A 72,089-nucleotide genomic window follows, 5' to 3' on the forward strand; every position below is an offset into this window, starting at 1 on the left:
GCAAATTACATTAATTAAATTGTTTGAAATTTTAATTGAGATTCATGTTTGTTTTGCAACAGTTTCTCCAAGGCTAGCTACGATGAAACACAAGAATAATTTTGAATGATACTAAATAAAAGCACAAATCTCAAGAAATAATTTTGCATTTGGAGAAGACTGAATAGAAAAGCCTGATTCTAAGCAAGATCTACAGGAATACCAAGAGCATTAGGGAACATCCTTGCAAAAATTCCTCCCTTTACTTAGGGCTTTGAAAACAAAGTTTTTCAGAAGCAGGGAGGCACCTCTAATCTCAAGGCAATAACTGAGAATTGGAAGTTCTTAGCATCCTTAAACATAGAGCCAGACAAGTATTTTCTAAACAAACTTAAGATTAATAGGTCATTAATGTAAAGTTATTAAAATTATATTGATTCTTGCCACTGGGATCTGGCACTGTAATTGACAGTCACTCAGTTGTTCCTAATTTATTGGATTAAGAAAATAATGCAATATTTCATAGATGCTATTGTTTTGTTGTCTAATACTGATTAAAATATTTGCACTCCTACTTTTCAATTCACATTTTAGCATTCATACCTATGGCTTTTACTTTTAGTACAACGTCTTTGTGTCAAGTGTCAGAATTTCATTTTAAAAAGTTAGGAACCTGATACCATATAGACAAGCCTTCTGTATATGTTTAAATATATTCCTTTTAAAAAATGACAATTTATAAAAGAAGAGTCTGCTGGTAGCTTTCTTTCAGCTCATGTTTACCACAGATTCTACTGAGCTTTTCCTAATTTAAAGTGTCCCTTTTAAAGTGTCCTGCTGCCTCCACATGGAATGTTTCCTCCCTCATCCCCTCCTAAATTTAATGAAAGAAATTCCCTAAATCAGTAGCTGACAATTTTAAGAAAAAAAAAAAATAAAGCGCTATAACATTATCTGCATTGCCTTTTACTGAACTAGGTTGAACACTCTCTCTAGGAGCTTTGTGGAAATTTCACCCCTGTTGAAAAGGCACAGTATTTTTGTGCTCTGAGACCTCCAGCAACAATGTTTTTTTCCCCAGCCTGAATGTTAGGGACTGCTGTTAGGAAACAGCAAACAGTCTGCCCAGAAAATTCACAGGTGCCTGATTATCCACTTACATTAGAACCCACCAGATTTTACTGATTCTTCTGCCACAGACACCCTGAAAATCTATAACAAGAGTTTGCTTCTATAGCAAGAGGAAAAGAGGCAAAATTATTCTTACATATACCCAGGGATGATGTAAATTATACAAGCTATTCATTATTAAAATCCTAACAAAGCTGTGGTGGTTTCTGTTCCATGGCAGTACATGAATAGTAAAAATATTTTTCACATATGAAAGGTTTAGTTCTACATGAAGAAAACTAACTTTGGTCCACTTGTCCAGATTCCTAAGGACAGCATATTGGAAAGGTGACTACGGACCATTGGTTCAAAAACCAATGTAAAAGCTAGCAAAAATAATTGGGTACTTCATTCCTAAAGCTGCACAGTGTGGTCATTTGTCCTAGTTATCCACCTTTTCATTCTGTGTGTCCACTAATTGTTGAGTATTTACGTCTTCAGCTTGTTCATGATCTTCCATATCTGCATCATCTACTTGACTGGTTTCATTTTCTTCTGCTTCTCCTTGATCAACACTTTGATATTCTACTTGTTCAAGGTCTGTTCCATCTATAAGTTCTGCCTGTACCTCTTCCATCTGTATTTGATTTACACGCCCAACATGTAATTGCTCCACATGAACTTCAGCACCTTGTTCAGTCTGAATGTGTTCAACTTCTAAATAACTAATTTGCACCTGTTCTTGCAGTTCCTCCATCTGTGTGCCTTTCACTTGATTGTCCTGTATGAGATCCTGGTGCATCTGTTCCACAGTTACCTGTGCAGGATCCACTTGTACCTGAATTACTGGTAGGACGTGGACTTGCTCCACTTGTTCTATTATAGTCATTGATGTTACTGGTTCAGCTTCCATACCTTCCACTGGAAGAATCTCTTCTGTCACTATTTGTTCTGAAATATTATGCATGTCTTTGAGATGCCTTCTCAGCTCACTGCCTTGCATAAACCACAAATCACATAAGGTACAGTGGTTGGGTTTGACACCTGTATGTATTACCAAATGATTTTTAAATTGATCCCAGCTGTTAAACACGCTGTTACAAACCTGAAACAAAAGATACAGTGCATTAAAAAATGCCAACAGAAATATAACAAAGTATAGCACCTATTTCAGATCATGGCTTCACATAGTGTAGCTTCTGGCTACTTGGATTAAAAAATCCCACCATGTATGTTAGAGGTAGAAGCAGAGAAATCAGCTTCAAATGAACAAAGACCTAGTATTTATTTATTTTTAAGATACAGTGTGCCATTTAAAGTTGTGCATACAGAGGATACCTACAAAATTAATGAGTCCGTACAGCATGTAAAAGCTTTCTTATTTTAACTTTATGTGAAATTCACATACAGATTCACACCCCAATAAATGTCTGATGCTAGAATTTCGAGTGGAAATCTATTTATGTAATAATATCATATGATCAAAGTGCAATTCAAACTGTCCTTTCACTAAAGTTCTAGATGCAGTACTAATAGCCTACTTTTACTTATCAGTTTTCATTTGTTCATGGCATTGTAAGATTTAGCTGGATAGACTAAACTCTCACATTTTGCCATTTCAAAAAAAATATTTGAGCGATTTTAGCAGATAAAAATCTCTTAAAACTCCATATTTTTAAGTCTCTTACAGCTAAAAGTACTGCTTTGACTGCAGACATACTATTTTCATAAAGTACATGAGCACATTTCCCTTCAGCTGGCAGTGAGGTAAGTAGCTTGAAAACAATACACAAAGACTGCAGAAATGGATGAGGTGCCAGGGTAGAAGAGAAGAGTGGGGTAGAGTCAGGATTGGAGTAAAGAAACAGGGTCAGGGGTTTTTGTCCATACAAGTGCTCTTGGCTTCAGAAAGAAGCAAAGAACATGCATTTCACTGTTGGAACCCCTTCACTGTTGGCAAATTTTGAAACAGAATGTTCCATCTCCTCAATTTACAGCAACAGCACAAAAGGATGATGGAGTATCTGACTGGGATTAACTCAAGGAATGGGTCTGCGCAATGGAGCGGAATATCCCCATTTTGCTGTTGAAATCTTAAAACCACATTTGTGATGCTAGTAACATGCTTTTTGTATATGTGTGTCCCCTAGGCTCATGCTTTAGAAAGAAGCTGCACACACGGACTTCTTAAAATACTAACCTTATAGATAAGTACTCAAAATTAATTAGTCATACATAAAGGTAATGACTATCAGTAATGCCCAAGCACATAATTAACTGTTCTTGCCATGTGGAGCCTAATTCAGTACTCAAGGCATTCACTAAAGAGCATCCGAAGTGCTCATCAAGCAAGTGCAATTTTGTTTTTTCCTTCTTGTTCAGTGAACCAAGATTTTATTTATTGAACACTATTCAAATTCAGTTTTAAAGAGAAAAAAAAAATTAAGAATTTATGCAAGAATTCTTGTAGTTGCTGGAGGCTGAAATAACACTAACCCACATTCAGAGTTATCTGTAACAGAAAGCTACAAGGTGAAGTAATTAAACCAAAGGATCACAAAGACAAAACAGTATCTTCAGTGAAGCTACTAGGTACAATTTTGTGTTATATAGTAGTTCTCATGTTCAAAACAAACTTATCTCTTAAGACAAAGGCATGCTCCCAAGAATTAACTTCAGTCTAGTATAACAACTAAGCAATGCCACAGCATTGGTGAAACGTGATTAAATGATGAATTTATTCACCTCCTGCAGTATTTGCTGCTTTCTGTGAATAAGATCACCCTTTTTTTCAAACAAATAAAGCCAATATCCAACAGTTTTCTTTACTACATGACCGAATTTAACCTCAAACCACAGCAATTTTGTGAACTGAATAAGGTGAGAGCCTTATTTGAGACTGTCACAGCAGTGGGACAGCAAAATGGCAAATAAAAATGCTACAACCAATCTCAGCTCTCATATTTTCTAGCTTTTCAGAATCAACTTTTAAAAGCTAAGTAATATTCTTCTGAACAGCTTTTCACATGTCAGTTGCATAGCAACCAAGTACCCTAGCTATCCATCTACAGCATTTATATTTGCTTAAAAGACATTGATTGTCATCATAAGTTGAAATGATTTTCCAGCCAGTCAGTATATTGGTATTAAACAGAAAAATAATAAATTAGGAAATTGTGACCGTTAAGTCAGAGATGACACATAGCTGGATCAGAAGGCAAAGTGGTAAAGGCCTTATTTAGGTCATCCTCTCTTCTTTTATAGCTTAGTTTGCTACAGGTGGACCTGATTGGTCATTTAATCAATACCTTTCACCTGATTGGCAAGACATCCATTTGTAAACAATCTTATGAGAATAACAGCAAAACAGATTATTAGAAAAACACCACCTGCAGGTTGTTTTAATATTTGGCTATCAATGTTTATCTCCAGCTCCCTAAAGCTTCCCAGGCCGATTCTGGGAAAACTTAGCTATAGCTTTCTCTCTCTCTGACCAGAGAGTTACCACCACAGGAAATAAAATAGTACTTTGTATTTTGGACTTTAGTGAAGCATGCTCACAAGCAGGAAAGGCCTAGGTCTGTACATCAAGAAGCAAAAAGATTAGTAAGATGCAGATGAACACTTACCTACACATAAGAATCAAACTGATTAACTATTATGAAGCTCCATATCAGTAATTTCATATTTTAAATGGAACTAGATGTCACTGTTGATTAAGAAATGACACAGACTCACCAGAAGGCTGGTTTGCTTTACTTCGAATTCTCTCCTTTTATACACTGTTCCGATACAGATAGACCAGATTGGTCAATTAATCAATACATTTCACCTGATTGGCTAATTAACAAAACACCTTTCTTATAAACAATCCTTGAGAAAAACAGGTAAACAGAGAGTAGGAAAACAACACCTGCAGGTTGTTTATAATAATAAGCTATCATTGTTTATCTTCAGCTCCCTAAAGTCTCACAAGCCGATTCTGGGAAAACTTATCTAGTTTTCTTGTTCACTGACCAGGCTGTCACATCCACAACTACTTAGATATAAGAATTTACCTTCATGTCATGGTTGAATGCAGCCTTTATAATTTATTTTGCTAAAAATAGTTCTTGGATACAAAATCCACTCTCTATGCCTTTCCTGCTCAGTACTCTCACACTCCCTCCCTCAGCACAGGAAGGTGTCTAGCCTCAGACTCTGCTACTTCTATTACCCACCTGACATTCGTACAGCTTCTTTCTTCCCTTTTTAGCTCCAGCTCCAGACTGACAGGCTGTCAGGTGACATTTGAGTGTACTATTCCTAGCAAAATGCTCATGGCAGTTTGGACATTCAAATGGTTTTTCACCTGTTAAGACAAACATGGGGATTTGTAAGTGTATAAAACCAGCCAGTTTTTGGTCAGCTGTTCCTTTTGTGTAGGTTGATAAATATGCTGTAAAGATGTGGCCAACTGGACTATTCTACAGAAGAAAAAGATATTCTATGTAAATTTTATGTAAATAAAATTGCAAAAACCGAATGTGGAGTCATAACTCTCATTTATAAAAACAAAACAAACTGAACAAAACAAACCAAAACCCACAAACATGATAAAGTAACATAATTCCCAGTGTCATTTAAGGTATATTCAGGTTTTTATGAAAGTTAGGCTATTATTCTGATGAAATATCTTAAAGAAATAGGAACTATTTCTCTCTTTTCACCTGATAATAACAGTTAAAAACTCAACATTAGTATATACAAAGTGACACATTAAAGAAGGAGGTATTTAAATAATACAAAGTTTTATTTTCAAGAACAATGACAGCTTATGCTTGAGAGCTGAAACTAAGCTCCAGAAAAAGAAGTTGGCACAGAATGAGCATGAAGTAACAATGCACTGGTATTAAAACAAACCAAGCCCAGAAACTTTAATTCAAAGTAGTATACTGTTATTACCATCATCAAATAGTAACAAAGAACAACTGCTGTCTCTGTTTACTAATTTCATCATGCACAAATACAATGAAATTCAAGGAAACTAAATTACAGACAATTAGTAACAGTGTGTTTCTTCTAAGTCTGATAATTAATCTGTGGAGGTACTGATACCAACATCACTATTGAAACAAACTCTTTAATGAACTCCAAAAGAGGCTGAGACATTTCATTGAGTAACATAAGAAGCTATTCTAGCTCAGTTCAGTTTAAAAGCCTACATTTTCAGGGATGTAGTAATTATTGACAACTGAGATGGAAAGCAAAATAAACCTGTATTTTGAGAAATAAAGATATTCAGCAGCATCTAACTTTTCAAAAGAAATCCACAAGTAGCCTATAATTCTCACTTATACACCCAAAGGCCACAGAAAAACATTAAATAGAGGGAACATTCCCCTTAATGGTTAAAAAAGGCTACATTTTTGGAAACTTTCGTACAGGTAATGCAGAGTATGCTGAACTACCATCTGTCTCGCAGATCAAAAATCACAGGCATTGCATGAGCAACCAAATACACTGGTGAGCCTAAAGAATACCCCAGGAGGTGATCCCCAGGAGTAAAAAAATTAACAAGGAAGGCAAGAAACTGGCATGGCTGAGTGGGGAACTGCTGGTCAAACTAAAGGGAAAGAAGGAAATGCACAGGCAGTAGGAACAAGGACAGCTATCCTGGGAAGAGTATAGAGATGGAGTTTGGTTGTGGTAGGGATGGGATGAGGAAGGCCAAGATGAAGCTTGAACTGAATCTGGCAAGGGACACAAAGAATAACAGGAAGGGCTTCTACAGGTCTGTCAGCCAGAAAAGGAAGGTCAAAGAAAGTGTTACCTCCTGATAAACAGTGCTGGAAAACTGGTAACAATGGACAAAGAGAAGGCTGAGGTACTCAACTATTTTGACTTCATCTTCAATGCCAACCTCTCTTCCCACACCTGTCAAATGGATGGACAGCAGGACGGGGACTGGGGGAGCAAAGTCCCTCCCACTCTAAGATCAGGCTCATGACCACCTGATGAACCTGAATGCACATAAGTCCACAGGACCTGATAAAATGCATCCCAGAGTCCTGAGGGAATTTTCTGATGTAGTTGCCAAGCAACTCTCCACAATATTTGAAAAGCCATGGCAGTCAGGTGAAGTCCCAGGTGACTGGAAAAAGAGAAACATTGTCCCCATCTTTAAAAAGGGTAGAATTCACAGAATTCACAGAATCACTAGGTTGGAAGAGACCTTCAAGATCGAGTCCAGCCCATGCCCTAATACCTCAACTAAACCCTGGCACCGAGTGCCACATCCAGTCTTTTTTTAAACACATCTAGGGATGGTGACTCCACCACCTCCCCAGGCAGACCATTCCAGAACTTTACCACTCTTTCTGTAAAAAACTTTTTCCTAATATCCAACCTATATTTCCCTTGACACAGCTTAAGACTGTGTCCTCTGGTTTTGTCAGTTGCTGCCTGGTGAAAGAGACCAACCCCCACCTGAATACAACCACCTTTCAGAAAGTTGTAGAGAGTGATAAGGTCACCTCTGAGTCTCCTTTTCTCCAGGCTAAACAACCCCAGCTCAGTCGTTCCTCATAGGGCTTGTGTTCCAAGCCCCTCACCAGCCTCGTTGCCCTCCTCTGGACACACTCAAGCGTCTCAACGTCCTTCCTAAACTGAGGGGCCCAGAACTGGACACAGTACTCAAGGTGCAGCCTCACCAGTGCTGAATATAGGGGAAGGATGACCTCCGTGGTCCTGCTGGCCACACTATTCCTGATACAGGCCAGGATGCCATTGGCCTTGGCTGCCAGGGCACACTGCTGGCTCATGTTCAGTTGGCTATTGACCAGTACCCTACCCCCAGGTCCTTTTCCACCTGAGCACTGTCCAGCCACACCATCCCCAGCCTATAGCGCTGCAGGGAGTTATTGTGGCCAAAATGCAGGACTCGGCACTTGGACTTATTAAACTTCATCCTGTTAGACTCTGCCCATCCATTCAATCATTCCAAGTCTCTCTGCAGAGCCCTCCTACCCTCCAACAGATCGAGACACGATCCCAGCTTTGTGTCATCCGCAAACTTACTAATGAAAGACTCAATCCCCTCATCCATGTCATCAATAAAGATATTGAACAGAACTGGTCCCAGCAGAGATCCCTGAGGGACATCACTGGTGCTGCCAGCTGGATGCAGCACCGTTCACCACCACTCTCTGGGCCCGGCCATCCAGCCAGTTCTTAACCCAGCAAAGAGTTCTCCTGTCCAAGCCGAGGGCTGCCAGCTTTTCCAGGAGTATGCTGTGGGAGACAGTGTCAAAGGCCTTGCTGAAGTCCAAATAGACAACATCAACAGCATTTCCTGCATCCACCAGGCGGGTCACTTGGTCATAAAAGGAGATCAGGTTGGTCATACACGACCTACCCCTCCTAAACGCATGCTGACTGGGTCTGATACCCTGGCCATCCTGTAAGTTCTGTGTGATGACACTCGATATAAACTGTTCCATAGCCTTACCTGGTACAGAGGTCAGGCTAACCGGCCTATAATTGCCAGGATCCTCCTTCCCACTCTTTTTATGAATGGGCATCACATTGGCCAGCTTCCAGTCATCTGGAACCTCACCAGTGAGCCAGGACTGCTGGTAAATGATGAAGAGCGGCTTCGCAAGCTCATCTGCCAGCTCCCTCATCACCCTGGGATGGATCCCATCTGGTCCCATGGATTTATGAATATCCAAGCGGCTCAGCAGTTCTCTGCCTCCTCTTGGATAATGGGGGGACCATTCTGCTCCCTGATATCATTGAACAACCCAAGAGGACAGTTATCCTGAAGGCAAGTCTTCTCACTAAAAACTGAGACAAAGAAGGTATTAAGCACCTCTGCCTTCTCATCTACAGTTACAAAGTTCCCTTCTGCATCTAATAAAGAACAAAGGTTAGTCCTACTCTTCCTTTTACCATTAATATATTTATAAAAACATTTTTTGTTATCCTTTACAAAAGTCACCATTTTAAGTTCAAACTGAGCTTTAGCCTCCCTAATTTTTTTTCTACATGCTCTAGCAGCCCTCTTAAATACTACCTGAGAGACCTGATCCTCCTTCCAAAGAGAATACATCCTTTTTTTATTCCTGAGTTCCTCCAAAACCTCCTTGCCCATCCAGGCTGGATGTTTGCCTTGTCTTTTGGCACACGGGGACAATCTGTTCCTGTGTTCTCAAGATCTCCATTTTGAAGCACGCCCACCCTTCCTGAACTCCTTTATTTTTAAGGACTACTTCCCAAGGAACTCTCTGAATAAGTCTCCTGAATAGGCCAAAGTCTGCCCTCCGAAAGTCCAATGTAAAAGTCTTATTAATGTTCCTCTTGACTTCACCAAATATTGAGAATTTCATAATTTCATGATCACTATGCCCCAAGCGGCCTCCAACCACCACATTTCCCACCAACCCATCTCTATTTTCAAACAGCATATCTAACATAGTCCCTCCCCTGGTGGGTTCACCCACCAGCTGTGACAAAAAGTTGTCCTCTGCAAACTCCAAAAATTTCCTGGACTGCCTTTTTTTCAGCTGTACTGAGTTCTCAGCAAATGTCCAGCAGGTTGAAATCGCCAACAAGATCAAGGGCTGATGATCCAGAAACATTCTCTAGCTGCTTATAGAATGAATTGTCTACCACTTCTTCCTGGTTGGGTGGACGATAACAGACTCCTAGTAAGATGCCAGCCTTATTGGCTGTCCTGGTTTTGGACAAATTAGGGGAAAACACCTCCAAAGGAGCCCCCTATAGGAAACCAAACCCTCCGCAACCTCCCCCCCACCACCGGGTTCGGGAGGAATTCCTTCAGAGGGGAAAGTGGAAAAAACTTGTTTATTAAGGCACAACGAAAAAACACTCCCCAGCACAAGAGAAATAGCCCAAGATGACCACAGATGTTTTCACCAGTCCAAGGGGGTTGAGCTCTATCTCTCTTCGCCGCAGAGGGTACGCAGCTTCTTTCGCAGACCCCGGGGGAGCTCCTGCCCGGAGTAGGTCCGATGTCTTCGGGGGGGGGGGGGGGGAAAGGGAACAACGGAAACCGGGAAAAAGGGAAAAAAAAAAAAAAAAATGGCCAAAAAGCAAGCCAGCGAAAAGCAGAGAAAAAAGAGAGGAAAGCAGAGCCAGCAAAGCATGCAGCCAGCAGCAAGCAAAGCAGCAAGCAAGCTAAGCGGCAAGGCAGCAGCCAGCCCGGGGGTGGGGGGGGGAAGGAAGACAAAACAAACTGAGGACAGGGAACAAAAACCACGATTGGGATAATGAGCATGAAAATGTCCTGTCCCCACGACATTCCACCCCTTATCCCATATCGTGAACATGTTACTGAACTTCCTTCCCACCTGCTCAAACCTTCCACACTTACACATTCCCTTCCATTCTCACTTGCTCTGACTTTCGACATTTACACATTTTCTTCTGTCCCATGTCTGTGTGGTTTAATGTACAAACAATGGCAGTAACATCCAGCAAACTGAGATGTTTGCATATGAGTCTCACCCCACAATCAGGTCTCCCTGAGGTACACATCGTGTTCTTCCATCTTTCTGCATTATCCACCATGTACAACCTGGTCCCTGAGCAAAGACAATCCCACGAATGGGTTTGTCTGTACTCGAGGCAGAATTGATCCACACTGTCCTCCCTAACAAACCTCTGATATGTGCCACTGGGACTTTATCTCCGTCTACTATATTCAGGGACTCAGACTGGGCAGGACCTGCTCGATTGGTGGAACCTCGGGTGTTAACTAACCAGGTGGCCTGTGCCAAATGCTGCTCCCAGTTTTTGAAAGATCCCCCACCCAATGCTTTCAAGGTGGTTTTTAACAGTCCATTGTACCTCTCTACCTTGCCTGCAGCTGGTGCATGGTAGGGGATATGGTACACCCACTCAATGCCATGTTCCCTAGCCCAGGAGTTGATAAGGCTGTTCTTAAAATGAGTCCCATTGTCTGACTCAATCCTCTCAGGGGTACCATGCCTCCAAAGGACCTGCTTTTCAAGGCCCAGGATGGTGTTACGGGCAGTAGCATGAGACACAGGGTAGGTTTCTAACCATCCTGTGGTGGCTTCCACCATTGTGAGCACGTAGCGCTTGCCTTGGCGGGTTTGAGGCAGTGTGATGTAGTCAATCTGCCAGGCCTCCCCATACTTGTACTTGGACCACCGTCCCCCATACCACAGGGGCTTCACCCGCTTGGCCTGTTTGATGGCAGCACACGTCTCACAATCATGGATAACCTGAGATATACTGTCCATGGTTAAATCCACCCCTCGGTCTCGTGCCCACTTATAGGTGGCATCTCTACCCTGATGGCCTGAGGCATCATGGGCCCATCGCGCTAGGAACAACTCCCCCTTGTGTTGCCAATCTAAATCTATCTTTGACACCCCTATCTTTGCAGCCTGATCTACCTGCTGATTGTTTTGCTGTTCTTCATTAGCTCTACTCTTGGGGACATGAGCATCTACATGGCGAACCTTCACAGGCAGTTTCTCTACCCGGGTAGCAATGTCTTTCCATTCTTCAGCAGCCCAGATTGGTTTTCCTCGACGCTGCCAGTTAGCCCCTTTCCATCTCTCCAGCCATCCCCACAGAGCATTGGCTACCATCCATGAATCAGTATAGAGGTAGAGCTTCGGCCACTTCTCCCTTTCTGCAATGTCTAGGGCCAGTTGAACGGCTTTGAGTTCAGCAAGTTGACTTGATCCACCTTCTCCTTCAGTGGCCTCTGCGACCTGTCGTGTGGGGCTCCATACAGCTGCTTTCCACTTCCGATTCATTCCTACGACGCGACAGGAACCGTCAGTGAAAAGAGCATAGTGTGTTTCCTCTGCTGGCAATTGGTTGTAGGGTGGAGCCTCTTCAGCCCGTGTCACTGGTTCTTGTTCTTCGTCTGTGACACCAAAGTTTTCACCTTCAGGCCAATTTGTAATCACTTCCAAAATCCCAGGGCGATTCAGTTTACCAATACGGGCGCGCTGCGTGATGAGGGCAATCCACTTGCTCCATGTAGCACTGGTGGCATGGTGGGTAGTAGGAACCTTTCCTCTGAACATCCACCCCAGCACCGGTAGTCGGGGTGCCAGGAGGAGTTGTGCTTCTGTACCAATTACCTCTGAGGCAGCTTGGACTCCTTCGTAGGCAGCCAAAATTTCCTTCTCTGTTGGGGTGTAGTTGGCTTCAGACCCTCTGTAGCTCCGACTCCAAAATCCCAGTGGTCGGCCTCGAGTCTCCCCAGGCACCTTCTGCCAAAGGCTCCAGGACAGACCATGGTTCCCGGCTGCAGAGTAGAGCACATTCTTGACCTCTGGTCCCGTCCTGACTGGGCCAAGGGCTACTGCATGAGCAATTTCCTGCTTAATCTGGGCAAAAGCTTGTTGCTGCTCAGGGCCCCAATGGAAATTGTTCTTCTTGCGGGTGACCAGGTAAAGAGGGCTCACAATCTGACTGTACTCAGGAATGTGCATTCTCCAAAAACCTATGGCGCCTAAGAAAGCTTGCGTCTCCTTCTTGTTGGTTGGTGGGGACATAGCTGTGATCTTGTTGATGACATCCGTAGGAATCTGACGCCGTCCATCTTGCCACTTCACTCCCAGGAACTGGATCTCTCGAGCAGGTCCCTTGACTTTGCTCCTCTTGATGGCAAAACCGGCTTTCAGGAGAATCTGGATTATTTTCTCTCCTTTCTCAAACACTTCTGCTGCCGTTTTCCCCCACACAATGATATCATCGATATACTGTAAATGTTCTGGAGCCTCACCCTTTTCTAGTGCAACCTGGATCAGTCCATGGCAGATGGTAGGACTGTGCTTCCACCCCTGGGGCAGTCGATTCCAGGTGTATTGCACTCCCTTCCACGTAAAGGCAAACTGAGGCCTGCATTCTGCTGCCAGAGGAATGGAGAAAAACGCATGAGCAATGTCAATAGTGGCATACCACTGTGCTGCCTTGGACTCCAGCTCGTACTGGAGTTCCAGCATGTCCGGCACAGCAGCGCTCAGTGGTGGAGTCACTTCATTCAATGCTCGGTAGTCCACAGTCAATCTCCATTCTCCTTCAGATTTACGCACAGGCCAGATGGGGCTGTTGAAGGGTGAGTGGGTTTTGCTAACCACCCCTTGGCTCTCCAGCTCACGAATCAGTTTATGGATGGGGATCACGGCATCTCGATTCGTTCTATACTGCCGGCGATGCACTGTCGAGGTCGCAATTGGCACGCGTTGCTCTTCCACCCTTAGGAGCCCTACTGCAGATGGGTTTTCTGTCAGTCCAGGCAAGGTGTTTAATTGCTTAATGCTCTCTGCTTCTACAGCGGCAATTCCGAAGGCCCACCTGAATCCCTTCGGGTCTTTGTAATAGCCGCTCCGGAGGAAGTCTATGCCCAGAATACATGGAGCCCCTGGGCCGGTCACAATGGGATGTTTCTTCCATTCCTTCCCAGTCAGGCTCACCTCAGCTTCCACCAGGGTCAGTTGTTGTGATCCCCCTGTCACACCGGCAATGAAAACAGGCTCTGCCCCCACATATCCCGATGGTATTAACGTACACTGTGCACCAGTATCCACTAAAGCGTTATATTCTTGTGGCTCTGATGCGCCAGGCCATCGGATCCACACCGTCCAGAAAACACGATTTTCCCATGCCTCTACCTGGCTAGAGGCAGGGCCCCTCTATGCCTGATTATCCTTCTTTCCTTGGGCATATGTCTTGGAGGTTCCCTCAAGGGGATCAGACGTGTCATCATCATACCTGGCTGTTCGGCTACGGGCAACTGGGGCTGCTTTCCTTTTCTTACCTTCCTTCAATTCACGCACCCGTTGTGCCAGAACAGCAGTAGGCTTCCTATCCCATTTCCTCATGTTTTCTCCAGACTCACGCAAGAAGAACCACAACTCAGCTCGTGGGGTGTACCTTCTCTCCCCAACAAAGGAACGTCTGCGTTGGGTGCCAGGGCCTCTAATTTGCACAGCTGAGATTTGGAGGAGGTCCTCCTTAATCTCTTCCCTGAGTTTCTTGCGGCTTTCCTCTATTTTTCCTTCTAATTCCTGCAGTCGTGTCTCCACAGCTGCAATTCTGGCATGGGTCGGGCCATGTACAGCATCCGCATATGCCCGAAGCTTCTTTGCCATATCAAGCACAGTCTCATATACCTCCTCCCGCTTCATGATTGCTAGAGCAGAAGCGTATTCAGGTGGCCCAAGTCGCACCAGTTTTCTCCACATTACAGGTGTGCATGGTACAAGGTCCGGATTCCTAACTGTTATGTCTTCTGAAAAAATGATCTCCACCACTGCCATCTCCCTCAGGCGCTGGATCCCCTGTTCTATGGTCTTCCATCGTGTCTGCTGGACATAGAGGTCATCGGCACACAGATATCTTTGTGCTACGCTGTCCAGGACCCGTTCCCAGAGGCTTTGAGGGCTAGCGCCCCTCATCATGCCTTGGTCGATGACAGGATCATGTGACAGGGACCCCAAATGCCTTGCTTCAGTGCCATCCAGAATGGTAGCCTCCCCTGCCGCATCCCAAAGGCGGACCAGCCAACTAATTATAGATTCGTCGGGCTGTCGCCGATAATCCTTCCTTAGGCCTCGGAGGTCCTTCAGGGAGAAGGAATCAATATTAGCCTCTGATCTGGTGCCACTTGCTTTGACTCCTGATTTTATGTCAGGAGGTGTTGAGGGTCCTTCTCCTGCATCGTACTCATCATTGTCATCCACGGGTCGATCGGTCTTCTCTGTGCACTTTCCACTTCGTGTGCTAGTAGCCACGGCCATTGGTTGAGGCTTACAGTCTGGTTTAACTACTGGGTTCGAACCTGGGCTGTTGGCTGCAGCCTGAGTGACTGGGATTGCTGCTGGTTTATCTCCCTGCCCCCCTTCCTCTGTCTGCTGTCCTACAGTATCGAGCAGAGTACGATAAGCATATGCCAGGGCCCAGCTCACTGCAATGATCCTTTTCTCCTTGGGGTTATCCTGGCATTTCCCTTTCAGATACTTTGCCACCTCAGCTGGGTTCTGGATGTGTTCGGATGGAAAGTCCCAGACTACAGGATCAGAAAACTCCTTTAAAATTTTGCCCATATCCTCCCATTTCCCGCACCACTCAGGATTTTTCACCCTTAGTTGTACTCCTAAATCAGAGGTCTCACCAGCCCCTCTAGAAATCTCAGCCTTCATCTTATATAAACTGCGGACAGTATAGAGAAAGGTTATTAAATTAAATAACAGAAAGATGGTATCCTTGGCAGTCAGGGAGGACAGGACATTTCCTAACAGAGATGTAAACAATTCGGAGGAGGAAAAGGAAAGCAAAGGCTGAAGAACCTCCTCCCCCATAACAAATTTAGCACACAGCCACAACCACGAGTTATACATTCCTGGAGCCGATAACAACATTTTTAATAGCCCCTTGCAGAGTATTACAGCCAAGCCCAGCCCGATAAATATTCTCGTTAGTGCCCCTCTGCTACAAAAGCTACGTATTAGGGACAATACCGGAGCTACTTCTGGATAAGAAAATAACTCCAGGGACCATAAAGCGATCAAAACTTCGAAGAACCCTAATGACCACAAATAGAGGCAGGCTTTCACTCCCAATGACATCATAACTTTAAAGAAAGACATACTAATATTCCCGCAGAACGGTTAAAGCCAAAAATATTATTAGAATAAAGTTTTTTCCACTTTGTCTGGGTTTCCCCGTACGGGCCACCAAATTATTTGTCCTGGTTTTGGACAAATTAGGGGAAAACACCTCCAAAGGAGCCCCCTATAGGAAACCAAACCCTCCGCAACCTCCCCCCCACCACCGGGTTCGGGAGGAATTCCTTCAGAGGGGAAAGTGGAAAAAACTTGTTTATTAAGGCACAACGAAAAAACACTCCCCAGCACAAGAGAAATAGCCCAAGATGACCACAGATGTTTTCACCAGTCCAAGGGGGTTGAGCTCTATCTCTCTTCGCCGCAGAGGGTACGCAGCTTCTTTCGCAGACCCCGGGGGAGCTCCTGCCCGGAGTAGGTCCGATGTCTTCGGGGGGGGGGGGGGAAAGGGAACAACGGAAACCGGGAAAAAGGGAAAAAAAAAAAAAAAATGGCCAAAAAGCAAGCCAGCGAAAAGCAGAGAAAAAAGAGAGGAAAGCAGAGCCAGCAAAGCATGCAGCCAGCAGCAAGCAAAGCAGCAAGCAAGCTAAGCGGCAAGGCAGCAGCCAGCCCGGGGGTGGGGGGGGGAAGGAAGACAAAACAAACTGAGGACAGGGAACAAAAACCACGATTGGGATAATGAGCATGAAAATGTCCTGTCCCCACGACATTGGCCTTCCCCCTAATTCTTACCCGTAGGCATTCAACTTCGTCATTATTAGTTTCAATACCTATGGCGTCCAAAGCCTCCCTAATATAAAGGGCCACCCCTCCACCTCTTCTCCCTTTCCTATCTCTCCTGAAGAGCTTGTAGCCATCCAGTGCAGCACTCCAGCCATGCAAGTCACCCCACCACATTTCTGTGATGGCAGTTACATCATAGCTCTGCTGCTGCACCATGGCCTCCAGCTCTTCATGTTTGTTACCCATGCTGCATGTATTAGTATACATGCACCTCCGCTGGGCTGCTGATTTCATTCCTATCTCAGGCTTACCACCCTTGGGCCGGCTTCCAGACAGCCCAACAGCATCCCCTTCCCCCTTCAAACCTAGTTTAAAGGCCTCTCAACAAGTTCTGCCAGTTTACAAGCTAAAAACCTTCTACCCTTAACAGAGAGATGGAGCCCATCTGGAAAGGACCCTAGGAACCACCGCTCTGTCAGCTTTACCTCTGTGCCTGGGAAAATCATGGAACAGATCCTCTGGGAAGTTCTGTGAAGGCACATGGAGGGCAGGGAGGTGATTCAGGACAACCAGCATGGCTTCACCAAGGGCAAGTCCTGCCTGACCAACCCAGTGGCCTCCTCTGATGGAGTGACTCCATCAGTGGACAAGGGAAGGGCTACAGATGTCCTTTCTGTGGGACTTCTGTAAAGCCTTTGACATGGAGCCCCGCAACATCTTTCTCTCTAAATTGGAGAGAGGGATTCGATGGGTGGACTCAGATGGGTAAGAAAGTGGTTGGACGGTTGTTGTGGTTTGACACTGGCCAAACACCAGGTACCCATGAAAGTCATTCACTTACCTTTGCTTGCTACAGTTGGGCAGAGGAGAGGGAAAAAATTAACAAAGGGTTCATGAGTTGAGATAAGGACTGAGAGAGAAACACTCTAAGGGCAACACAGGTTCAAATTTAACGTTATAAAGTAAATTTGTTATTAACAGTCAGAGGAGGATAATGAGATGTAAAATAACCTTTAAAACACTTTTTCCCCCTAGTCCTTCTCTCTTTTCCACCAATAGCATAGGGAGACAGGGCATGGGGGTCTTGGTCATTTGAGATCTTTTTTTTGTTCACTCAGGGAGAGGAGTCTTTTCTCTGCTATGCCATGGGGGCCCTCCCATGGGCAAACTGTCTTCCCAAAACTGTTGTGGTGTGGGTCACTTGTCCACAGGGTGCAGTCTTTTAAGGCTAGGTTGCTTTAGTTTGGAAACAAGGGTCTTTTCACTCTATCTCTGGAAGCAGGGGCCCTCTCTCTTTATTCGGGTTTCTTACTAAATAACAGCTTTCTCTGGTATCCACCCACTCCAGCGTGAGCACTTTTCTCATGAGTTGTGAGTGGATTCTGCATGTCCTTTGGACTTCATGCATTACAGGGAGACAGTTTGTTTCACCATAGTCCTCACTACGGCTTGTAGAGGAATTTTGGCTCTGATGCTTGGAGCACCTCCTCCCCCTCTTTCTTTTCCACTGACCTTGGTGCCGCCATGTTTCTTCCTCACATGTCCTCACTTCCTCCTCTTCTCTGACAATTGCTGCTTGTGGGTACCATTGCCAACAAGTTTCACTAATTCAAAGATTCCTGCAGGATCCTACAGCACCAAGAAGTTGATTTCATCCAAGTTCCCCATCAGGGAGTTGCCCACAATGTTTTTGCAGTCAGCCATGTGACCCCGCTGCCACCACATGGGCAGTGGTGGCCATTGCAGCGCTGGCACTAATGCCTTTCTTCAGGTGGGGTGCCAGGAAGGAGAAGCTGCCACCGCTGCCCCTGTCCTTTTGCCCGCAGGAAATTGAAAGAGGAATTGGAAAGGAAGGAGACATTTTCAGCCTTTGGAAATGGCTTCTCTCAAGTGTGAGGGCAAGATATCCATGTAAGGAAGATCTTGTGAAATCCCCAGGGAAGTGGACCACTGCAGATGAAGGTAGCCAGTACTTGAGAGAACTAGCAGTGCTAGAAATCATCTATAGTGATCTAAAGAATGACAGTGTTTCTAAAGATCCAGAGGATGTCCCTTGTACACATGCCATGTGGAGGAAGGTGGTTCAAGGTGCCCCTGCATCATATTCCAGCATATTGGTAGCACTGTATTATCTGCAAATGGATACACCAACTGTAGAGCTGGCATCCTCCTGGCTCTGAAATGTAGAAGAAACTCTGGCTACTCCCTCATCCCTACGAACCAGTACCCCAACTTTTAGGGGCAGCCCAAGAGATTGCTCCTCTCCAACCCTAGTCAGAAGGAAGGGAAGCCCCAAGAACAGCCCACGTAATGAACTCTGGTTATTTCTGTGTGACTGGAGGGAGGACATGAGGAAGTGGGATGGTGAACCCACCTTTAAGCTGAAAGCCTCTGTCCATGAACTGAGAGGGAAGAGACCTGTTAAGAAGGGGCCGCCCAAGATGACTGTCAGTGTAGTTGCCACAGAGAGACCAGAAGACAATCAGCCATCTCCCAGATATAAGAGAACTAAAACCATTTCCTACAGCCCTGATGAGGGAACTTCTGATCTAGCATTGCAAAGGTCAGATAGTGAATACTCTGACCAGGAACAGGAATAGAGGGTCCCTACCTTCGGCCAGGAGGAGGAAAGAGATGACTGGGTATACTGGACTTTGTGGATTTGATGGCCTGGCACATCCGATCCACAGAAGTATAAAGCTTTAGTAGATACCAGTGCACTGATGCCATGAAGGCACAAGAGTGCAGAACCTATCTGGATCTCTGGAGTGACAGGGGGATGCCAAGAGTTGCCTGTAATAGAGGCTGAGGTGAGCTTAACAGGGGACAGATGGCAAAAGCACCCCATTGTGACTGGCCCAGAGGCCCCTTGTATCCTTGGCATCGACTACTTCAGGGAAGGGTACTTGTCATGGTTTGACACTGGCGCAATGCCAGCGCCCCCATGAAAATACACCTTCCCAAATAAATGCTGTGAGATGTTATCAGGAACAGAGCAGAGCAGGTCCAAGCTTAATAACAAAGGAAAAAAAAACTTTATTAAACTACTACTACAAAAGACACACACACTAAATCCAGGATGAAGACCCTCTAAAACACCCCTCCTCCTCCCAATTTCCAAAACACCCACCATGAAACATCACCCAGGATTCCTGATCAAATTACCACCCTTCAGATAATCAATACTCAATCTATCAAGGGAGAGAGAAGTCTCTCTTGCACCACAGACATCCCAGGAAACACAGTTGCCACCTCCTGTGTTTCCATGTCACACATGGCAACTGCCCGGAGAAAATCTGCCAGTGTGACACTCTCCTTTCCATGTCACAGTTCTCTCACCACCGTGCATGGACAGACTGCTCATAGGGCTCCTTTAAGGATGCTTTGCCACGGACCCAAAGATACAACAGTTCAGCTTCTCATCTTGGGACTACAGTCACCCCCATTTTCCCCTGGGGCCAAGGGTCCAGGAACAGAGATCTTCTTCCTGAAGACAGAGGGCATCACCATTCCCTCCTCAGCTTTCCTCTGTTCTTGCCATTCCTTCGCTGGTGGTTGCTGAAGCAGGTCTCCTTGGGTCATCACTGCATCCCCCTAAAATGCAGTCTCTATTGCAGGAGAATTTGGTTCAGTCTATAGCTAACAAGAAAAGTCCAGCCAAAAGCTACTCCATCATCTCCTCCCACCTAAATATTTCTTCTTCGAACATCTCAGGTCTCTCTTCCACTACAAATTGAGGAGGAGTAATATTTTACAAAGCCCTCATTTCCTGGAAAGGGTTAAAAGTTCAGACTCCCTGGACAGCTGAAATCTCTGCCCAGCATTCTCAACTCCCACACTGGACATCATCCCCCCCCTTTTTCCTTCTCCTCTGCCGGCAAATCTCCAAGTGCCGTCAGGCTCTCTGTCTCTTTCCCTCTCGGGGGGGACACAAAGGCATCTCCGCTTCTCTCCACCTTTCCGTCCGCAGGAGATGGCTCGGTTCCAGACCTTCAGCCCCCTCGGCTGACCTGGACAAGGCCGCGTGGCTTCCCCTCCCCCACCCAGCCTGAGGCTGGGCGGGGGAGAGTCTGCACTCTCCGACAACCGGAACCAAAGAGACAGTTCTCCTGGGAGTTCTTACTTTTAACCCCCTGTGTTCTCAGAGGCGTGTCCATACTTTCAATGGTCACTCCAGGTGCCAATATCCAAACCTGACCACTGATTGGTTTGACCCAACTTCCTGAAAAAAAAATTCACTTCCATGTCAAACCACGACAGTACTTCAAGGATCCAAAAGGGTATTGATGGGCTTTTGGTATAGTTACAGTGAATACAGAGAAGATGAAACAGTTATCTACCCTGCCTGGCCTCTCAGAAGATCCCTTCACTGTAGGATTGCTGCAGGTGGAAGACCAACAAGTACCAATTGCTACCAGGACAGTGCATCAGTGGCAATATCGCACAAACTGAGACTCTGTAACTCCTATCCATCCAACTTATTTGTCAACTGGAGTGCCAAGGAGTAATCAGCAGAACCTGCTCACCCTTCAACAGCTCCATATGGCCTGTGCGGAAGGCAAATGGAGAATGGAGGCTGACAGTAGACTATTGGGGCCTGAATGAAGTCATGCCACCTATAAGTGCTGCTGTACCAGACATGTTGGAACTCCAATATGAGCTGGAGTCAAAACCAGCCAAATGGTATGCCACAACTGACATCACTAATGCATTTTTCTCAGTCCCTCTGGTGGCAGAGTGCAGACCACAATTTGCTTTTACCTGGAGGGGTGTCCAATACACCTGAAACCAACTGCCCCAGGGGTGGAAAGACAGTCCCATCATCTGCCATGGCCTGATCCAGACTGCCCTGGAACAGGCTGGAGCTCCAGAAGACCTACGGTATATTGATGACATCATTGTGTGGGGTGATATAGCAGAAGTTTTTGAGAAAGGAAAGAAAATAATCCAAATTCTTTTGAAAGCAGGTCTTGCCATAAAACAAAGTAAGGTAAAGGGACCTGCACAGGAGATGCAGTTCTTGGGAATAAAATGGCAGGATGGATGCCGCCATGTGCCTACAGAGGTGTTTGACAAAATTGCAACTATGTCTCCACCAGCTAATAAGAAGGAAACACAAGTTTTCCCTGGGCCTTGTGGGGTTCTGGAGAATGCACATTGCAGGTTATAGTCAGCTTGTGGGCCCCCTCTATCGAGTGACCCAGAAGAAGAACCACTTTGAGTGGGGCCTTGACCAACAACAGGCTTTTGAGCAGATCAGACAGGAAATAGCTTGTGCGGTAGCTCTTGGGCCTGTTCAGACAGGACCGGATGTGCAAAATATACTCTCCACTGTAGCTGGGGAGCAGGGCCTCACCTGGAGCCTCTGGCAAAGAATTTCAGGAGAAACCTGAGGTCAACCACTAGGGCTTTGGAGCCGGAGTTATCGAGGATCAGAAGCCCACTATACTCCAACTGAAAAGGAGATACTAGCAGCTTACAAGGGGGTTCGAGCCGCCTCAGAAGTTGTTTGGACAGAAGCGGGAATCCCTCTTGGCACTGTGATTGCCCATACAACACTGGATGTTCAAAGGAAACATTCCCTCAACACATCAGGCAACCAGCGCTACATGGAGTAAGTGGGTAACATTAATTACACAACGAGCCCAAATGGGAAAACACAATTTCCCAGGAATCCTAGAAGAGATTTTGGATTGGCCAGAAGCCAGAGATTTTGGAGCATTGCCTGAGAAGGTGACTTGTGCCCAAGAAGCACCACCATATAATGAGTTACCAGAAAACAAAAGAAGCTATGCTTTATTTACTGATGGATCCTGCCGAGTGATAGAAAACCATCAGAAGTGGAAAGCTGCTGTGTGGAGTCGCACATGACAAGTCATTGAGGCTGCTGAAGGGAAAGGTAAATCAAGCCAATTTGCAGAGGTGAAAGCCATTCAACTAGCCCTAGAGATTGCTGAGAGAGAAAAGTGGCCCATACTTTATACCGACTCCTGGATGGTGGCTAATGCCCTATGGAGATGGCTGCATCAGTGGAAGAAAAGCAATTGGCAATGCAAGGGTAAACCCATCTGGGCTGCTGCATTATGGCAGGACATTGCTGCATGAATAGAAAACATGACTCTGAAAGTACATCATGTAGATGCCCAGAAGTTGTGCCACTGAGAAGCATCAAAACAATGCATGGGTAGATAAGGCCACCAAAATTGGAATAGCTCAGGTGGACCTAGATTTTGAAAGAAAGGGTGAGTTATTTATAGCCCTACGGGCCTATGAAACATCAGGGCATCTTGGAAGGGATGCAACATAGATGGGCTCATGATCGAGGGGTGGACCTGACCATGGAGGCTATTTCACAGATTATCCATCAGTGTGAAACATGCTGCCATCAAGTGAGCCACACGAGTGAAGCCGCCTTGGAGTGGAGTGCAGTGGCTGGGCTTCCAGTATGGTGAAGCCTGGCAAATTGATTACATTGGGCCACTGCCACGAACATGCCAAGGCAAGAGTTATATCCTAACCATGGTAGAGGCCAAAACTGGCTGGCTGGAAACACACCCAGTAAACCATGCCACCGCCCAGAACATGATTTCAGGTCTTGAAAGACACATTTTCTGGCAACATAGAACCCCAGATAGAATTTGGTCAGACAATGGAACTCATTTTCAAAATAATCTTATAAACACCTAGGCAAAGAGACATGGAATTAAGTGGATATATCACATTCCCTATCATCCACAGGCCTCTGGGAAGATTGAAAACTATAACGGACTGCTAAAAACTATGTTAAGAGCATTAGGTAATGGGACATGGAAGCACTGGGATGCAAACTTGGGAGAAGCCACTTTATTAGTCAACACTAGGGGATCTGCTAACTGCCCTCATCCCACCCAAATGAAGCCCTTAGACACTGTGAGAGGAGACAAGGTCCCTGCACTACACACAGGGAAGTGGCTGGGGAAGTCAGTGTGGATTTCTTCCCCCATGGGAAAAGGCAAACCTATTCATGGGATTGTCTTTGCCCAAGGACCTGGGTGTACTTGGTGGGTGATGCAGGAGGATGGGGAGACCTGGTGCGTACCTCAAGGAGATTCAATCTTGGGGTAAGAATAACCTATAGTGTAAGTTGCATGTTACAGAAGGTAAAGCAGCAGGAGGGACATGAACTGACAAAGAATGAATTTTGCGAGGAGCAAGAAAAATGCAATGATGAACAGGGATGGTGGCGGTGCCCAACCATGAACCATCAAGTGTACTATTTTTCCTGTCCTAACCCCACATTCTGATGGAATGGAGACCACCTGGAGGCATGTGAAAGGACAGGCAATAGTAGTTAATAAATGTATGTTTGGTATAGAGATAGTTTAAGCATTCTAGTAATGAGAGCATATATATTTTATGGGATCCGAGCATGATGCAAATGGTATGGAATAAGGGGTGGAGATTGTATTGGGTCTGACCAAGGTAAAGTTCATAGCCCTCACAGTGCTGTGCTTTGCATTGGTAGCTGGAAGGGTGTTGATAACAGACCAGTGTTTTGTCTACTGCCAAGCAGCGCTGTCCCTCTGATATTCTTTCCCCCATCAAAGGGGATGGGAGTAGGTAAGATCCTGGGAGGGGACACAACCAGGCCAGCTAATCCAAATTGGCCAAAGGGATATTCCATACCATATGACATCAGCTCAGATATATAAGCTAAGGGAGAGAGGAGGGGGGGGGGCAATTAATGAGTTTTTAATGTTTGCCTTCCGGAGGAACCATTACACGTGCTGAAGCCCTGCTTCCCAGGAAGTGTCTGAACATCGCTGCTGATGGGAAGTAGAGACTGACCTTTTTTCTCTTTAGCCCATGCGTGCACAGATCTCTGCTTATTTCTTTCTTTTACTATAATAAATCTGCCTTATCTCACCCTGCTAGTTGCTCTCCATCTTATTCTCTTCCCTGTCCCAGTGGGAAAGGGCAACTGAGTGGGCACCTGGCATCCAGCCAGGGTCAACCCACTACACAGTGTTATTTAATAACTTCATTAATGACACACACAAAGGGGTCGAGGGCACCCCTCAGCAGGTTTGCAGATGACACCAAGCTCAGTGGTGCAGGTGACACACCTGAAGGACAAGGCCATCCAGAGGGATCTGGACAAGCTCAAGAAGTAGCCCATGGAAATCTCAAGAGGATTAACAAGACCAAGTGCTGGTGCTGCACCTGGGTCGGGACAATCCCCAGGATCGATCCAGGCTGAGGGATGAACAGATCAAGAGCAGCCCTGGGGAGAAGGACCTGGGGGTAATGGTGGGTGAGAGGCTGGACATGCCCTGGCCATGTGCACTGGCACCCAGAAACCCCCTGTGTGCTGGGCTGATCCCACAGTGTGGGCAGCAGGGGAGGAGGGGATTCTGCCCCTCTGTTCTGGTGAGACCTCACTTGCAGTTCTGCCGCCAACTCTGGGGTCCCCAGCACAGAAAGGACATAGACTGGTTAGAGTGAGTTCAGAGGAGGCACCAAGATGATCAGAGGGATGGAGCATCTTTCTGTCTTGGTGTGAGTTATTACCATAGTATATCTCCTGATCCTCTGCTTTGTGCCCAAAAAATGGTTGCTGTATCTTTAAGGCAAGGGACTGGATGTGTGTGGGGCTGGGGGTGGGGAGAGCCCCTGTTTTGGTGCGGGCTTTTTTAAAAGCCTTGCTGTCCAGGTTTTCCATGGCTATGGGGATATCATGAGAGGTGTAAGCTCGGCCTGGGACCTAGAGGGGGGGGGTGGGGCTTAGGGCTCTCTCGCTCTCTTCTGGTTCAGGATCGAGGTGGCAGTGAGTCAAGGGGTCAGCTGGAAATATAATTGGGATAGTAGAAGATTGCATATTTTAGTTAAGATTTTTAAATTAGTTAAGAAGCTAAGTTAGTAATATAGGTGGCAAGAATCAAGTACCTTAGTTAAAGAGTAACAAATACATTAGGAAAGAGAAGCTAGGAGTGACAGGGATAGATGTAGTAATTGTGAAGGAGCAGAGACCATAGAAATACCTTGCCTTAAGAATAATCAAACAGTTAGGAGAGGCTTGGACCGTGACCAGCAGATCAAAAAGTCCTGCCAACTGTCCATGGGTGAAGAGTTCACCATGAGGAAGACGGCTTTCTTCCTCCCATACACCCACTCCCTTATTTCAAAATCCCACTGACCCAATTAAGGGAGTACAATTGTGCAGCTGTAATGGATATTCAGCTGATTATAATACAAAGCGGGCAGATAATGATTATGTATTATGTGTCCTTAGAAACCACTTGGATATGTAAAACCTTTTCTGTATAGAGAGCAGGAGTCTGCGACTCCTTGCACATGTATTTGGAAATGATTCCACATATGTCCAGCGCGCTGCAATAAATACCCTTCTTTTCAACATTAATTAGTTGAAGAGTCGTCTGTCCGTGCATCAGTGGCCACAAGGGGACACAGTGAGTGCATCTGGCTTGAAATATTGTTGCCCTCTCTTTTTTTCCTAGCACCACTTCCCTGTCGTTCAGGAGCCCAGAGCCAGCGCATGTGGTGCCACCTGGGACTGGGACCAGGTGCCACCTGGGACTGGGACCATGTCCCACCAGACCCTGGCCTGCAGTGTGGTGGCCATGGCTATTCCTGTGTGTTAGGCTCCAGGACTTCAGTCCGCTGCAGTTTCTACACTGCAAGTCTGCTCGTTTTTTCCCTGTTTCTCAGCCATTTGAGGGTCCAGAGCCAATGTGTGGGGTGCTGCCAGGACTGGGGCTGATCCCGCTGGGCCACTTCTCTGCACAGTAGCCTGACATTGCAACCAAGCCCTGCCCACCTCCCCAGAGTGTGCCAGCTGACAGTGGGGGTACCAGAACCAACTGCTGCCTGTGAGCTTTGCAAAAGGAGCAATCTCCTGTCCTCCTCTTTGCTTGAGTTCCCACCACCACCACCTGAAAGAGGTTGCCAAGCTTGTGTCAGAGCACCCTCTGAAGCCGCAGGGGGCAGCCTCTCTGCCCTGCTAGGAGCCAACAGTGCCCCCTGCCGGTTGTGGTTGTAACTACACCCAAGCGAAAAATTAACACGCGGGAAAACTTGCTATTGTTTTTGTTGTTTGTTCTGATTTATAGTTATAGTTATAGTTATAGTTATAATTTATAGTTATAGTTAACTTGCCAGTAAAGAACTGTTATTACTTTTCCCATAATTTTGCCTGGAAACCCTGTAATTTCAAAGCGATAATTTGGAGGGAGGGGGGGGGTCATCTTTTCCATTCCGGGAAGATTCCCACCTTCCTTGGCAGACATCTGTCTTTTAAACTGAGACACTTGGCTATGAAAGGCTGAGAGAATTGAGATTGTTCAGCCTGGAGAAGAGAGGCTCCAGCATGACCTAATTGTGACCTTCCAGGTCCTAAAGGGAGCTGACAAGAAAGATGGAGAGAGACTATTTTCAAGGGCCTGGAGTGAGAGGACAAGGGGGAATGGTTTAAAACTGAAAATAAGTAGGTTTAGATTAGATATTAGGAAAAACTCTTTGCTGTAAGGAGGGTGAGGCCCTGGCACAGGGTGCCCAGAGAAGCTGTGGTTGTTATATCCCTGGAAGTGTTCAAGGCCAGGTTCGACAGGGCTTGGAACAACCTGGTCTAGTGGAAGTCACTCATAGCAGGAGGGGCTGGAATGAGATGAGCTTTAAGGTCCCTTCCAATCCAGGCCATTCTATGAATATTACAGAACAAAACTCACACCACAAACCTTCACCTGCTCTGCAATCTCGTCACATTTAAAGAGTTACTTGAAGTGAGGCACTGCCCAGTTAAGGACAGATTTATTCTATTTTTACCCAAATTCTTCAACAATCTTCATATTCTGCCTAAAGTATCTGAAACTGACAATTCAAAGACAACAGTGGCAATATCCAAAGGCCAAAAGACATTGTGTGACTTCTTGCACAGTGCAAATCAATGCAGTGACTTCAGCAGCAGCAATGGAAGACACAGAGTGTATCAACCTTCCTCTAGCTTTAGAAGTACACTGGTGAGCTGGTAACTGAACTCCTCTGCTAAAGGTGACAACTTGCTTCTCTTCCCCTGGGTGTCATTAAACTATGAGTTTATAAAATCTCACTTAGATAAGATTAAAGAGGGAGGGTTCTTGGCCTGATCTAACAATTATTTTTTTTCCAGTTATGAGAACAGGCCAGATTTCACTTGCCAGTCATAAGTAACTCACAGGACAGAAATTCTGATCTGAAATAGTCCAATATTTTGTTGGACCTTTATAATCCTGCAGCTACAGGAAGGGGATTGCCCAAAATAAATATTTTTTAACCCAAAGACATTCATAATAACACAGTGACTTCTATTTGCCCAATATGTAAGAAATACCAGGGAATTCACACATAACCATAAAGCTGCCATATCATTGTTTAGATTGGGTTTAGAGAGATATAGTAAGGTTGTTGGGATTTTTTGTTTGGGTTTCTTTTTTTTTTTCTCCCCCAGAAACACAAAGGTAGGCATTTATCAAATGAACTTCTTGGGATCATTTATTCATGGTATGTAAATATAGTCCATTTATTCACTCCTATGGAAGATATTATTTGCAGTTCAACGTACAATACCTGTGAAACATATTTTGCATTCATGAAGAATGGCAAAGACCTTGATGAATTTTTCTCAAGAAGTTTGTATAATCCGCATACAAATTACTTCAATTACAGAGTTTTCAGACATGGGCTGATTAATTTGGCTGCTTCAAGCACATCACTGGAACTGGAAGTAATTAGATTCCATGTGTGATACTTGCATCAATAAATATTTTGAATGTATTCTGCACCTCCTGTGATATGCTAAGTTGCTTCATCCCCAAAATCCTTCTATCACAACAGTAACGAATATACTGTTATATTTGGCTTATTCTGTTAATCCAATCCTCCACAAACTTTTCTCTGAAAAGACTTTTGTTAGGTAGCTTGCATTTGGCTTGGTCATAATGGAGAAACACTCCCTGCTTCATAGGGAAGAAGGATTTGCCAAAGATTTTTCATAAATGCAACTTTTAAGGGGCTATTTGGAGTAGATTTGATGCAGTGTCATATACAGATACAAAGAAGTTCCAATTAAAAGGCTTTTGCAACAGCAAGCTGCAAAAGAAATAAGACTGCTACCCTCTATTAAATTCTTAGTGATGATTCATGACTGATATATCAAACAAAAATGTCTGAAAGATCAGGACAACATATATTTTACAGAGAGCTATCTATATAATACTCAGTACCTATTCAGATAGTACAGACTTTTCAGTGACATGAAGAAATAGCATCTTAACCTCCCATATTATATAGAAGAAACACAAGTAATTTTCTACTCAAAAGATACTGTTCAAAGAGGCAGATTTTACAGTAACAAAAGTCTACTATAGTCACTAGAAATGTTTTGCTGAGTTAATTAACAAAGAAAATTAAATCAGATGAGATGTCAAGAGCAAGGGGGTACTTTATGCCTAATGCATTAATAGGCATTTGCTCATATGTTCTGCTAGTAAAATAAACTCTTTAAAATATATATTCCACTGAGAAGCTCATGGTTTAGATGATATTTCAACAGAAACATTTACTAGTAGAATTGTGAATATAAGAGCATGTCATGGCAGCTCCTCAGTTTGGTACTTTTCAAGAAAAAAAACATGCTTTAAGAAATTATTTTGAAAGAAATATTTTAAGATTTAATAGACCGAAAAGAGACACTTCATTAGTGCTTTCTGGTTTTAGGCATCTATTTTTAACCACCTCAATCCCTCAAAGTTTATATCCATGTAAAACAAACAAAAAAAAATTTAAAACCAAACCAGCATTTTAGTTGCAACTACAAGTCAATTATTTCTAGCACTCAGGACTCATGCATTTTCTTCAGCATATTTTCTATTTCCCCAAAACATGCAACACATGCTAGACCCAAAGCCACAAGAACAGGACCATATCAGTGTTCTTACCTGTGTGCTTTCGGAGGTGCTCTTTAAAATGTCCAAAGTGATCAAACTGCTTATCACAGTATTGGCATATATGTATTTTCTTGCCAGGTCTTTGCTTCTTGCTAGCACCACCTTCATCAAGGTGGTGACAGGTGAGGTGTTGTTTCAAAGCACTCTCTCGTAGGTAGCTTTTATTGCATATGTCACACTTGTAACTCTCAGCAGAGTGTGTTTTCGTGTGTTCCTTAAAATGGTAAAACAATTTAAATGAACGGTTACATTTTTCACAGTGGAATAAATTCTTCACATGCGACAGCTGAAGTTCCACAAGTTCAATATCTTCTACCTGTTTGCATGAGGGATCAGTTGCACCACCTTCTTCTTGAATCTGACATTTTGTCTCTCCTTGACGATACTTACTGGTGATATCTGCCAAAAGAGCCAAAGCAGATTCATCTGATGTACCTGTTGTATGTATGTACTTTATAGATTGCTCTGCAGAAGTTACTTCAAGTGTTTCAGTGCTGTCATCTTCCACTTCAATCGTCCCTTCAGCAATCTCAACCTCAATTTCAACAGGCTCTGATTCTGCAGATGGCAGTGTTTCTGTGATAACATTAGACGTTTCAGCAATCTTCCTCTTTTTTGCTTTATTTTTACTTTGTCTTTGATTTGATTCTAAGGGTGATGAATTTTCTTTGTTCCTGTAAAACATTTACATAAACATAGTTAAGATCCATAAGCACTTACATAACAATTCCTGCCTGATGCTGAGCTTCTGCATTAAACACTAGCTAGATGTTTCTCAAAGAAGCTGAATGATGAGTGGCCACATAACCTGCACCCATTTCAGATGTTAATTTGTCTTTAATCTATACTACTTAGAGCTGTAGAACAGCACCCTTAAAGCTGTGGAGCCTTTAACATAAGGTTATTAAAGTGTTTTAAATGGCTCCATTTGAACGATACAAAACACCTATCAAGAAGAAAGGTCAGTTAGCCTAATGACATAGGTTTATACAAGAAGTGCAAAATGCTGTATTTTGGCCTGCCTACTCAGAAATAGGATTCAAGTTCTTCCTACACTATTCACCTCTCAAGCTCTGGAGTGCATGAAATGGCCTGCAGCACTTAGAGCTTCTTACAAAACACTACAGCTGTGAGTCACACAATGATTATTATAACACCTCGTACTTTAGGAAAACACACAGCTATCAGTTATAGTAAAAAAGAAAAACGCCACTGGGATGTGAAAAGAGCATTTTAATTTAATTTATCTGGGCTTAAACACAGCTTCCAGCTCTGTTCTTCTTTTCCTTGCACCATAAATACAAAACCCCCTTCCTCCAAGATGTCAGAGATAGGATCCCATCTCAAACACAGACAGAACTGACTGGGTGTCTCAGTTTGGACACAAATTCTAGGAGAAAAATGCTGTAAAATGAGCCTTTCTCTCTAAAAAGAAGGCTTCAATAACTCCCTTTTCTTCTGCCAATGAGAGAAATGGATACCAGGGGATGAAAGTGGAAAAAAAAAGTAAAACTCTTTATTAACAAAGCAAGATGCCCACAAAGCACAGGAAAAAAAAAAAAAAAAAGAAAATTGAACTTCACACCCCACCCCCACCTTGCCACGTGGCTGAGAGGCAAACATGGTGACTGCCCTTTGTCTCTGTCAGGGGAAGAGAAAAAAGTTCATAAAGCAGGTGAGAATCTGCTGGATTTCTGGTGTGGGTCTTCTCCTCTCAGCCAGCGAAGTTGGTGGGGTTTAATGTCCCTTCTTTCGCTGGCTCGGTCTTTCCGGGGTTCGGACCAGCCGGGGCCACCCCGCAGGCTCCTCAGGCAGGAGAAAAAAAAAACAAACCACAAATCCAAAAAAAACCTGCCAAAAGGATTTGCCAGTAAAAAGCCTCCAGGCCAGGGGAAGGGAAAAAAACAGAAAAAATCCAAGAAGCTTCTTGCTTAAGTTGGCGAAAATTAATCCAGGAAACAAGTCAATGAAGTAACAATCCATGTAGGTGCCAACCACTTTGGAGAGAGCTTGAATAGAGCACCAAGCTCCCTGCCCCATCCCCCGGGTCCATCTTTAAAGCTACAGCAGTTGTTTTCTGTGCATAAAGCAGACAGGGAATAAAGCCTCATCATAAAATCACCCCAAGACATTCCACCCCTTATTCCATATCATCGGCTTAATGTCCAAATTAATACATTCCAATTCTGAATACACACATCTATAAATATGTACATCTGACTATAGACAAATAGTGGCAGTGACATTCAGCAAACAGTGGTATATAGGCATTCCAACATTACAAGCGGTTCTCACTCAAAATCAAATCTCCCTGAGGAACGCAATGTGTTTTGCCATCCTTCTGCATTACCCACCATGTGCAACCAGGTCCCTGAGCAAAGACAACCCCACTAATGGGTTTGTCTTTAGTTGAGGCAGAATTATTCCAGTTTTCCCCAAAAGTCCCCTGACATGCATTAAGGGAACCTTGTCTCCATCTGCTGTTCACAAGGGATCAGATTGGGCAGGGCCTGCTCAGTTGGTGGAGCCTTGGGTGTTAACTAACCAGGAGGGCTTCGCTAAGTGCATTTCCCAGTTTCTGAGAGTCCCTCCTGCCCAGTGCCTTCAAGGTGGTTTTAAGCAGGCTCAACTTTCCCAGCTGCTGGTGCATGGTAAAGAATATGGTACACCCATTCAATGTCATGTTCTCTAGCCCAGGTGTTTATAAGGCTATTCTTGAAATGAGTCCTGTTGTCTGACTCAATCCTCTTGGGGGTAACATGCCTCCAAAAGACCTGCTTTTCCAAGGCACAGGATGGTGTTCTGGGCAGTAGTATGAGGAACAGGGTAGGTCTCCAGCCATCCAGTAGTGGCTCCTACCATTGTGAGCACGTAGTGCTTGCCTTGGCGGGTTTGAGGCAGTGTGATGTAGTCAGTCTGCAAGGCCATCCCATACTCATATTTGGATCACTGCCCACCATACAACAGGAGCTTCACACGCTTGGCCTGCTTGATCGCAGCACACGTCTCACAGTCATGGATAACCTGGGAGAGCGTCCATAGTTACATCCAGCCCTCGGTCTCACGCCCACTTACAGGTGGCATCTGTGCCCTGATGGCCTGAGGCATCATGGGCCCATTGAGATAGGAACAACTCTCCCTTGTGTTGCCAATCCAAGTCTGTGTGTCCTGGGTTGACTATATGATGCTTTTATCCCCAGTCGTCTGTTCTGTTTATGCTGAATAATAAGTTTAGCATCTTTAAGACTTGCTCCGAGAGTGAAGGGGGGAGAGAAGAAGCACGCAGCTTGTTTTCAGAAAACTGCACTCACTCCTCCACATTCCTGCTCCTGGACTATGTTGTCTGCGGATGGACAGACAGCAGGACTTTGCTTTTAGTTAGTTTTAGCTAGGCGAGGCAAAGAAGTTCCCTGGACTGTGGTGTTTTTTCCTTTTCTTTGGACCTATTTAAAACTGCTCCGGACTGAACACCCAGAAGAGCACCAGCAGCACACACCTGTGGCCCAGCGGGCCAGGCCTGGACCATGGCATTTCCAGCGCCAGAAGGACTGATAAGAGACTGAGTCAGCTGAGCTGCAACCCATGGAGGGGACTTTCTGAGTTTGTCTCTCTTTTGGAACGGCAAGAAGTTTTATTGTTTAATGTTGTTTAGGTTTTCTTGTTTAATAGTTTTTTCCACTTTTCACCAAAGAGGTATTTTTCCTGAACCGGTTGGGGGAGGGGCTGATTGAATCTGCTTCCTAGAGGAACCCCTTTGGGGGTTCTCTCCCAAATTTGCCCTGAACCAGGACACTGTGACACCTCTATTTTTGCAGCCTGATCTACCTGCTAGTTGTTTCAGTGCTTCTCATTAGCCCGACTCTTGGGGACATGGGCATCTACATGGCGGACTTCCACAGGTAGCTTCTCTGCCCAGGCAGCAATGTCTTTCCACTCTTCAGCAGCCCAGATTGGTTTTCCCTTACGCTGCCAATTGTCCTTTTTCCACCCTTCCAGCCAACCCCACAGAGCATTGGCTACCATCCATGAATCAGTGTAAAGGTATAGCTTTGGCCACTTCTCTTTCAGCAATGTCCAGGGCCAACTGGATGGCTTTGAGTTCAACAAATTGACTTGCTCCATCTTCTCCTTCAGTAGCTTCTGCAACCTGTTGTGTGGGGCTCCATACGGCTGCTTTCCACTTCTGGTTCATCCCTACAATGCGACAGGAACCATCAGTGAAAAGAGCATAGCGTGTTTCTTCTGCTGGCAGTTGGTTGTATGGTGGAGGTTCTTCAGCATGTGTCACTTGTTCTTGTTTCTCTTCATCAGTGAGACCAGTTTTCACCTTCAGGCCAATTCATTATTATATCCAAGATCCCAGGGCAATTCAGTTTTCCAGTACAGGCACGCTGTGTGATGAGGGCAATCCACCTGCTCCATGTGGCATCAGTGGCGTGGTGGGTAGAGGGGACCTTTCCTTTAAACATCCACCCCAGCACCGGTAGTTGGGGTGCTAGGAGGAGTTGTGCTTCTGTGCCAATTACTTCTGAGGTGGCTTGGACTCCTTCATAGGCGGCCAGGATTTCCTTCTCTGTTGGGGTATAGTTGACTTCAGACCCTCTGTAACTTTGGTTCCAGAATCCCAGTGGTCAACCTCGAGTCTCTCCAGGCATCTTCTGTCAAAGGCTCCAGGACAAGTCATTGTTCCTAGATGCAGAGTAAAACACATTCTTGACTTCTGGTCCCATCGTGACTGGGCCAAGGGCTACCGCATGAGCCATTTCCTGCTTGATCTGGGCAAAGGCTTGTTGCTGTTCAGAACCCCAGTGGAAATTGTTCTTCTTGCGGGTAACCAGATAGAGAGGGCTCATGATTTGGCTATACTCAGGAATGTGCATTCTCCAGAAACCTAAGGCACCTAGGAAAGTTTGTGTTTCCTTTTTTGTTGGTCAGTGGAGACATTGCTGTGATCTTATTGATGACCTTAGTGGGAATCTGACACCATCTGTCTTGCCACTTGATCCCCAGGAACTGGATCTCTCGGGCAGGTCCCTTGACTTTGCTCTTTTTGATGGCGAAACCAGCTTCCAGGACAATCTGGATGATCTTCTCTCCTTTCTCAAATATCTCCGTTGCCGTATTCCCCCACACAATGATATCATCGATGTACTGGAGATGTTCTGGAGCCTTACCCTTTTCCAGTGTAGTCTGGATCAGTCTGTAGCAGATGGTGGGACTGTGCTTCCACCCCAGGGCAGTCGGTTCTAGGTGTACTGCCCAGCCCTCCAGATGAAGGTGAACTGAGGCCTGCATTCTGCTGCCAGAGGAATGGAGAAAAATGCATTAGCAATGTAAGTAGTGGCATACCACTTTGCTGCCTTGGACTCCAGTTCATACTGGAGTTCCAGCATGTCCAGCACGTCAGAGCTCAGCGGTGCAGTCACTTAATTCAAGCCACAATAATCCACAGTCAGTCTCCATTCCCCATCAGATTTCTGCACAGGCCAAATGGGGCTGTTAAAGGGTGAGTGAGCCTTGCTGATCACCCCTTGGCTTTCCAGCTCACTAATAATCTTGTGGCTAGGGATCACAGCATCTTGATTTCTCTGGTACTGCCAGTGGTGCACTGTCGAGGTGGCAATTGGTACTCACTGCTCTTCTTCCTTCAGAAGTCCAACTGCAGAAGGATTCTCGGACAGCCTAGGCAAGTTGTTCAATTGCTTAATGCCCTCTGTTTCCACAGCAGCTATTCCAAAAGCCCACCTGAGTCCCTTTGGGTCTTTGAAATACCTGCTCCGGAGGAAGTCTATGCCCAGAATACATGAGGCCTCTGGGCCGGTCACAATAGGATGGTTCTTCCACTCTTTTCCAGTCAGGCTCACCTCGGCTTCCAACAGGGTCAACTGCTGCGATCCCCCAGTCACTCCACAAATAGAAACAGGTTCTGCCTTTACATGTCCCGATGGGATTAGTGTACACTGCGCACCTGTCAACCAAGGCTTCATATTTTTGTGGTTCTGATGTGCCAGGCAATCAGATCCACACTGTTCAAAAGGCCTAATGTCCTGGTTTAGGACAAATTAGGGGAAAACATCTCCAAAGGAGCCCCTTATAGGAAACAAAACCCTCCGCAACTTCCCCCACCACCGGGTTCGGGAGGAATTTCTTCAGAGGGGAAGTGGAAAAAACTTGTTTATTAAGGAACAACAAAAAAACCACTCCCCAGCACAAGAGAAATAGCCCGAGATGACAACAGATGTTTTCACCAGTCCAAGGGGTTGAGCTGTATCTCTCTTTGCCGCAGAGGGTACGAAGCTTCCGGGGGAGCTCCTGCCCGGAGTAGGTCCGATATCTTCGGGTGGGGGGGGAAGGGAACAACAGGAACCGGGAAAAAAAGGGAAAAAAATGGCAAAAAAAACAAGCAAGTGAAAAGCAAAGAGTAAAGAGAGGAAAACAGAGCTAGCAAAGCAGGCAGCCAGCAGCAAGCAAAAGCAGCAAGCAAAAGCCAAGCAGCAAGCCCAAAAGCGAGCCGGGGGGGGGGGGGGGGGAGTAAGAAGCTATAGACAAAACAAATTGAGAGCAGGGAACAGAAACCACGATTGGGATAATAAGCATGAAAATGTCCTGTCCCTACGACACCTAATTTTCCCATACCTCTTCCTGGCTAGAGGCAGGGCCCCTCTAGCCCTGGATATCATTCTAAACTGAAGCTACTTCCCTTTTGGTGGAACTCCCTCTCTGAGTATTCCTCTCCTTCAATTCATGCATCCGTGCAGCCAGGGAAGAAGTGGGTTTTCCATCCCACCTTTTCATATTTTCCCCATGGTCACACAGGAAAAAGCACAGCTCAGCTTGTGGGGTGTATCCTCTCTCCCTAGCTGGGGGATGTCTGCTTCTGATAGCAGGGCCTCTGGTCTGTACTGACAAGATTTGGAGAAGGCCCTCTTTAATCTCATCCCTGAGCTTCTGATGGGTTTCCTCAATCTTGTTTTCCATTTTTTGTATGCGCTCCGACAGCTGAGATTCTTCCTTGAGTTGGGCTGTGCACAGTGTCTGCATACGCCCGGAGCCTCCTTGCCATAGTATTCACTGTCTCATCCCCGTCATTCCACATCATCATTGCTAAAGCAGGGGTGTATTCTGGTAGCGCATGTCGTGCAAGTTTCAGCCACATCACTGGTTTATATTTTACCATGTCTGGGCTCCTAATTGGTCGTCTGAGAAAATTATCTCTACCACCACCGGTTCTTCTTGTACCATGATCTTCCAGGGTTTTTGCTGCAACTGGAAATCTTCTTGGCACAGGTATCTTTCCCTCATGCTTCTTAAGAGCTGTATCCAGAGACTGAGAGCTTCAGGCCTCTGTCATCCCCTGGTCAATACCCACATCACGTGACAGAGATCCCAAGTGCCTTGCTTCAGTACTGTCTAGAATTGTACCATCACCTGCAGCATCCCAGATTCAGACCAACCAACTTAATATAGATTCATCATGCTGTCGGGTGTAATCTTTTCTTAGGGTACAAAGGCTTTCTATGGACAGAGACTCAGTAATGATTTCTGGTTCAGATTCCTCTGCTGGCTGTGAAGGTCCTGGCTCCCCATCATCATTCACTGAGAGAATAGATCTGGCTTTGTGTTTCCTTCTCTGGACAGGGGCAATTGCTGTTGGCTTAGGCTCCCCATCTAGTTTATCTGCAGCCAGAGTGACTGGGGTGTCTGCTGATTCATCCTCCTGTCCCTCTGGCTGTATCTGCTGCCCTACAGTGTGCAGTAAGCATTAGTCAGGACCCAGCACATTGCAATGAGCTTTTTCTTCTCATTAGAGTTGTTACTGCAATTTTCTTTCAGATATTTCCCTACCTCAGCTGGATTCTGAATTTGTTCAGGGGGAAGTTCCAAGTTATTGGGTAAGAGAATTCCTTCAGGGTTTGGCCTACGTCCTCCCACACCCCACACCACTCAGACTTTTCCACAACTGGGGCAGGTGTCTGGAAAACCCCTCTGGAAATCTCAGCCTGGATTTTAGACAAGCTGCAGACCATATAGAGGAAACCTACTAGATAACAGAACAGGAAGGTGGTATCTTTAACATCCAGGGGAAACTGAACATTCTCAAGAAGTGACATACCAAATTTAAAGGGGAAGAATGAGATAAAGAGCTGGGAAATATCATCCCCTACTTTTCCCCTAACAGACAGAGTGTAATTACTAATAAACCCCAAAAAAAGGCAACCAAGGCCAGGATGGACAAAAAACTAAGCATACACATTCTCAATGGTTCCCATTATTTCTGTTAAACTTCCATAAATCCCTAGCACCAGGCACATTAACATGGCAGTCCTGATTCGTATTCCTGATTTGTAAAAGGTATATGCCAGGGACCCGATTTCCCATATCTGTGAAGAGGTACTGTTATATGTAACAGGTATAATTCACGCCATTTTTTTGCATGATATATATATAATATTAAATAGTTGTTAGAATGTTCCCTTTGGCATTAGAAGCCTCCCTTCCCAGGCAAAACCAGGTGTGTGTTGAAACCCGATTCACAAGCAAAAGGATGTGGCTCGCCAGGAGATGGGCCTTATCTGAGGCGATGTGAAGACACCCAGGCACTGATCGTCGCGTGAATGACCCAAGATGGACATCAGGAACATCCCCGGGCCGATACATGTGAATACCTCGTTCCTGTAAATTTCATCAAGGGTTTCAACAACTCTGGACTTCGAATTGTTCTGCCTTGTCGCCGAGAAGGAAATCTCATCAACTTATGGGACTCTGAAGGAAACAATGGAGTGAATGCCAAAATCCTGGCTTCAGGCAAAATTTTCCCTATAAAAATCGCTTGTACCAGGATGGTGGTGTGAGAGCATAGAGTGAAACCTCTGCTGAGGCTGATCTCTGTGTCTTGCACCCAGCGCCGATCCCAGGCTCGGCACTGTCCTTTTCCTTGTGGCTGGCTAAGTTAGATCTCTATTGCTAAAATAACTTCTTTTTATTTTTTTAATTTGGCTGGATCATTTTTCATTTATAACAGGTACTCATGCTTAGGTTCATGAGAAACATTATTAAATCAAGCAGCATGGTGACCACTTACTGCTGTACCCCAATACAAAGTGTCTCAAACCAGAATGCATTTTTTTTCATTTTCTCTTGCCCCTGAAGTTGGGAACCAAATTTTGTCTCAGTTTGGAGAAAAATTCTAGGAGAAAAATGCTGTAAAATGAGCCTTTCTCTCTAAAAAGAGAGGGCTTCAATAACTCCCTTTTCTTCCGCCAATGAGAGAAATGGATACCAGGGGATGAAAGTGGAAAAAAAAAAAAAAGTAAAATTCTTTATTAACAAAGCAAGATACCCACAAAGCACAGGAAAAAAAAAGGAAAATTGAACTTTACACCCCACCTTGTTGCGTGGCTGAGAGGCAAAGATGGCGATTGCCCTATGTCAGGGGAGGAGAAAAGAGTTCACAAAGCAGCTGGGAACCTGCTGGATTTCTGGTGTGGGTCTTCTCCTCTCAGCCAGCAAAGCTGGTGGAGTTTAATGTCCCTTCTTTCACTGGCTCGGTCTTTCCGGAGATTGGACCCGCCGGGGCCACCCCGCAAGCTCCTCAGGCAGGAGAAAAAAAAAACAAACCACAAACCCAAAAAAAAATTGCTGAAAGGATTTGCCAGTGAAAGGCCTCCAGGCCAGGGGAAGGGAAAAAAACAGAAAAAATCCAAGAAGCTTCTTGCCTTATTTGGAGAAAATTAATCCAGCAAACAAGTCAATGAAGTAACAATCCATGTAGGCGCCAACCACTTCGGAGAGAGATAGCTTGAACAGGGCGCTGCGCAGGACCCCGAGGCTCCCTGCCCCACCCTCCGGGTCCATCTTAAAGCTACAGAAGTTGTTTTCTGGGCATAAAGCAGACAGGGAATAAAGCATCATCATAAAATCACCCCAAGACACTGGGGCAATGCTTTCAAGTCACATACTCATGATTATCCACAGCACTTACATACTGGAGGTTTAACTACTGATTATCAGTTTTGAAAATGAGTGGCTATCTTCCCCTCAAATCAGACTGTAATCAGAGTACTTTGTACCTTTACCTTATTTTGCAGCCTTATAAATCCTTTTATGTAACCTACTCCCTATTACTTTCAGGTTTTCTAGTAATAGGGGTGATAAGGTTTTTCTCCAGTATCGGTATGTCATACAGTAGTGTGGCTAATGACCTAATGCAGAACACAGCTTATTAAACTGCACTTTACTATATTCAGACACAGCAGCTAAAGTTCCATCTAGGACATATTTCGGATGCCTAGAATGTGACAGTTACTTTGCACACTACTGCAAGGAGCTCCAAGAACACGTACCAAAATAATAATCTACTCAGCAAAGAGAAGACTACTGGCCTTGAGTACATTGTGTGGCTCGGGTGTGGAACTGAATGAGGATACACACATACAATACACTGTACCTCAAGGAATAACAGCTATTTGTTTTCTTTCAAGTCTAGATTATGTGCTGTGCAACTCTTTGATGCATTACACAAATGGTTAGTTCTATAATAACCTCTACTTTAGCTGAAGTTTCTGATGCTTGCCCCTTTTAATCAAAGCTCAGCTAGAGGCACTGTATTGTAATTTGTCCCCTTCCTACTGTGAAGGAGAAAACTGAGACTGAGTGGTACTCAAGTTTGTTTTTCTAATGAAAAACACCCACACAAAAATCTATGAACAATGGAAATAATTCTAAGAATAGACTAGCTTGCACCGTGTGTGTTAAGCAAATCATTTATTTCCTTGTAACATAAGAATTACAGCATTTACTAGTGCTGCATAACCAACAAACATTATACATTAGTGAGAATTAATTGCAGACTAGACAGTTTAGCTCGACATACTGATCTGAATCCTGGTTAAACAGCTCTACCAGTGTACAGAGACTCAAAGTGATACCAATTAGAACACAGTTTTTCAATTTCAAGTGTCTTAAATTTCTCAAACAGACAGCAAAGGTCTGCTTTTCCCTAAATGAAAAAAAAAAAAAAGTTCTTTTGGTGATACCATGTTTAATCTCAATAATGTCAAAAAAGGGTATTGTTGGGGTTGGAGAGTAGAACTAGAAATGCACAATCCTATATTTTCTATCAAAAAACTCCAACACAGTTATTCAGCTCTGCTACCAATCAACAGAAAAACTTGATTCCAAAAAAAAAAAAAAAAAAACAAAAAACCACTGATGTTGAAACCAAGTTTCCAGGGTACCATGTCATGGAGGTTTTGTTTGTTTGGCTATTAGAGGAACTCAGTGTCAGAGCCATTTTCCTTAGCTTAGTGTGTCTATGGGGAGATAAAGAAGAAACAACAGTCTTTCCTTAGCCTGAACACAAAGACCTTTCAGCATTCTAGAAGAGAAAGCAAGGATAACTGTAATGCTGGGAGTCATTTATTGCCACTCCCCCTGCTTCATGACTGTCCTAGATTGCAAGGCAAGATGTATTCTATTTGCCATCCATTAGAGGTGTGGCAAGTTATCTTCTGTTAATTGGGCAGTTTTCCTTATCTCTTCCATAAAGCAATCCTCCCTCCAGGGAGATATCTTCTGTTAATGGGCCATTGGTTGTCACTGCATTACTGATAAAATTACAGCATCACATTGTGAGATGCTTCGCCCAGAGGGAAGAGCCAAGCATTCCTACCTGGATATAATCTGAGATTTTGGAACAGCAGAACAGCTTTTCCACTGGATTCCCAGAGGAACAGCTGCCTCTTCCACTAGATCTTCAGAGGAAGACTACACCCTTCTACAGGATCACTGCTCCAACAGAACCACACCTGACACTCCAGGAGGACTGCAGCCACAATTCCAATTGGACTGCTACCAACACCCTGATTAACAGGGTGTCAGGTTGTATTCCGACTCTGTCAGTGTTGTTTTGATTTACTGCATTGTTTATTTTATTTTTTTTTATTTTCTTCCCTAATAAAGAACTGTTATTCCTGCTCCCATATTTTTTGCCTGAGAGCCCCCTTAATTTCAAATTTATAACAATTCAGAGGGAGGGGGGTTTACATTTTCCATTTCAGGGGAGGCTTCTGCCTTCCTTAGCAGACACCTGTCTTTCCAAACCTAGACAATGACAGAAGAACAGTATAGCATACAGAAGAAATGAGAACATGACAGCACTTTGTGAAAGAGAAGGAAGGGGAAGAAAAATAGCATGATGGGAATAGCACCTGCTTTTCACAGGTTGGAGTTTGGTAATGGATTACAGTTCCTTATACTGGATAAAAGGTACTACAGCAAGATTTGATTAAGTACTGATCCCATATAAAACCAATTATAACAACTACATTTGTTCAAGAAGTTTGAGAGACTAAATTTGCAACAAGAAGCTTTAAAATCACTGCCTATTCTCTTGAAAGCAGAAAGCTGCATGAAATGAAAAGAGTAGTTCAAACTTGTTAATGTGGTCTAATTACCTGAGAGATATCATCGCTGTACAGCCAGCTGTCAATCAGGTGCGGGCAGTCAGTATAGAGGCCTGGTATTAGTTATCACAAAGTCACAGCCCTACAATGTCTGCAACATTTACCAGCCATGTCACTTGTCATCGAGTTCCAGCCCAAAGAATGTGACATTCATTTGTTTAGCTTGTATAATTCTGACCCATATCTTATAGTATATAGTAGAAGAGTATACAATACCACATGAGTTAGGAGGTTTCAGGATAAAGAAGAGCACTGGAAAATACTGCCAGCTCTCATACAAGGATTCTTAAGACTCTACATTTCAGTGTTGGGAAGAAAAAGGCTTATGTGTTTACCTGATTTCAAGTGCTTTGATAGCTTCTAACATCTGTAGATACTCAGCTGCTTTCCAAACATCATTTGCTTCTTCCTCACCTTGGACCATTAGTTTTGCTGTATAGGTGAACTCAATTAGGTGACGAAATGCCATGTTACTTACACCTGTTTACAAGCAAGAAAAAGTCTCTTTTAACAATTCCTCAGTCTTTCACACTTGCCTGCTCACAGTACTCCAATAGCCAGTTTCAAGAAGATGTCACCCTTGAAAGGCTCACATTGGAATAAAAAGTCTACTATAGAAACAGGTAAATGTGGAACAACTACAGTCATTCCATGAAAAAGATAAAAAGGATAAGATGGACAAAAAGCTACTTGTATAAAATAAAAAGGTTCAAATTTAAACATAAAAATATGATCTCTCTCTTTCAAGAGATCTCTGAGCAGCAAGTTATTAGAAGCTGCATTGCTCCAGGAAATTTCTTCTTACCTACTAGGAAGGTATTGCTCCATATCTATCCTGTTCTTGCATCCCAGCAAAGGTATCTTTTTATTTTTTTTTTTTTTTTTTCCTTCAGGGGAAGTTTTTTCCAGTGGCAATAGCTACCTGTACTAGTTTTGGTTGGGACAGATTTAAATTTCTTTATAGTAGCTAGCATGAAGCTATGTTTTGCATCTGTGCTCAATCATAGAATGGTTTGGGTTGGAAGGGACCTTAAAGATCATCTTGTTTCAACCCTCTGCCATGGGCAGAGACACCTTCCACTAGACCAGGTTGTTCCAAACTCCATCCACCCTGGGCTTGAACACTTCCAGGGATGAAAAATCCACAACTTCTCTGGCAACCTGTGCAGGGTCTCGTTACCCTCACAGTAAAGAAATTTTTCCTAATATCTAATCTAAACCTACTGTCTGTCACTGTGAAGCCATTCCTCCTTGTCTTGTCACTCCAGACCTTTGTAAATAGTCTCTCTCCATCTTTCCTGTAGACTCCCTTCAGATACTGGAAGGCCCCAATTAGGTCACCCTGAAGCTTTTCTTCTCCAGGCTGAACAATCCCAATTCTCCTAGCCTTTCCTTATAGTAGAGGTGCTCCAGCCCTCTGATCATCTTGGTGGCCTCCTCCGTACTTGCTCCAAGAGGTCAATGCCCTCCCTGTGCTGAAACAATGTTAATAACACACTGCTGTTTCAGTTACTGCTGAGCATTGCTTACAGAGAGCCAAGGCCTTTTCTGCTTCTCACACTGGCCTGACAGCGAGCGGACTGGGGGTGTGTGGGCAGTTGGTAGGAGACACAGCCAGGACAGGTGACTCCAACTGACCAAAGAAATATTCCAGACCATATGACATCATGCTCAGTATATAAAGTGTGTGTGGGAGGCAGGTGGAGGGGCCACTGCTAGGGGATTGGCTGGGCACTGGTCAGTTGGTGGCAAGCAACTGTTTTAATTTGCATCACTTGTCTTCCTTGAGGTTTTTTTTCCCCTCTTTCTTTTCTCTTTTACTTATAATTTTCACAAAATTACTATTTCTTTTTAATTATTAAACTGGTTTTATCTCAATCCACGAGTTCCTTTCTCACTTTTACACTTCTGATTCTCCCTCCCATCCCACTGGTGGAAAATGAGCCAGCTTGGCTCTGTGGTGCTTAGTTGCCAGTCAGGGTTAAACCACAACATTACCTCACAACTCAAGAGCTGATATCTAGAAAACTAATCAATATGATCAAGCATGCATTTAAGCCCATAACAGGGATACTACATTCATTTTGAGCATGAGCACACAATTCTGAAGGTTTTAATTTGCATGAATCAGACTACCTTCAATCTCCACCAAGGGCTCCTGAGTGAAATCTTGGAAGAATTTGTAGAAGAACTGGCTACAGGCAGCAAGAACAGCCTTATGAGCTTTGAAACGGTGACCTACAAAGAGAGAGAAAAAATTTGGTTTAGGATAACACCTTCTTCACTCATGGTGCAGAATAAGTGCAGATGCAGAGAAGAGAACAGCTGCAGAATCACCCAGTCTACAAATCTATTCCAGCAGCTCATACTTAGCGTGTTTCCTTGTAACATGGGATACCACTGCAGCTAGCCTGTCCCATCTTATGCAGATCCTTGCTGACATCAGTGACCTTGTTGAAACTCTTCAATTCAGTCAGCTGAAGGACGCACTCAAGAGTGTTTGTCTTTTCAAATATTTAGGTTGTGGGAAATTCCTGTTCAAACTTTTTCCTGTGTGTCTTGGGCTCAGCTCTCAGATTTTATCCAAGCTTGTTGTTGTTTGACACTGGCCAAATGCCAGGCACCCACGAAAGCTGTTTGCTCATCTTCTCTTGCTCTCAGTTGGGCAGAGGAGACAGAAAAAAATTAACAAAGGGCTCGTGAGTTGAGATGATGCATTGGTTTTGCATGGCCTGGTTTTTGGTAGCAGGGGGGCCACAGAGGTGGCTCCTGTGGGAAGCTGCTGGAAGCTCCCACCATGTCCAGCAGAGCCAATCCCTGATAGCTCTGAAGATGGACATGCTGCTGGCCAAAACTGGGCCAATGTGAGAGGTTGGTAATGCCTCTGTGATGACATATTTAAGAAGAAAATCAAAGCAAAGTCACACAGTTTTTCTTCTAGTCAGAGAAGAGGAGGAGGTGAGAACATGTGAAGGAAAACAACATGGTGACACCAAGGTCAGTGGAGAAGGAGGGGGAGGAGGTGCTGCAGGCGCCGGAGCTGAGATTCCTCTGCAGGCTGTGGCGAAGACCATGGTGAAGCAGGCTGTCCCCCTGCAGCCCATGGGTCCATGGGGGATGCAGAGATCCACCTGCAGCCCATGGGGGAGGTGCTCACACCAGAGTGGGTGGATGCCTGGAGGAGGCTGTGATCCAGTGAAAGATCCGGTGGAGAAAGAGAGCCCTTGCTTCCAGGCTGGAGCAGCCTGTCCTTGGAGGACTGCACCCTGCAAAGAGTGACCCACATTGCAGCAGTTTTGGGAGGATTGATTGCCCGTGGGGGAAATTCACATTGCAGCAGGTGCAGTAAGACTGCTGCCCGTGAGAGTGGACCCATGCTGGAGAAGTTAATGGAGAACTGTCTCCCGTGGGAGGGATCCCATGGTCTCACAGGGGAAGGACTCCTCTCCCGGAGCAGCAGGAGAAAGTCTCTGTAATGAACTGACCCAAAAACCCCCATGCCCTGTCTCTCTGCATTGTTGGTAGGAAGGGGCTGGGGGGGAAAATGGTGTTTTAAGGGCTTATCTTACTTCTCATTATCCTCCTCTGATTCTGTTAGTAATAAATTCACTTTGTACCTCTAAGCTGAGCCTGTTTTTCCCTTGAAGTGATTTTTTCCTGGTCCTTATCTCAACTCATGAACCCTTCATAAATTTTTTTTTCTCTCCTCTGCTCAGCTGTGGCAGGGAAGGGTGAGTGACTCTCATGGGTGCCTGGCATTGGGCCAGTGTCAAACCACGACAGATGAGGATTGGGAGAAAACATTTCAAGGGCAAAACAGGTTCAAATTTAAAGGTATAAGGTAAATTTATTATTAACAGAGTCAGAGGAGGATAATGAGAAGTAAAAAAAGACTTTGAATCACCTTTTTTCCCTCACAACCCTTCCCTCTTTCCCACCAACAGTGCAGGGAGACAGGGTGTGGGGGTTTTGGTCAGTTCATCACCCAAGACCTTTTTCTGTTCACTCAGGGAGAGGAGTCTTTCCTCTACTATGCCGTGGCATCTGTCCCATGGGAGACAGTTCTCCGTGAACTTCTCCAGCATGGCTCCAATCTCATGAGCAGCAGTCCTGCCAAAATTGCTGCAATGTGAGTCCCTGTCACAGGCAAACAGTCTTACTAAAACTGCTGCAGCATGGGTCACTCATCCACAGGGTTCAGTCCTCTAAGGATAGGCTGCTCCAGCCTGGAAGCAAGAGCCCTCTCTCTCTCTATCTGTGGAAGCACGGGCCCACTCTCTCTATTCAGGTCTCCCACTAGATCACAGCTTTCTCCAGCATCCACCTGCTCCAGCATGAATACTTCTTTCACGGGCTGTGAGTGGATCTCTGCATCTCCCGTGGACTTCATGAGCTGCAGAGGGACAGCTTACTTTACCAGTCCTCACGACGGCCTGCAGAGGAATCTCAGCTCTGGTGGTTAGAGCACCTCCTCCCCCTCTTTTTTTCCACTGACCTTGGTGCTGCCATATTGTTTTCCCTCACATGTCCTCACTTCCTCCTCTTCTCTGACTAGAAGAAAAACTGCTGTCCCTAAGTACCATTGCCAACAAGTTCCACCAATTCAAAGATTCCTGCAGGATCCCGCAGCGCCAAAAGGTCAATCTTGTTTAGGTTCTGCACCGAGGAGTTGCTCGCCATGTTTGCGGACAGGCGGCCCCACTGCCACCGTGTGGACAGTGGCGGCTGGCGCTATTTAACGCCTTTCTTCATGCAGGGCACCGGGAAGGAGAAGCCACTGCCACCACCCCTGCCCTTCTGCCTGTGCTATGGGGTGGCCAGCTAGGGGCGGCCAGGCAGGCAAGTCTCACCATGAGCTGCACCAAGATGGTGGCGGCCACAGCACCTTGCCACCCCTGGAAAAACTGTGCACGCACTGTTTTGATTTTCTTTGCAAATATGTCATCACAGAGGCATTACCAACCTCTCTAACTGAGCCAGCAGCATGTCCATCTTCAGAGCCATCAGAGATTGGCTCTGTTGGACATGGTGGAAGCTTCTAGGAGCTTCTCACAGAAGCTACTTCAGCGGCCCTCCTCTGCTACCAAAATCTAGGCTGTGCAAAATCAACACAAAGCTCTCCTTAGATTTTGCTGCTCTTACATATGGATGTATTCAGTCATCATTTCTGCCATCATAAAGATCCCTGCAGAACAAAATTGGTTTAGCTCTATTCTTCCTGTTTTCCAGACTGTGTATTCTCATCACAGTGCTGCCTTCTCCCTGCTCCAGGCATGAACATCCAGAAGGCTCCATGGGACAGAGGAAAGAGAACCAACATGTATTAGAACTACACAGCTGCACAAGAAAACAGTTTTGAGCTCAACATGTGGATTTCGTAATACTAGAGCAGGAACAAACGTTCAGGATAAGTTTTGTGCAAGCGTTGTCAGTGAAACTACGGTGATTCCAAAGAATGATTTTTTCTTCATTTGCTTACTTTTTTCTAATCCAAGCTCTGTAGGTCCCTTTTCTTTCAAGTGAATTCTTGCTATCCTTTTAAGGATCAGGTGGTACTCCTTTAGCTAGGTCTGTCCTAGTGGACACTGCCTATCTTCACTGAAGTGCTCATCCATTCTAAGACATGCTTGGAATAAGAAGCAATCTTAGGTGACCTATCAGACACCACCTTTTCTAATGAGATAATAAGCATTTGCATCTCTATCTTCCTTTTAAACTAATACTTACTTCTTTAGAACACGTAGAAAAAGATAAGTGAGTTGTTCTACCCTATTTCAACTACAGATTAAAATAGTAGGCAGAAACCCAAGAAGCAAGAAGGAAACCTTATTTCAAGCTGGTTTTTCTTTTTTTTTTTTTTTCTTTTTAAATAATCAACCAATATTTGTACAAGTTCAGCCCCTTGTTTGGAAGGGGCTCCCTACTTTCCCCCTCTACTCTGCTCTCATGAAACTCCACGTGGAGCACTGCATCCAGGTCTGGAGTCCTCAGCACAAGAATAATGTGGACTTGTTATAGCAGGTCCAGAGGAGGCCACAAAGATGTTCACAGGGCTGAAAAACCTCTCCTATGAAGACAGGCAGAGAGAGTTGGAGCTATTCAGCCTGGAGAAGAAAATGCTCTGAGGAGACCTTAGAGCACCTTCCAGTGCCTAAAGGGGGCTTAAAAAAAGAGTGACTTTTTACATGGGCAGATAGTGATAGGACAAGTGGGAATGGTTTTAAACTAAAAGAGGGGAGATTTAGATTAGATGTCAGGAAGAAATTCTTCTCTGTAAGGGTGGTGAAGCCCTGGCACAGGTTGACCAGAGAAGCTGTGACTGCCCCATCCCTGAAGTGTTCAGGGCCAGGTTGGACGGGGCTGGAAGCAACCTGGTCTAATGGAAGGTGTCCCTGCCCATGGCAGGGGGTTAGAACCAGATGAGCTTTAAGGTCCCTTTCAGCCCAGGCCATTCTGGGATTCTATTAAAAGCAGAAACAAAATTATTAATCTCTGCTGGAGACTCTGTTCAGTCCAAGATTAATAACTGAAACTCTGCAAGCAACTCACACACCAATACAGAGCTAAGAATGTTAGCAGCCCAGTTTGACAGTTGACCCATGACAAACCCAACAGCTTCCCAGCACAGCTTTCAGAATTCTGTGGGTACCAACTGGTTCTCAAGTGTATACATACCATCAACAATCAGCGTGATATCTGTAAACTGGTCCTGCTCACGTTGTTCATTGAGTCTATCCAAAATAACTTTATAGTGTTCAGGGAATTCCTGGATACATTCCATAATTTCTTCGGCTTCCATGGCAAAAGGATTAGTCTGCAAAAGATGTGATAGGACAGTAAGAATACTGTGCCACTTAGAAAGTACTATGCACAGTCAGCTTATTATACAGACGTGAACTAACTAGCACTTTTCAGAGACTACAAAACCAATGGAAACATCAAACTGTCTTGGTAACAGGTTTACCTGATTTTAGCTGTCAGGTAGGAAACATGAGGGTTAATGAAGTATGGCTTTATTTATACGTAGTTTATAAACAGTTTTTTTCATTTTCCTCTAAGAAATTCCTTTCGGTGGGGGGAGGGAGTGCCAAGACCTGCCTTCTTCAGAGGAGACAATTTCAGAATGTTTCCTCCTAACTTGTCTCAAACCCTAACAGCATGAAGAAACAGTCAAAGTTCATAAATGCATTTCTTTATTCTACAAATTCAGCAAGGATCCACCTCCCTCAAAGCAAATACTGCAGGGGTATAACATCTCCACAGCTAACTATTCTCCATCTTGGCAACATAATGTCATAATCTTTATAGTTACTTCTTGCAATTCTATCAATCCTCTTTGTGAAAGAATGGTTCTAAAATGTTTCATACTTAAGTCCCATTTCGTATCTAGTAAACGCAAGATGTTTACTTCCTTTAAATAAGGATGTAATAAAACAGCACTTTTCAGCTTCTGGGTACACTGGAGTTGCCAGGGACTTAATGTGTTGTCACACCCAGGAGCAAAGAGCTTCTTATTCACCCAGGCTTCTTACACTTCTTCCCCTACAAGGTGAAATATTCTTTGCCAACTTTTAAAAGAGACATATAGGCTTGTAATCACATGTCTATTCCTCCCTTACTTATACAACAAACATAGCTGGAGGTGGGAGTTGCAGAGATCCTCAAACTTCAAAAACTTTAGCAGAAGTCTGTGCCTGTGGATGAGACACAGAGGGTGTGCTGCTGATGCAAAAGAATCTCTGGAGAGAGTTCAAATGCTTCAAGGAAAGCATTTTACAAATTAACTCTGGGAAAAATTACTTCAGATCTGTGCAGCAGCACTCATCTTCAACTTCCACATTCACATGTCTCACACTGAGAATGCCACAGAAAATGCAAAGACATTTCAAAGTCACATTAATGCAGAAATTTTGTTTCTTGTCATAGTCTAACTCACTTTGAAGAACATATGGTTTCTGAAAGAAGATGGTCATTAGGCTTGAATGACTTTTATAGTGAAGGGTATGTCTCAAATTCCTTTATTTTTGTACTTAGGATGGACAAAAGGAAGAAAGTTAGGAGAGCTGCTAGTATCAAACCAAACATTGAATACAGAGATGGAAAATTAAGGTGTGGCTAAGAAGCAGTTTTCTTTAGACTGCTAGAAGAAACTAGATAGCAAGTGTTCCCTAACTTGTGCAGATTTTTTGCATGTGACTGGAATTGAAAAGTCCTGAGCTGATGCCACCATGCTTGCTAACACCCCTGAGCAGATGTGCAAATTCTACCTTGCTTCCAACAAACACATACTGAAGAAGAATTACCTGGTTATGATAAAAGCAAAGTTATTGTCTTCTAACTAACAGACATAAGGTAAAAGAAATTGTGGAATTCCTATTTTTACCACAAAACACACTTTCTTGCATCTCAGAAAAACTGTCCCACAGAGAAATTATTTTGCCAAGAGATGGAAAAGAGCAGAAGCAACTGCCTATGGAAGTCCAGTTCTATCTGCTATCACTGCTTTGCCAAGCAGATGCTGAAATACATATCAGGATCTTGTGAGGGCAAGAGAGAAAGTAAGGTTGAAGGAAAAGAATGCTGCTGCCTTCACCTCATCTGTCATGATGGATCTAAGAGATGATCAGCATCTTTCTTCCATCCATCATTCCATAAAGTTTCATGTAGAAAGTTGTCAGCCATTTACTCCACTGTTTAATTTTTTCTTGCCCACTTTTGACATATTGTACATTGATAGATTACTTGCAGTCAAAAATTTAATTCCCTAGAAGTTAAATCAAACTAAGTTTCAAGCTCAAATCTCATTATTTCCACCTATCCAGAATTTACTTCCAAATTGTGTTTATAGGGAGATCTTGCACCCCCAAAATAACAGAGCAAGCCCCCAATCCAAGAAATTTTAAAAAGTTACAGTCTCTCAGAACACTAAAAATCACAAATTAAAAAAAAAAAACTTATGATAGATAATTTATTGTCCTGAATTAACACAAGACTATTAAAAAAAAAGTGAATTTATTGCCCATCTAAATACAGTTGCAGCATTCATTGAATCTTCTCATTTCAAACTCAGTGGTATTGCAGAAGAAAGCCCAACAGAACAGCATATGTTCAATGAGAGCATGACTACTTTGGAGCAAGAAGTGAAATGCAGTCCTCAGAGAAAAACCAAGATACCAAGGAAGGCAGACAGAAGTGATCCAAGTTGACACTAACATGTAGACTCATTTATGAGTGATGAAAACGGGATTAATTCAGTTATTTACCTGGATTTTTCAGTAGACCCAGTTGACTACTGACTTAACCTTATTACCTTCTGACACTAGATGCATCTCACAATATGCACACAATTAGCAATTTTTTTCTTATAAATCTACCTCAATAAAGGCATCTTATTACTTCCACACTCCTGGATTTCAACAGAAGCTCCTCTTATTTCAGGCACAAGATATTTGTTTTCTTTGTCTATGTGTATTGTATGCAAATGCAGGCAGGCAAAGCAGACAACGCAGAACAGCAGACTGAACACTGGCCAAACCCCTGCCATTTCATTGTAGCCACATCAGGAAAGGAGAATGAGGGGTGTTTGGTGGGTAACAGCAGTAGTTGCTGGAAAATAACACAGACATGAGAATTTCTTGTACACTTTTCTATTTATTTTTCTTCAAAGATAGCAACCACAGAGCAAGGACACAAGCCAGCCCCTAAGTTCTCTCTCAATCACATACAAGGCCTCGCTATCGCTAAGACAGAGATGACCAAGGCACCCACGCCCCGACAAGCAGGGCAGGGCATACATTGGGGTGTCGCACTTCCAAGGGGCAGGAGAAGCCTCACGTTGTCCATAGCAGCTGAGAGGCAGAACTGCGACCCGCCGCCAAAACCCCTTGCAGTTCCCGTCAGCGCGAGTCTGCGCGAAGCTCTCGAAAGCGAGGCCGAGGCCCAGCCCTGTCAAAGCCCCTCACAGCCCCGCGGACAGCCGCAGCCCCACTGGCGGGCACTGACAGTAGTCTGCGCGAACCCCGCCAATCGTAAGGCGGCAGCAGAGCCCGCCTCAGGCGGAGAAGCAAATGTGCGTCCGCCGAGTCTCAGAAGTGGCAAAAGGCCTAATCAGCGCTAAGTGCCTGCCGGACACGGACACGGGCATTCCAACAGAGGTGTGCGCAACCACCGGCAGGCGCAAGTATTCCACAAGGGCTCCCCTGAGGAAGGGACCCAACCAGTGCCGACCTGAACCATGCGCTTAGCACACCGCCACCTCATTAGTCGTTATTACGTCATCAAAGGGCGCATTAAATCGATTCCTTTTCAATTCCCGGCTGGGTCACACTCTGGAGGCAGTTCTGCTGGGTAACTCACCGTAAGGAGCCCCTCACCCTGCCGCGCTTGCTCTGCCGATACCGCTTCCTGCTCCCCTGCACGTTGAAAAGCAGGATAGGCGCCGGCCAAATCGTTACTCGCATTCCCGGCCTGCACAGCGTGCGGAAGTGACGGTAGGGTCACCTTTCACACGATAGGGTGCGCAGGTAGTGAGGGGCGTGGTTCGACTACTCATAGCATCCTGAGAGTTGTAGTATGGGATGTGTGCGTGTGTCAGCACTGTACGGTTGCGGGTGGGGAGCGGCCGTTGGGGGTCGGTGACGTTGCCGTGAGGCGCCGCAGCCGGCCGGGTTGGGCCTTGGAACGGCGGGGGGAGGGGGCAGGGGGGCTACTTCCCCTAGGATTGGCCCGCTTCCGTGTCGCTAGCTCTCTCCGCAGGGGAGGAGGTAGTGCCCACGCGGGGTGGGGTAGCCGCGGGAGCTAGCGGCTCCGACGGTTATTTCGCGCAGTCCCGGTCCTGAGCTGTGGTGGGAGTCCTAGCGCCGGCGGGTGGCCATGGCGCCTGGCAGGGCGGTTGGCTGTGGGAGGGGTTTTGAATGTTCCGCCCCTGGGAGGAACACGGATGCTTTCCGAACATGAAAGAAAAATGCAATTTAAATCATCATTAGGACTTAAAATCTCTACGTTTGCCAGTTTCATAAATGAACCAACAAGTACGTGCAAATTACTTGTAACCAAGTGTTGGCAATAATCGACTGCCTTTACTGTGTTACAGAAATTATACATGCTAACCACCATAATAGGGTTTGTGAAAAATGCATATTTTATGATTGGCTTTACGCAATAGTTACAATGAATATTATATGTGTAATGTTGGAAAGTTATGCTGTATTAATTCTCTCAAGTAGTGTGTTGAATGTATTTTTTGGTTATAACACAATGTTAAAATAGAAACTATACTATGTAAGATACTTTTTAACTAGCTCAAGAAAGAGATGAGATAATCAAGGAATTCTTCACACAAAGATAACAATTACAGAAACCCCTAAATTTTCCAGAGGAGAGGAATTTATGGCTTTCCTTATCAACAGAAATGAACTTCTTCAAGCCTGACTTAGACTCAAAGGCGCCTGGGAATTAACAGAAACTTTTTGACAAGTACCAGACAAAGTTCTTGTTTTAAATAAAATATATGCATAATCATGAAGTGGTTTGTATATGCAACAGGCTATTGCTTTTAAGGTGATTCCTTTGTTCACAAGGCATGCTTGTCGTGGCTTAAGTGCCCGAGAGCATCCGGACGTCCGTAATTCTTTGCTTTTTATTGTCTTGTAATTGTCCTAACTCTAAATTTTTATTACTCTAATTGTATTACTATTTTTATAACCATTTTACTATTATTAAACTTTAAAACTTTTAAAAACCAAGAGATTGGCATTTTTCACAGGGTTCAATTCTAGGTTTCTGATTAATCAATAAGTCTAAAGGAGCTTCTTCTATGTAGTCGTTTTTATTAACAACACTATAGCTTAAGCTGGATGTTTCTGAAGAGGGACCTCAAAAAAAAAAAAAATCCCTGAGCAATTATACCCTTATAATCTCAGTTCCTCACCCCTCATGTGTTATAGATAGATAATGAGATGATTGGCTCTCGCACTTAAGGAATGACTATTGTGTGAATATTCAGAAAAGCTTTACTGATGTATAATTATGTTATTGTAGTTTAGTTGTCCTCTGTTCTATCCATAGTTCCCTTTTCTCCCCCTCTGTATTGTTGCCATCAGACAGCCTGGAGTGTCTAGGACAGGTAGAAAGAAGGCGTGCAAATGTGCCCCTTCCATGGGGCAGTTGGGAATGGAAAAGCTTGTTGCTTAGGGGGTGCAGCATGGCAACACCTGACCTCCAATCAAGTTACAAGAAAGCAATCTCCACCAATAAATGGCAAAGAAGAGCTGACTGACAGACTTTAGGAGGGGCCAGGTTTGGTTGATGCAACCCCAGGGGTATAAAAGACTGAGCATCCATCTTGAAGATGAACCCGCCACGTGGTACCCACGAGGGCAGTTCCCAGAGCTGCAAATTTTTCCTTGTGTAGTCCTTTCTTTGTATTTTTGTTAAGGTTTAACAAACCTTTTAAATTTTCAAAGTGATCAGTTGTTTTTCACAATGGGGGCTCGTACCCGGATATAAAGTCTCTTCTCCCATGGCCCAAGAGATTTCGGACGAATGGCGCCCTGTCAGAGTCCAGAACATCCCTTTGGCTGCTCTGGATGTCTCGAGACCCTGGCAGGGGGCTCAGGGACCTTGGCAACAAGTCAAAAACACCTGTGGCTTTGATTTTAGCCCATGGGAGAGGCTGCCAACCTTATTTGAGGAATTACAAGCCAAAAGGGTTCAAGTAGTGTAATAAGGGAATTGACACAAGGTGAAAAAGTAGAATTTTGGGGTTTTTTAGAATGTAATTCAGGGATACAATATGGAGGAATCTGGGCGTGCCCTAGCCTTTTCTTTCTTCTTCTTGTCCTCCATGTCTCGGTGTGATAGTGGCACTTTTCTATTGGTCTAGGATAGGGACACACTGTCCAACATAGATTTTAGGTATTGGTATGGGAACTGTAAACATGGTAGACGTAATTTTGAGTATATAATGTGGGAGACGCCTGGGGCTCGCGGCAGACTGCCATGGTTTCTGTACTAGGTGGCCCTCGGCAGGTCAGAGAGAAAATATTTTAGATAAGAAGAAATAAACAACCTTGAAAACTCAGCTTCACGCCTTCCAGACCTTTTCTTTGGCTGCCGGGCTAGGGAAAAAGGACTTTCACACTGTTGGGGTCTTGCCAACCCAACCCAGACAGCGCCCCTGCTGCTTTTAGCAGATCAAACAACTTCTCTTGGGACCATCAGTGATTGCAGGTGTGAAAAATGCCAATCACTTGTTTTAAAATTTTTAAAGTTTAATACTAATAAAATAGTTATAAAAATAGTAATAAAAATTAGAGCAATAAGAATTTGGACAATCAGAGTTAGGACAATAAAGAGCAAAGAATTATGGATGTCCAGATGCTCTTGGGCACTAAGCCACAAAAGCATACCTTGCTAACAAAGGATTAACCCTTAAAAGCAATAGCCTGTTGCATATTCATATATCTCATACATGATGCAAACATTCTTTCCAAACAAAGGATGTCCTCTGCTTAATTTCTGTCGTCCCCCCCCCCCCCCCCCCGCTTCATCTTGTAAATCAATTTCTTGGCTCCTAGAAGTCTGGAAGAAGTCTGAACAGTCCTGATAAGGAGGTCGTAATTCTTCTCTTGGAATTTTTGGTGTCAGTATGAGAAGAATTTCTTGGTTATCTTGTCCATTTCTTGAGCTAGTTACAAAAAGTATCTTACATCACATAGTTTCTATTTTAATATTATGCTATAGCCTAAAAACTATATTTACCACGCTACTTAAAAGAGATTGATACAGCATAACTTTCCAACATAACACATATAGTATTCATTTTAATATTTGCAAAAAGCCAATCATATAATATGCATCTATAACAATCTCCCCTCTTATTTTTTATAATTCATTTGGCTTGAGCAATATTTCTTGTTCACTTGCATTCTTTGGACTATGCTGGTAATCAAATAAAACAGGAGATTAAACATAAAAGAAATAACAAAACAGTTGTAACACATAAAAGGAAGAATCCTAATTTCTTCCACCATCCTATCTCCAATACATTACCCTACCAGCTAGTTTTTAACATTGTTTTCAAATTTTGGACTGGTACCTGGGTTATTTTTCTGATTTCCTTTTCCAGGATGACATCCCCGTTGTCATCTATTTTCAACAATCTGATGTATTAAACTTTCCCCAAACACCCCCTTCTTTAGCCAATAAATAGCCTAAAGCCAACCTATTCTGATACACTACAGTTTTTGTTTGGCTTTTCTGACTTGATATTAATTCCAGTGCCTGAGCAGCTTTATTTGTTATCATCTCTATAACTGCTTGGAGTTTTATAATACGATTCAGCATATAATTTGGGGTCAATATAGAGTTAGATTCCTCTGCTGGTTTTACCTTTTGTTTACTAATTGTCTTTTTACCGAATCTTGGACTATATCTCTAAGATCAAATGTAAAACAAATCCATCTCTCTCCTTTTGGACATTCAATTCCCATCCTGTTACCACTTGTTCCTTAGTTCTCCGCAATCCAGTATTTTTCCCCATTTTGCCTGCAGGTACTTAATTTGGATGGGTTATAACAGTGACTGTTGACATGGGTGTGTGTAATAAAAGAGGAAATTTGGTTTCTTTCCATGTAATGCTTTCTGTAGCATTTGTGACACGATCTTGCCGGTATCCCAGGAGGGAAAAGACAACAAATGAGTGAAACAAAAAGGAATAATAGAGGTCTGGTATGGCTTATACCCCCACCTTCCCTGCCTATGGGGTTGCAACCCATAGCAGATGCATATGATCTTCTCGGTGGCGAGTACAGTGGTCAACCCAGGCTTGCCCTCTTTTTCCCTTGTCACTTCTTTTTTACTAATTTCTAAGCAAATAGTTTCTTGACACTCTTTAACTGTGGTTTCCCACCATTCCTCAGGTATCTCTCATTCAACAGACACTAATAATTCACATTCACAAAACAAAGTTATTATTTCAATTGTTTTGCGTTCTATCTGGATAGGGGATAGGTTTAGTACTCAACACTTCCTGCAATGCGAGCATAGATTTTGTGAACTACAGTACCAGTTATTCCCACAATTTAAACATTTACTTTTAACCCAGCTAGTGTGTCCAGTATTGGGATGAATCAAACAGAATATACAGTATGGTACTGATGGAAATTGTAATTCCCCCTCTTTCCTGTACAAGTTACAGGCTAAGGTCAGAATATGAAAAGTCTTTTACCAAAACAGTCCTTATCCTCCTGTTTGAAGTGGCAGTATTCCTCCCCAAGGAGGGTATCAGAGGCATCTCAGAACTTGTCCAGGCAGTATTTGAAACCACTGATATAAACTCGGTACATTTCTTAGATCATTTGAGTCTTCCTAGTTCATTACCACTCATTCCCCATTTAAGAGTTAATTTGGTATCACCCGGTTTAGATGTGATAGTCCATTCCTCAGGTTTTGTCAAAAGTTCTTTGATTCTGCTGGCATGAATTCACTGCTGGTTCAGATTGTTATTTCAGTAGTACCTGAAAAGGACTTCTTAATAGAACAGGGACAGTGACAAGAGGAACACAGTACTACATCAGCATTTGCCATCAGTGTAATGAACAGTTTCCACGTGTTCCCCAGAGACGCAGGCAGGGCCTTCTTAGTTCCCATGGCAACACAAAAAAACCTACTAACTCTAGCTGAGTACCGATATTGAAATGTTAATTAGCTAATTGCTCTGTTTGTTTTCTCTAAATTACCTGGAGATAACTGGCCTCCCACCCCCCCACACTGCCATTCTGGGACTAACATGCAAATAAAAAACCCTTAGGATCATGGGAGTATTTTTAGGAGATAAAGACAACCCTAAATCAAAAACTGAACACAGTAGAGGGGTCTAGACAAATGCCCTAGCTGAGGAAGAGGGAAACACATCCCCTGATATTGACTTTTACCCGTCACCATCACCTAAAAAAGAATAGACTAGGTTAGGCTGTGAGAAGCAGGGAAACAGAAAGGCAGAGAGAGCCCTGGTGCTGCCACCAGGGAAGGAGTGGGGACAGGTGTTGTTCTGGACTTCAGCAACAGGCTCTGCACGCCATGCCTCCTCATCCTCTGGCCACCGGTGTGCCACAAGGAAAGAAGGGACAGCTGCTGCTCTGGACTTCAGCGACAGACTCTGCATGTCTCCTTCCTTTTGGCCACCTGGGAAAGCTACAACCACAGGGGTGAGCTCCATGTCAAGCCCCCTGCCTGGCTGATCTTTTTAATAAAGAGCTGAACATTAATAAAGGCATTAGCCCTGTTCATTTCAATCAGCATTCCCCAAAACTTTCTGGGTTTGGCAGAAACCTTTTTTTCACAGCTGCTTCTTCTTCTATACAGCTGTGCTAACAGCTGCAGAGGCAAATTCTTCTTTTTGTGAGCCACAATTAGTTAAACAAGGCCAGGCCGATTTTACCATCATATGAATCGCATCTATTGCTTTTTATCTTTTGGGCAACATTTAACTATTTTAGCATTACAGACTTATTCCTCAGAACAAAAGCCTCCTTAACAGCATGAAAACAGAAGGAAAAAAGGACTCTTGTTTTAAAAAAATAAACAACTTTTTGAGGTTTGGAGAGCCGGGGAGAGATTAAGGCTATCTCTGCCTTGATCTTATCTCTAGCGCTGGCCCCTCTGTCCATCTTTTCACAGCAGTGCTTTTAATGCTGTCACTCGCCCTTCCCCCGCTGCCGCTACTTTACTGCTGTGGCCTCAGCCAGGGCAGACCCTGCCCTAGCGGGGGGGACTAACAGACAGCTACCAGCGCGGGGACCCTAGGAGCATCCTCGGCTCCCTTTCACCCTCTCTCTTTCTCTCTCTCTTTCTCCTTCTCTCTCTCTCTCTCGACCCGCTTGCCGGGTTCGAGGATACCATCCCGAACTCGGGCCTTTAGCAGGAGCCACCCCTGGTAGTTACGCCACTGACCCAGTCCACTCCTCAGCAGCAAACCCATGCGATCCGTGCCCAGCACTGCCACCGGGTCGGCAAGTGCATCCGGCAACCCCGCACCTTCTGGGACCCTGGCACAACCAAGCCAACTCCCAACCCCCAGCGGCGCCCCATGTAAACCGCGCCCTACGCCGCCTCCACCGGGTGGGAGAACACTGGTAGTGGCCTCTCTGGGTCGCCCCCATGAATCAGCCCCTGCCGCAGCCCCTGAGACCTTGCCGCTCGCACGAGAGCGGCTGTGAAAAATGCGTACTTAATGATTGGCTCTTCACAAACATTAAATTGAATACTATATGTATTATGGAGGGTTATTTTGTAATACTGTATTAATCCTTTTAAAGTAGTGTGTTAAATATAGATTTAGGTTATAACATAATGTTAAAATAGAAACTATGTGATGTAAGATATTTTTTACTAGCTCAAGAAAGGGATAAGATAATCAAGAAATTCTTTGCACAGAGATAACAGCAACAGGAAAACCGAAGAGTTACGGCCTCCTTATCAGAAAAGACAAACATTCTTCCACCTTCTCTCAGTCTTTATAGAACCACCAGGATTAAGGGGAAGAAGTTGACAAAAAACAGAAAAATTCTTAATTTGCAAGGAATTTATGCATCATGCATGAGATATATGAATATGCAACAGGCTATTGCTTTTAAGGGTTATTCCTTTGTTCACAAGGCATGTTTTTGGCAGCTTAGTGCCCAAAAACATCTGGACGTCCGTAGTTTGCTTTTTATTGTCTCATAGTTGAAATGAACAGGGCTAATGCCTTTATTAATGTTCGGCTCTTTATTAAAAAGATCAGCTGGGCAGGGGGCCCGACATGGAGCTCGCCCCTGTGGTTGTAGCTTTCCCAGGTGGCCAAAAGGAAGGAGGCGTGCAGAGTCTGTTGCTGAAGTCCAGAGCAGCAGCTGTCCCTTCTTCTTTCCTTGTGGCACACCGGTGGCGAAAGAGTGAGGAGGCATGGCGTGCAGAGTCTGTTGCTGAAGTCCAGAACAACACCTGTCCCCGCTCCTTCCCTGGTGGCAGCACCAGGAGCTCTCTGTCCTTCCATCTCCTCTTCCCACAGCCTAATCTAGTCCAGTCTTTTTTTAGGTGATGGTGATGGGTAAAAGTCAATATCAGGGGATGTGTTTCCCTCTTCCTCAGCTAGGGCATTTGTCTAGACCCCTCTACTGTGTTCAGTTTTTGATTTAGGGTTGTCTTTATCTCCTAAAAATACTCTCATGATCCTAAGGGGTTTTTATTTGCATGTGTCATGGTTTGACACTGGCGCAATGCCAGCGCCCGCATGAAAATGCATCTTCCCCAAATAAATGCTGTGAGATGGTATCAGGAACAGAGCAGAGCAGGCCCAAGCTTAATAACAAAGGGAAAAAAAACTTTATTAAACTAGTACTAATACAGAAAACACATTAACTAAATCCAGGATGAAGACCTTTTAAAACACCCCTCCTCCTCCCAATTTCCAAAAACACCCACCATGAAACATCACCCGGGATTCCTGATCAAATTACCACCCTTCAGATAATCAATACTCAAACTATCAAGGGAGAGAGAAGTCTCTCTTGCACCACAGACCCCCCAGGAAACACAGCTGCCACCTCCTGTGTTTCCCTGTCACACATGGCAACCACCTGGAAAAAATCTGCCAGTGTGACACTCTCCTCTCCATGTCACAGTGCTCTCACCACCGTGCATGGACAGACTGCTCATAGGGCTCCTTTAAGGATGCTTTGCCACGGACCCAAAGATACAACAGTTCAGCTTCTCATCTTGGGACTACAGTCACCCCCATTTTCCCCTGGGGCCAAGGGTCCAAGAACAGAAATCATCTTCTTTCCTGAAGACAGAGGGCATCACCATTCCCTCCTCAGCTTTCTTCTGTTCTTGCCATTCCTGTGCTGTTAGAAGCTGAAGCAGGTCTCCTTGGGTCACCACTGCATCCCCCTAAAATGCAGTCTCTATTGCAGGAGATTTTGGTTCAGTCCATGGCTAACAAGAAAAGTCCAGCCATAAGCTACTTCATCATCTCCTCCCACCTAAATATTTCTTCTTCTAACATGTCAGGTCCCGGACTGTCTCTCTTCTACTTCAAATCAAGGAGGAGTAATATTTTACAAAGCCCTCATTTCCTGGAAAGGGTTAAAAATTCAGACTCCCTGGACGGCTGATATCTCGGTCCAGCGTTCCATCTCCCACGCTGGGCACTATCCCCCCCCTTCTCCTTCTCCTCTGTCGGCAAATTTCCAGGTGCCGCCAGGCTCTCTGTTACTTTCCCTCTGTGGGGGGGGAACAAAGGCATCTCCACTTCTCTCCACCCTTCCGTGCACAGGAGCTGGCTCGGTTCCAGACCTTTCGCCCTATGGCCTACCTGGACAAGGCCGCGTGGCTTCCCCTCCCCCACCCAGCCTGAGGCTGGGCGGGGGAGAGTCTGCACTCTCTGACGACCAGAACCAAAGAGAGACAGTTCCCCTGGGAGTTCTTGCTTTTAACCCCCTGTGTTCTCAGAGGCGTGTCCATACTTTCAGTGGTCACTCCAGGTGCCAATATCCAAACCTGACCACTGATTGGTTTGACCCAACTTCCTGGAAAAAATTCACTTCCATGTCAAACCACGACAGCATGTTAGTCCCAGAATGGCAGCGTAGGCGGGGGGGGGGGGGGGGGTGGGAGGCCAGTTATCTCCAGGTAATTTAGAGAAAACAAACAGAGCAGTTACCTAATTAACATTTCAATATTGGTACTCAGCTAGAGTTAGTAGTTGTTTCAGTGTTGCCATGGGAACTAGGAAGGCCCTGCCCGGGAGTATCAGGAACTTTATCTATTACAATAGTGTCTGTCATGGTTGTACACGGAAGTGAATTTTTGCAGGAAGTTGAGTCAAGCCAATCAGTGATCCGGTTTGGATATTGGCATTTGGACTGACCACTGAAGGTATGGACACGCCTCTGAGAGCACAGGGGGTTAAAAGCAAGAATTCCCAGGGGAACTGTCTCTTTTTGGTTCCGGTCGTCAGAGAGTGCAGACTCTCCCCCGCCCAGCCACAGGCTGGGCCACAGGCTGGGTGGGGGAGGGGAAGCCATGCAGCCTGAGGGAGGTAGGCCAAGGGGGCTGAAGGTCTGGAACCGAGCCAGCTCTTGCGGGTGGAAGGGTAGAGAGAAACGGAGATGCCTTTCTTCCCCCCTCCCCCCCACCAGCGGGAAAGTGACAGAGAGTCTGACGGTATCTGAAATTTGCCTGCAGAGGAGAAGGAGAAGGGGAGGGAGATGCCTAGCGTGGGAATTGGCGTTAGTTCTGGGCAGAGATTTCAGACGTCCGGGGAGTCTGAACTTTTAACCCTATCCTGGGAAATGAAGGCTTTGTAAAATATTACTCCTCCTTGTTTTATAGTGGAAGAGAGACAGTCTGGGACCTGAGATGTTAGAAGAAGAAATTTTTAGGTGGGAGGAGATGATAGAGCAGCTTTTGGCTGGACTTTTCTTGTTAGCCATAGACTGAACCAAATTCTCCTGCAATAGAGACTGCATTTTAGGGAAATGCAGTAGTGACCCAAAGAGACCTGCTTCAGCAACCACCAGCACAGGAATGGCAAGAACAGAAGAAAGCTGATGAGGGAATGGTGATGCCCTCTGTCTTCAGGAAGAAGATGATCTCTGTTCTTGGACCCTTGGCCCCAGGGGAAAATGGGGGGAACTGTGGTCCCAAGATGAGAAGCTGAACTGTTTTCTCTTTTGGTCCATAGCAAAGCATCTTTAAAAGAGCCCTATGGGCAGTCTGTCCATGCACGGTGGTGAGAGCACTGTGACATAGAAAGGAGGGTGTCACACTGGCAGATTTTCTCCAGGCAGTTGCCATGTGTGACATAAAAACACAAGAAGTAACAGCTGTGTTTCCTAAGAAGGGGAGGGGTCTATGGCGCAAGAGAGACTTCTCTCTCCCTTGATAAACTGAGTTTTAATTATCTAAAAGGTGGTAATTTAATCAGGAATCCCGGGTGATGTTTCATGGTAGTTGTTTTGAAAATTAAGAGGAGGAGGGGTGTTTTAGAGGGTCTTCATCCTAGATTTAGTGTGTGTGTCTTCTGTAGTAGTAGTTTAATAAAGTTTTTTTCCTTTGTTATTAAGCTTGAGCCTGCTCTGCTCTGTTCCTGATAACATCTCACAGAATTTATTTAGAAAAGTGTATTTTCATAAGGGCGCTGGCATTGCGCCAGTGTCAAACCATGACAAGTTTTTTTTCCCTTTTGTTATTAAGCTTGGGCCTCCTCTGCTCTGTTCCTGATAACATCTCACAGCATTTATGTTGGGAAGGTATATTTTCATGGGGGCGCTGGCATTGCGCCAGTGTCAAACCATGATATTTTTGGTGCATTGGCCGGGAAGTTGAATTCTGGGCAAGAGAAGATGATGATAAGATGAAAACTGTGAGATGGGATCGAAAAGGAATAAGACCAATGCATCTATTAGGTTATTGTTTTATGTAGAAGTGTGTTGAATGTAATTTTGATAATAATTTTGGAAATATGTGTTCTCAGAGGTGAAAAAAACCTGACCACTGATTGGTTTGACTCAACTTCCTGAAAAAATTCACTTCCGTGTCAAACCACGACAGTGTCCTAATCCTCATTGTCCAAATTTTTATTACTCTAATATTATTACTATTTTTATAACTATTTTATTACTAATAAACTTTTACGATTTAAAAAAAAAAGTGATTGGTGTTTTTGACAATTATGGTAGCAGAGGATGGTTTCTATCACCTCTCTGCTGGTGCCTTAGGAGAGTCAGGGTGAGGAAGACGCGTCCTGCCCTGTTAGGCAGCCTCGCTCTGTTCCCCTAGTGTGACCGACAGACACAGGTTATGATCCGATGGACAAAAGGGGGCAATAAAACAAAGAAAAGGGAAAGGATTCCCTAAAACCGCGGTAATTAGCCCCTAAGACTAAAGTGCACACGAAGAACAAAGACCCAAGGACAAAGAATAAGTAAGTATTTGTTTGGATAGGGTGGATAAGGGGGGGATGAATGTGTGTCAGTGAGAGGTGGGCTGGTTATCCCAGACCTGCCAAGTGTGTGCGGTAGTCTCCCACGCTGCAGTTTCATCTTTTCGCAAGAAAAGCAGCCAGTAGAGACGAAGCAAGTGATAAGAAGGAATGATGGAATCCCCCTCAGGGAAACTGGGACTGGGTCTTAGGGAAGAAGTGGAACCCCGTGGAGAGAAGAAGCCGAGGGTTTTCCTGGCATAATCCACTGAAAAAAAAAAAAATGAAAAGGAAAAAAGAAGAAAGAGTGTGGAAGGGGCCCCTAAAAATTCTGCTGGATTGAGGGATAAAGAGTGCCCAAGAGCATCCGGGGTTGGACAACACAGCTGGATTGAGGGATATCCAAGAGCACTGGGACTGGCCAATAACACATAAAAGTGTAATAGCTGAATTGAAAGTAAAAGATGCCTTGTTGTCTTGTTGTGTGTGAGGGTGGGTCCCGCACCAACAAGCTGTTGTTTCCCCTGCGGGTGGGGGCTGAGGCAAAACCCGCAAAACAAGCCTTGTTCCCCCGGGCATGAGGGGGAGGCTGTGACTACAAAGTCTGAGTCACACGCAAACAGCCTCAAAGGTGAATTGGCACCAGAGGCAACCAAATTCAGGGCACTTCCCCAAGGCCTGGCGATACTGAAGCCCAGAGAGGCTGACCCCAAAGCAAGCATGGCTCAGTATCGTAGGACTTTTTAGCACCACAGCTGCGTAGGGTAGTCATGTAACCCATTCCCCCGGGGAGGGATGGGGTGGGGAGTCCAACTCAGGCAAGGTGCGGAGGTCTAAACCGCTGACTCTGAGGCTATCTCGAGGGAAGAAGGATAGCCAAACCTCGGGGAGGTAGAAGGGTTCAGGGTGGGGGCTTACACGATCAGTGGTTCTCTGGCAAAAAAAATCCCTTCATGTAAGTCTAAGAGGTTTGCTAACGCTTCCTTCCTCTGTGCAGTAAAATAAAGGGACATGTATGAAGTGCTGAACCAAAGTCAGTGGGAAATTTAGGTGTGTCAGTACTTAAGGTTCTGGGGTGTAAAAAGCACCTGGGGGATGCCAGGTTTGTGAGGTATGCTCCCAGGCTCCCCATGCCCATGCCTGTCTGTGTAAAACCTTACACGGTCCAGGTGGGCAAGATACAAAAACTAAAAAAAACTCGATCGGGCAGAAGTCGAGAACTATGAATGAACAGGCCTGAGGGTGTGAATGTGTGCGAGAGTGAGTGAAAAACAAAGGTGAGCAAATGTAGGTGAATGGAAGTATATGTAATGTAGATTGTTTATTCTGAGCTTCACTTTATCTCCTTGGAGGGAGGTGTATTGTGTTGAATGGTATTGTGAGAAAAAGGATTTTCTGTGTGGTTAGTTGAAAGAAGGTGGTATTCAGGTTGTTAGAGAAAGTGGGAAACAGAGGCAGGGGACGAGTAGATAAGATCTTGAAAAATGGGACAGAAAACCAGTAAGTTGGGTACAAAAAAAAAAAAAAAAAAAAAGGAGTAAAAGGGTACCAGCAGAGATACCCCAAGATAGCCCTTTGGGGGGTTATGTTAGCTAACAGAGATACAAATCCCTGTGTTATAAATGAAAAATGATCCAGCCAAATTAAAAAAATAAAAAGAATTTATTTTAGCAATAGAGATCTAACTTAGCCAGCCACAAGGAAAAGGACAGTGCCGAGCCCGGGATTGGCGCTGGGTGCGAGACACAGAAGTCAGCCTCAGCAGAGGTTTCACTCTATGCTCCCACACCACCATCCTGGTACAAGCGATTTTTATAGGGAAAATTTTGCCTGAAGCCAGGATTTTGGCATTCACTCCATTGTTTCCTTCAGAGTCCCATAAGTTGATGAGATTTCCTTTTTGGCGACAAAGTAGAACAATTCAAAGTCCGGAGTCGTTGAAACCCTTGATGAAATTTATGGGAACACGGTATTCACATGTATCAGCCCGGGGGATGTTCCTGATGTCCATCTCGGGTCATTCACGCGACGATCAGCGCCTGGGTGTCTCCATATCGCTTCAGATAAGGCCCATCTCCTGGTGAGCCACATCCTTTTGCTTGTGAATCGGGTTTCAACATACACCTGGTTTTGCCTGAGAAGGGGGGGGGGGGCTTCTAATGCCAAAGGGTACATTCTAACAACTATTTAATATTATATATATCATGCTAAAAATGGCGCGAATTATACCTGTTACATGAAATGAACAGGGCTAATGCCTTTATTAATGTTCAGCTCTTTATTAAAAAGATCAGCTGGGCAGGGGGCTCGACGCAGAGCTCGCCCCCGCGGTTGTAGCTTTCCCAGGCAGCCGGAAGGAAGGAGGCGCGCAGAGCCGGTCACTGGAGTCCCGAGCAGCAGCTGTCCTTTCTCCTTCCTTGTGGCACACCGGTGGCCCGAGGACGAGGAGGCGTGGCGTGCAGAGTCTGTTGCTGAAGTCCAGAACAACAGCTGTCCCCGCTCCTTCCGTGGTGGCAGCACCAGGGCTCTCTGTCTGTCTATCGCCCTGCTTCTCAGAGCCTAATATAGTATGTTCCTTCTTAGGTGATGGCGACGGTTAAAAGCCAGTCAGGGGATGTGTTTCCCTCTTCCTCAGCTAGGGCATTTATCTAGACTCCTCTATTGTGTTCAGTTTTTGATTTATATTCATTTTTATCTCCTAAAAATACTCCCATGATCCTAAGGGGTTTTTATTTGCATGTTAGTCCCAGAATGGCAGCGTGGAGGGGTGGGAGGCCAGGTAGTTTAGAGAAAACAAACAGAGCAATTGGCTAATTAGCATTTCAATATCGGTACTTGGCTAGAGTTAGTAGTTTTCTTTAGTGTTGCCATGGGAACTAGGAAAGCCCTGCCCGCGTCTCTGGGGAACACCTGGAAACTGTTCATAACAAATCCCTCCTCTACTTCTTTGATCGGGCTTAAGCCCGCATCAACTTACAGTCTTTTGAGGGCTAACTTCTTTTGGCATTTGTATGCTTTTACTCAGGCCTGAGGGTAATTCTAGTGTTCTTTAGAAACCAAGTTGTAACTCCTTTGGCTAAAGGACACTTAGTCTTATTAAACAATTACCAAGTACTTAAACCTTTTCTATGGTACTTTAACTCAGAAACAGTTCCTAACACCTTACTGTATATCAGTCTCTAGCAAGTCTTCCTTAAAGTTAATTTTAGGTCCTCTGGTTTCTTAATTACTGTCCATGCACAAGAGGAGGCGGGTGACGCTGTTGGGTCTGGTCCGGCATCCGGGGGTGGCACTGGTCCTTTGACTCTGGTGACGTGGGTCCAGCCTTTTTCTTGGGTCCGCACTGCAGTGTGTGTGGTGAGTAGTACCTGGAAAGGTCCTTCGAATTTGGGGGTTAATGGAGTGGTAGTGTTCCAGGACTTTATCAACACCCAATCCCCAGGACTGATGTTGTGCGCATTGGTGTCTAGAGAGGAGGTTTGGGGAAGATACCCCTTCTTCCTGAGGCCTTCTAGGGATTTTCCTATGACCTCTAAATATTTCTGGGTTGCTGCCTCCCCTTCCAGATAATCTGCTGTACTGAAAGGGGTGATTAAAAAAGGGAGTCCAAACATCATTTCATACGGAGAGACCCTCATGTCGGACCGAGGTCTGGTTCTGATGCGCAAGAGAGCGAGAGGTAAACACCTGAGCCAATTCATTTTTGTTTCTTCAATTAATTTAGTTAACACATTTTTAAGGGTTCTATTCATCCTTTCTACTCTTCCAGAGCTCTGAGGATGCCATGGGGTGTGTAATCTCCACCTTATCCCCAGGGCTTTTCTTACTTGATGCAAAGTTTGAGCAACAAAATGTGGACCTCGGTCCGAGTCAATGTTATTGACCAGCCCGTATCGTGGTATGATGTTTTCTAGGATTATTCTTGCAACTTCCTGCGCAGTTTCTTTTCTGGTTGGGAAGGCCTCCACCCAGTGAGTGAGATGATCTACGATCACTAGTAAATGTTTGTACCCCTGCACAGAGGGCATTTCAGTGAAATCTACTTGTATGTTTTGAAAAGGTCTCAAAGCAATTTTTCCTCCCCCATACGCAATTTTTCTCATTACCTTTTGGTCAGTTTTCAGGCAAATCGCACACCCTCTTGTGACTGCTTTTGCCAGATCATAAACTCCAAGGCATAAATTTTCCCGTAAAAAGTGGTCGCACAAACCTTGGATTCCCCAGTGGGTTAATTCGTGTAACTCTACTAGCACCCTTCGAGCTAGGGCTTTATTTAGGAACCTACGCCCATCAGGAGTTAACCATTCTCCTTGTTTCCCTTGATGTAATTCTAGCTCTTTTATTGTTTTTAATTCTTTTTCACTGAATCTCGGCTCTTCTTTTTTCCTTTCTCTACTTGGTCCTACTTCTATTTTAAAGGCTTTTACTGGGTTTCTTGGGTCTAAGGCTGCTTCTTTAGCGATCTGATCTGCTAATCGGTTTCCCTTTTCTTCACGTGTGTGTCCTTTCTGATGTCCCTTTATATGCACCACAGCTATCTCTGCGGGCTTTTGTAAGGATTCTAATACTAGTTTTATCAGTTTCTCATGTACTAGGTTCTTCCCTTTGGAGTTTAAGTAGCCACGTTCCTCCCAAATTTTTCCAAAGGTATGGATGATCCCAAACGCATATTGCGAGTCTGTGTAAATAGTTCCTTGATCTCCCTTTAACAGATCTAGTCCTCTTTTCAAAGCATAGACTTCACAACACTGGGCTGACCAGTTCGAGGGCAGTTTCCCTTTTTCCATGACTTTCATGTCTTCCCCATCTATGACAGCATATCCTGAGGCTCTTTTCCCTCCTACTACTCTTGAGGACCCATCTATAAAAAGGGATCTCCCGTATGGCAAGGGTACATCTTCTAAATCCTCTCTCACTTTGGTCTGTAGATTTATGAGTTCAACACAATCATGTTCTAGATCTGCCAGGGGTTCTCCGGTAAGAAATTGTGCAGGGTTTAGACATTTGGAGGTGACTAACTCTAAGTCCCCTGTGTTCATTAAGATGATCTCATACCTCAATATTCTAGAGTCAGTCAACCATTGCTGAGCTTTTTGGCTTAGCACTGTTTTGAGATCGTGGGGGGTGTGGACTTTAATTTTCCCTTGCAGAGTCAATTTTTTGGCTTCTTCTATCAGGATAGCTGCAGCTGCAATTACTTGTAGGCAAGTTGGCCATCCTCTGGCTACTGGGTCTAATAGTTTTGAGAGGTAGGCTATTGGTTTTTTTTGTCTTCCCCATTCCTGGGTTAATACCCCATATGCAATTCCCCCTTCTGTACTCACAAACAGGTTAAACTCTTTCTTAAGGTCAGGCAGACTTAGAACAGGTGCTGAGGATAGTTTATCTTTCAAGCCTCGTAGCTGTTCCTCATCCTCTTCTGTCCACTTTACAGGCTCAGAGTCTACTAATTTATCATAAAGGAACTTCACGCTTTTGGTGTATTGATCTAACCACAGTTTACAATAACCAAACAGGCCTAGTAGCTTCCTTACATCTCTCTTAGTTTTGGGAGCTGGGATAGACAGGATACCTGAGATTCTCTCGGGACTTAGTTTCTTATACCCTCCTCCAATTATGTGACCTAGGTAAGTCACTTCAGATTCTACAAATTGTAGTTTTTCTTGGGATACTTTTAGACCGTTTTCTCCCAGGAAATTTAGGAGTCGAACACTAGTGGTTTTTACCTGGTCTCGCTCATTTCCAGATACTAATAAGTCATCTACATACTGTAAGATCTGAGTGTTTTCTTCAGGGGTGAACTGCCCTAGTAGTTCCTCTAGTGCTTGCCCAAAGAGGTTTGGGGATTCTGTAAACCCCTGTGGGAGGCGTGTCCATCTTAGCTGTTGCTTTCTCCTTCTGTCAGGATCTTCCCACTCAAATGCAAACCAGTCACGGCATTCCTCTGCCAGCGGGCATGCCCAGAAGGCATCTTTCAAATCTATAACTGTGAACCAGGCATGTTCCCTTGGAATTTGGCTTAAAAGGGTGTAGGGGTTGGATACTACAGGGTGTCTGGTAATAGTCTTCTTGTTTACTTCCCTTAAGTCTTGAACTAGCCTGTATTTCCCCTCTGCTTTTCTTACGGCTAGTATAGGAGTGTTATGGGGGGACATGCAGGGTTCTAGAATACCTTGCTCCAATAGTCGTTCGATCACTGGGGCTAATCCTCTCCTGCCCTCGGGGGATATTGGGTATTGCTTGACTCGGATAGGGGGTGTGTCTTTTTGCATTTCTATTTTTATTGGCGTGATGTTCAAGTATCCACACTTACTCTCTTCTGCCCATACTCTGGGGTCTATTTCCTCTATGTCTCTCTGGGTCAGCCTCATGACCTGGACTACCATCCTCCCATCCCTCGGGATGATCCCTACCCCCAGTTGAACTTGCAAGTCTCTTCCCAAGAGGTTACTCCCTAAATTGGGCAGATAGATAAAGTCTGCCAAGCATTGTCTTGAATTCCCCTTGATTTCTATATTCTCAACTATAGGTGCTTTAAATGGTCTTCCCTCTGCCCCTAAAACCTCACAGACCTTCTTCCCAATGGTGATTCCTACTGGTAACTTGTTTATACTGGACTTATCTGCCCCTGTGTCAACTAAGAACTCAAATTCTTCATAGTGGGGACCCACCTCAAAGTTTACCAAGGGCTCTTCTTGATGGTTCATTGGGTCCCTTAACTTATAGAGCCCCTGACACCCCTAGTCATCTCCCCTTGAAATCTCTTCTAAGACTTCTTGTTCTCTATGCATTACCTCATCAAACTGAAACTTCTTACAATTCCTTTTAAGGTGTCCTATCTCACCACAGTAATAGCACCTCCTGTTGCTTTGTGAGGCGTCAGGTTTCCTGGACTCATTAAAGTTCTTATTTGCTCCATATGATGGTGTTGGTTGGTCTCTAATTTTTGGTAATGGCCCTGGTCTATTCTCACTTGACTTAGACGGCAGTGCTGGTGATCTGTCTGCTCTTATACTTTCTCGAGCAACTGCAACCATAATTCTAGCCTTAGTTTTGGCCTTTTCCTCTTCCCTCCTTAGATAAACTCTCAGGGCTTCTTTGAGCAGCTCATTCATATTCTTTTCTTGCCAGTCCTCCATCTTTTCTAGCTTCCGTCTAATATCGGGCCAGGATTTGGTGACAAACTGGACCTTCAAGAGGACTTGACCCTCTGGGCTATCTGGGTCTATATTTGAATATAACTGGAAATTTCGTTTTAGTCGGTTAAGCCACATTGCTGGTGTCTCATCCTTCTCCTGCGTACTATCAAAGGCCAATTTTGTGTTGCTTCCCCTAGGGATAGACTCTTTGATCCCTCTTATCATGAGTGACCTATAGTCTCTCATGTTTTGCCTTCCTTCTTCCTGGTTGGGATTCCAGTTGGGGTCTACTAAGGGTATCTTTTGGTCCCCTGGGGGCCCCAATCTATTTTCTCTTTCCCATATCTTCACCCCTGCCGTTCGGATTATCCGGACCTCTTCTGGAGAGAACAGAATGCTTAGAATAGAGTTAAGCTCTCCCCAGGTATAAATATTCGGCCCTAGAAATTGGTCTAACTGGTTAGATATTCCAACGGGGTCTTCTACTAAATTTCCTAGCTCTTTCTTAAATCCCCGGACTTCGGAAGCTGTCAGAGGTGCATCTACAAACCCAACTCCTCCAGCTACTCCACCCATGGGGACTTCCCTAAGGGGAAAGAGCCTTTCTACCCGTGGTGCTTTGGATCGGGTGTTACAATATGGCCCTCCTTCTAAGGCCCCAGGTAGGGAGGTAGTAGTTGAGGCAGGCGCACTAGGCAAGGGAGCTCCCGTTGGAGAAGGGGAAGAGGGAACTGGGGAGGTGGTTGGAATAGAGGGGGGGAAACCGGGGAAAGGAATAATAGGAGGGGCCAAAGGATTAACTGGGGAAACTGTTGGGGAGGTAACAGGAGCAGAAGGGGGTAGGTAATCAAGGGGGTCCCATCTTTTTCTTTTTCTAGTCTCTTCTTCTCCATTCTCTTTGTCTTCTCTATTTCTTTGTAACTTGCATATTCTCACAGTCTCATTATTTATAGAATTCTCCAGCCAGCAAGCTGCATAAGATAGTTGTTCTACATCAAGGTCCTCTCGGGTTTTTAGGTGTTGGTTTAGTTGGTTACACATCCACTGATCTTGGGTTCCATACCATGGCCATTCTCCCTGTAATTCTAACTTCGGCCATACTTCTATACTGT

At 44.7% G+C, this 72,089-nt stretch overlaps 1 protein-coding gene across 1 annotated transcript; it reads right to left on the reverse strand.

Annotated features, from left to right (window-relative positions):
- Positions 1 to 1,449: 1,449 nt before the first annotated feature.
- On the reverse strand, positions 1,450 to 52,325 carry LOC128782862 (zinc finger protein 131-like). The gene is made up of 7 exons (XM_053933350.1): positions 52,231 to 52,325; positions 48,550 to 48,688; positions 44,011 to 44,112; positions 42,210 to 42,354; positions 29,402 to 30,084; positions 5,310 to 5,440; positions 1,450 to 2,194 (listed from the first exon to the last, which is right to left on the reverse strand). The coding sequence occupies exons 2-7, from the start codon at positions 48,671 to 48,673 to the stop codon at positions 1,532 to 1,534; spliced, it is 1,848 nt and encodes a 615-aa protein (XP_053789325.1). The 5' UTR covers positions 48,674 to 48,688; positions 52,231 to 52,325; the 3' UTR covers positions 1,450 to 1,531.
- Positions 52,326 to 72,089: the final 19,764 nt, after the last annotated feature.

The sequence above is a fragment of the Vidua chalybeata genome (assembly GCF_026979565.1).
Source record: "Vidua chalybeata isolate OUT-0048 chromosome W unlocalized genomic scaffold, bVidCha1 merged haplotype SUPER_W_unloc_11, whole genome shotgun sequence".
In the NCBI taxonomy this organism is placed as follows: Eukaryota; Metazoa; Chordata; class Aves; order Passeriformes; family Viduidae; genus Vidua; species Vidua chalybeata.

Bases quoted from the DNA above. Each gene is read 5' to 3' on its own strand.
- LOC128782862 (XM_053933350.1), bottom strand. From the start codon at position 48,673: ATGGAAGCCGAAGAAATTATGGAATGTATCCAGGAATTCCCTGAACAC. The intron at 30,085-42,209 runs GTAAACACATAA...AATGTTTTACAG, and splicing joins ATCAAAGCACTTGAAATCAG to GAACAAAGAAAATTCATCAC. The intron at 5,441-29,401 runs GTAAGAACACTG...TTGTCTTAACAG, and splicing joins GCACCTCCGAAAGCACACAG to GTGAAAAACCATTTGAATGT.